The sequence below is a fragment of the Salvia splendens genome, chromosome 2 (genome assembly GCF_004379255.2).
Source record: "Salvia splendens isolate huo1 chromosome 2, SspV2, whole genome shotgun sequence".
NCBI lineage: Eukaryota > Viridiplantae > Streptophyta > Magnoliopsida > Lamiales > Lamiaceae > Salvia > Salvia splendens.
Genome location: NC_056033.1, coordinates 18,095,905 through 18,167,993, shown reverse-complemented (window position 1 = coordinate 18,167,993; position 72,089 = coordinate 18,095,905). Strand labels below are relative to the sequence as shown.

At 39.7% G+C, this 72,089-nt stretch overlaps 4 protein-coding genes across 8 annotated transcripts in view; 2 read left to right on the top strand and 2 right to left on the bottom strand.

The window, feature by feature from the left end:
• Positions 1 to 570, top strand: part of LOC121775264 (protein FAR1-RELATED SEQUENCE 5-like) — a 2,358-nt gene extending 1,788 nt beyond the window's left edge. Inside the window, exon 3 of the mRNA XM_042172317.1 lies at positions 1 to 570. This exon is cut by the window's left edge and continues 647 nt beyond it. Within this exon, the coding sequence (XP_042028251.1) occupies positions 1 to 570 (570 nt within the window).
• A 21,456-nt stretch (positions 571 to 22,026) lies between these two features.
• Positions 22,027 to 36,461, bottom strand: LOC121790538 (ABC transporter G family member 15-like). 5 transcript variants are annotated; one of them, XM_042188736.1, is made up of 10 exons: positions 36,051 to 36,461; positions 34,009 to 34,203; positions 31,380 to 31,459; positions 25,298 to 25,759; positions 24,229 to 24,351; positions 24,003 to 24,134; positions 23,643 to 23,936; positions 23,261 to 23,530; positions 23,075 to 23,182; positions 22,027 to 22,483 (listed from the first exon to the last, which is right to left on the bottom strand). In XM_042188736.1, exons 1-10 carry the CDS (start codon positions 36,310 to 36,312, stop codon positions 22,139 to 22,141), a joined length of 2,271 nt encoding a protein of 756 aa, XP_042044670.1. In that variant the 5' UTR covers positions 36,313 to 36,461; the 3' UTR covers positions 22,027 to 22,138. The 5 variants fall into 5 exon arrangements, with proteins under 5 accessions (XP_042044670.1, XP_042044675.1, XP_042044680.1 ...); XM_042188741.1 differs by having other exon boundaries at positions 23,643 to 23,927; XM_042188746.1 differs by having other exon boundaries at positions 23,643 to 23,915.
• A 5,556-nt stretch (positions 36,462 to 42,017) lies between these two features.
• LOC121775255 lies at positions 42,018 to 42,527 on the bottom strand. Its single transcript, XM_042172307.1, has one exon. It carries the CDS (start codon positions 42,525 to 42,527, stop codon positions 42,018 to 42,020), a length of 510 nt encoding a protein of 169 aa, XP_042028241.1.
• A 20,947-nt stretch (positions 42,528 to 63,474) lies between these two features.
• LOC121775239 lies at positions 63,475 to 65,448 on the top strand. The gene is made up of 2 exons (XM_042172286.1): positions 63,475 to 64,899; positions 64,951 to 65,448. The coding sequence occupies exons 1-2, from the start codon at positions 63,475 to 63,477 to the stop codon at positions 65,446 to 65,448; spliced, it is 1,923 nt and encodes a 640-aa protein (XP_042028220.1).
• Positions 65,449 to 72,089: the final 6,641 nt, after the last annotated feature.

The following is a 72,089-nucleotide window of genomic DNA, read 5'->3' as shown; positions in this document are numbered from 1 at the left end:
TTGTTTCAGAACAATGAGGTGAAAAAAATCCCGGATAAATACAGTGAAAGTCGATGGATGAAGACTCCCTTAGCCAAGGTTGTACACGGGGAGTTTCAGGATCCCTTGCTTACCCACTCATCCGCTGACGATAGGCAAATTGTGTCAAAGAAGGCGATTTCGATGTTTTATGGTTTTCTTAGACAGTTTGAGACCGACATTGATGCTTTACGTTCATTTGTAGCTGGCGTCGAAGAACTTGGCAACTCTCTTCAAACTGGTACTCCGGCAACTTCAGTCGCTGAGAAGAGGCGTATGGTTGAAGAGTTTTATGGAATGGTAAGGCCTGAATCTGTTGCGGTGCATCCTCCCGATGTCGTGAAGACGAAGGGTCACGCCAGCAGCTCGGCGAGCCGTCTGATATCAAAGAGAGAGAAGACTATAAAGGATGCGACTAGGCCTCCTAGACGGTGTAAGGCTTGCGATGAGTTGGGTCATCACGACTCCAGGAACTGTCCTGTACTTAAAAGAGATGACGATGGAGAAAGATGCGCGGAAGGGGAAAAATCCAGCTTGAATCATGTCGTATAAAAAAACAACATTGGTCGTTCTTTGGTCAATTTTTTTATTTTTAGTAGAATGGTTGTAATAGAATTCCATGGTTTACTTGGTTTGTGGGAATAATTTTTGGGTTTATTAGAGCCTTATACATCGGTCCCTAACTCTATTCATAAGCATTATTTGAACTCAATGTACAATGCTTTGTACATTATGCGGTTTGCATTAAGCATTACAAAAGTTTACTGAACCTATATATAGAATTATCGTAATGCACACTGATTTCAATTTGGTACGTGTTGACATTTTGTTGTGGTCGAATTTAACATACCAAACACAATTAACGACAGAAAGTATAGACTTACATCCATTTGACTTTCCACAAAACCAATTCACCCAAATACACACACCAAGTTTACTAATGCATAATCTAATACGTATACTGACATTATATGCAGATATGATGCACATAAAATTGAGGCGTACTATATATATGCCTTAATATTTTAGGTGTACAATATACAAATGCGTTATTTGGTTTTGCCATTGCATTACGCCCAAGGATTGGTGCATTATTTGGTTAAAATACACAAACAACGTTTAGTAATGCATAATCTAAAACGAATACTTACATTATATGCAGATATGATGCACATAAAATTGAGGCGTACTACATATATGGTTTACTATAATAGGTGTACAATATACAAATGCATTATTTAGTGTTGCCGTTGCATTATGCACAACGATTGGTGCATTATTTGGGTAAAATACACAAACAACGTTTTGTAATGCATAATCTAATACGAATACTTACATTATATTCAGATATAATGCACATAAAATAGAGGCTTACAACATATATGGCTTAATATATTAGGTGTATAATATACAAATGCATTATTTGGTGTTGCCATTGCATTGCCCACAAAGATTGGTGCATTATTTGGTATATGTTAAGCATTACGAGAGTTAATCGTCCACCTATACAGACAAAAACCATAATACAAACAAGACAAATAACATAATACACCAATTAAACACTAAGTATTTTAAGCCGTCTGAATAAACAAGATGCACATATGGTTCGGCTGAGTGTTCACAAGATCAAAATCAGAAAGGCTATTCTCAAAAACATTATTCAGTGTATTCAAGGTTGTAAAAAGATCTAGAGTGCTAAGTCTTCCAACAAATACCAGAAACCATCACGCACTACAACCCATAATTCTCGACCCACTGTTCGAAATTGAACTTTGCAGGTTTATCTCTCCAGTACTTGGTTGCCTTAGATTGGTTTGCGGCACCGCGGACATTGTGAGTACAAGTCAGTAGCGTCCTTGCGAACTTGATTCGAAACATTTCTAGACTTTTGCTTCCCTTCGCGGTCAGCCCGCATTCCCAATCTTTCTCCTTCTCTCCAAAGTATGTTTCCAAGTGTCGCATGACGTACACACCATTATCCGTTATGGACAGGTTGTTCTGCCACGACATTGCAACTACATGTGTAGTGCACTTTCGTATCACATCAGCCAGTCTAAAGTCTTTGCACTTATCCATTGCATCAGCCATGAATTTCCGCTAAAACAAAAAGACATAATTGTACCGTATCAACAAAATATGTTTTTATGCATTAAAGGGGAAAAATCAGAGTGGTCTCATTACATACCAGCATAGATGGTGTGTCCACATATTTGTCGCCGAACGAAGCGTGCGGCTCTGCCAGGGTGTGGTCAATAATGTTCATCTTGCCAGCCGACACATCAAAACAGACCACATATTGATGTCTCTTCCCCCAAATTGGGAAGAAGAACTACACGATGAAGATAACATTAAATGGTCTTGTATGCTGTCCTAAACAATTGATTCTCATACAAATAAGTTTATATTCAGACTAACCAGATCGTGTTTCTCCCATTTGCTGTATCCGGCTGCAAGTGCTTCCTCAAAAAGAATGGTCCAAAAAGACGCAAATAGCCTTTCTTCATCCCACTCTTCAGGGCTGTCTATCAATGATTGTGCCTACAATCGTTGACGGTACTTCAGGTACTTATGTTGCAGATAAAGATTCATTTGGTAATTAGATAACACAAAAGATTCACTCACGCATGGCCTTGTGGAAAAGAAGAGTCTGGATGCTGTATCTGGTGCCTTTAGCTTCTCCATATTATTTAAGTATGAGCACCAAGTGTCCACAACGACCGGGCTGACAGGTTGAAATGGTGCCAACGAAAGGAACTCGGACTGCACAGTTCGTTTGTAGGTGTCTTCATAAACAATTGCATCCCTGCATATCAATATCAAACGTAATGTTAACAATTGGCTACATAATGCACTATCAAATCCAAAAAATGAATCTATGTACTACTCAGTAGGTTTATTATGGTTTACACAGAATACCAAACTGAATGGATAATAAACTTCTAATACTGTATGATTACAAAATGCACACTGAGAATTTCATAATGCAGTAACTACTTACAACAATGCACATATGGAGTGTTTGTAGACTTTACAAATTAATACTTGCAATACAGAAAACAATCAGTAAAGATAATCACCCTCTTCACAACGAAAAGCAAAACAAATAATACAGACCAGATAGATTCATGCGTCTCCGCTGTGCTAAGGACCCAGAAATATAGCTCCTTGTCGTTGTCGTTAGCCTTGGCTGTAAGCCTTACAGCCCGCTCATTGAAAGGTGACCGCATAGCCGGACTAGCTTTCCTTACACGTGCCGTTTCAACGTTTGAAGCCTCCTGCAAATATAAAATATTCATACCATAAATAGGCAAAATCCTTACATGATGGTATCTATTATTTTGTTACCGATGGGATAGCCTCCTTAGCCTTGTTCACCTTCTCCTTTCCTTTTACAAGAACAACCGCAGTTTTCAATGGCAAGTCGTCACTAATACCACCCGTCCCAGCCTCAGCAATCACTATCCCCTTCTCCTTGGACAGGGGAGGTCTCTGTGAACGCAAGGTTAAAATACAATTCATTATAATACATAAACTACAACAATTAGTTAATATGTCCAAACAAATTATCCACTAGTCATAACATATTTGCTAAAAACACTACAAATAATGCAAATGTCACAATAAATAATGCTGCATGCCTTCATATTAATGCAGAGGATACACCAAATAATGCACATATAAGAAATTGCTAAAACTGTAGTCAGTTTAACATTCCATCAAACATGTAATGCATGCATACCAAATACTGCATACCTGAAACAGTGCGTAACTAAAAATTAATTAACTAACATAACCAACACAATCAATAGATAATTTCACATAATGCATCAGATACTCACTATAATGCATCAAACATAATAAATAATGCACATACGACACTGGATAATGCACATTACAACTGACATACCAACTTTAGATTAGTACCAACCTTTGTCACGGCAGGCTGTTTCGCCTTTCCACGCTTAATAGCCATTTCCTTTATCAGGCCTGCTCTGTTCTCTGCCTTTCCCTATGTTTTCAAGTCAGTCAGATATGTGTCTTTACAAGTTAACATAAACATGTTATAATGCACATGATTTTAAATTAATTCAAACCTTGACTCCCCCATCTGAACATGGCATATCTTTGATTACCTTAACACTCTTTGGTTTTGTTGTTGTCACCACCTCATTACCACCTTCTCTAACTCCTCTAGTTTCCTCAACCGACGAACCTACCTGCATAATAATACCATTGATTTAATCAAAGCCAAAAAGTAAAAAATTGTCCCTTTAATAGTGATAAGTCTAGTTATTGATACCGTAGCCCTGCCACGTAAGTCAACAGCCACCACCACGCTAGATGCTGGAACCGAAGTATGCCCTTCAGTTGGGACAACAGGTACGGCAACATCGGTGACTGGATCAGGCATTGTCGAGCCTGCATGATGATCTGCTACTTCTGGCTGACCCAAAACCGGGGCACAATCTACTCTGGCATCAGTGTGGAGGGGTTCAGCAGCTCCGGTGCTCTGGCCTGCTTCTTAGGAAGGCTGTGTGGCAAACGAGTCAGGGCAATCAAAACCGTCTAACACAAATGATGGCCTGGTGAATCCAGTTGTGATTGTCTTTTTCTTGTCATAAGCTGCCATCATCTTTTCCATTTCATCTATCCACTCCTGACTATACTCCTCCTCATCCAGCCTAGCCTGGGTCAGTCTTGTTGTGATCTCGTCATCCCCTTCAAGCTCCTTTTCTGTAATTCCCAAAAGCTTACGTCCAATTTGGCTCCCCACACGGAAGCAGTCGTCGTCCAGTAGCTCCTCAGGTATGCTTTTGAAATCATCAACCCAAATTGAGACTGCATGGGCCAACATAGAGCTAGAAGCAACAAATTTATCTCGTAGCCTCTTCGCTCTGTGGATGCTTGTAGTGGAGGAATCACCCCCAGCCACTCTTGTTCGCCTTTTAAACTCCTGCTCGACCAGCCATCTCTCTTTGTCTAGTCTCGACTCTAAGCGCCCAGTCCCAAATTGGTTCCTTTCCAAATCCTCGCGCTGTTTAAGAGACTCCAGGGTCCAACCCTTCATCGTTGGCCATGCGCGGATGACCCGCCTCCGGATATGTACAACGCGGTCGACGTAGGCGCACTGTTAATATTGACCAAACAAGGTTAGGGGTTAATAATGCAAAATTATGTGTTCATAATGCAACATGTGAATACTTATAATGCAGCTGAATAAATTTTGAACCAATGACAGTGAAAAAAAGTAGTGGCAGTATTAGAATAATATTTTGGATGCAATAACCCAGTGAAGATATTGCTTATGTATTGGAGATACAAATTCACATACCACCAAGAAATGTATTGGTCCATTGAACAAGGCACTTTGTCCGTTTGCGTAGCTTAGAAAAGTTGCCTCTAGGACGGAAAGCACATACCCACACCAATTCAAATTTTTAATATCTTCGACATCCTCGATGAAGTGTAGAATTTTGGGCTTGCAATGCCCATCACTAGGTGTCTCTATTAAAGCATTCTCCAGGAGGAACATGAAGAGTTTCTTGAAATCTTCACCCCCTCAGTGTCAGCCATCATTAACTCCGAGATGTCCTTCGGGCTCATCTTAAACCGTCCCTTTTGACACCTTTCTGCTACCAAGTCGTTGTAAACAAAGTTTGTCTCTTTGTCAACCGGTCTCGATATCTGTGTAGGGCCCCTTGGAAATCCCAATGTCAAGTGGACGTCCTCCTCGTCCAAAGTCAGTGCTTCGCCACCAGGAAGCTGTATTTGGCAGCGGGCGAGGTTTAGGGCGTTCAACACCCAAAACGCAAGAAAGCTAGGGATTTCTTTAATGTCGAAAGAGAGTACTGCACCAAAACCAATTTCCGTTACAACCCTTTTCTGCATTGGATTTAACTGCTTCAAGCAGTTCAGAAATTCCGACGGTGTTCGTCTGCAGTAAAGACGATCAGTCTTTCTTCCCTTAACTTGTGTCTGTTGAACATCACCTGCTGAGGTACTAGGGGCAGCCGCTGCCAACCGATCCCTTAACTTCTGTGCCAACGCTACCGGAATTAAATCATCAACTGCATCGTCGAGTTCAGATCTTACTCGCTTCTCTGAAATTGCACAAACAAAGTAACAAATCACAACCTTTTCAATAAAGTAGACTACGTTCTGTGTAAAGATGTGTACATATTAATGTTTACATATTAATGCAAACAACGTAATTAATCAGATCACATGAATGATTGCGTAACACATTCGCATAATGCATTAAACATCACTGATAATGCACTAAATATTACTGATAATGCATTACATAATACTGATAATGCATTATTACATCATTGAAATGCACATTTTTTCAAAAAACCTGGCTAATGCATATTTTATTAAACATAATGCATACATTATGTTCCGAAATGCAATGACCTGATAATGCATTTTCTCAAAATGCAATTGTACATGTGTTACACAAAAATTGTATAAAAAACGCACAATTTCAGTTCGATAATTCATTTCCCACAGAAAATAATAAAAACAAACGATCCTGCCTGAGAATATTTAACAACACTCCCAAGTAGCCTCTGTAATGCAAATTTTGGTAACCATAATGCATAAAATATGTTACATAATGCTTAGTTTATATAAATTATGCTCCTTATAAACAAAATAGATTACACTTTATAACTAATATACCCCATATAATGCAGACAGTAACACCAAAAAATGCATGCTTATAGTTCCACAATTCATTGAATACATCTGAAATTATGAACTCTGTCATTTATTTATTCACCACACCACACAACATGGATAATGCGGATTCAACAGATTTGCTAATACCCTTACTCACAATCTAAAAAAAATAAAATTGAATTGAAGCTGGCGGATGTAAATTTTACCTGCAGCCTCTGTTACTTGAGATAGCGGACGACCCCTCTTAGGCATTTTCGATCTGGCAACAACCACAAAAACATATCATGATACCAGAATTCATCATTATTTAACTGAACCCAAAATGGGTCTGCAAAATCACGAAACCGCAAAAAACATATTCTCGCCACATTAAGAGAAAACCATAAACAAAGAACAACTAATTTCAGAGATTTCTGCGCCTCGTCGTATTCAAAGATTCAATTTTAACAATATGGATCTGCAAAATCATGAAAAAAAGACGCCTAAATCACTGTTGAAAAATACCTAGTAGAAATGAGTCGGTGTTTCTGAGTAGATGTTAACGTTGATAGCTAATTTCCTCCAAAATTTTGGTCGAATAATGCTCAATCTTCAGACGCGGCACTGGGGAGAGAGAGTTCTAGGGTTTCGGTTGTGGAGAGAGTGGAAGGAGTGGTATGGGTTGTGAGCATAATGAATGAAGAAAGAAGAAGAATATGATCGTTTCAAATCCCGTGAAAGTCGCAGATTCCAAAATATGGCGGTTCATCTTCAGTCAAATGTCTGTATTACCCCTGTAATGCTTTTAGCCACCTTCTATAATGCAACACGAAAGTAGATTTATTGAAACAATATGCTCCGTCGATTCCCTAGATCTAACGGGTATTATTAAGAAGGAAAAAGGATGTAAAAGGTGAAAAAGAGAATAAGGCTCCCATATATATATATATATATATATATATATATATATATATATATTAGTTTTATGATAAAATGTGAGTTAAATGTAGATCTGCCTACTATAAATAGTTAAAGTGAATCGGATGGTGGATGCAGAATATCAGTTTTGTAATAATTGTGAGTAGATGGATTAGTGGAACGTAGGAACTCAGTAAAAATAATAAAAGTGAAATATGACACTTAGTTTTATACTAATAGTTGTGAGTAGATGGATTAGTGGAGTATGAGACATTAATGGGCACCGGAGAGAGTACTCCCTACGTTGCAGCTAAGATAACTCATTTTCATTTTTGTTTATCTCAAATAAAATGATACGTATGTTTCTATTTATGAAAATAATGAAATAACTTTCTCTCTAATTAAATATTTTTCTTTCCAATTAAAATATTCTAACACTTTTCCCTACTAACTTAATTTATTAAAAGATAATAGTATGAGTTAGAAATTAAACATATTTAAAGTAATCAATATTATACAACTAAATATAAAGTAAAAAAAATTAAATTAGTCCAAAATATTGATTATATTTTTTTGGATATCGAATATAAAAACGACAAATAGGCATCAACGATATACAATTAAGGACATAAGTATATAGTTGAATAGTGAAAACAAAAATAAAAACAAAACTTTGCATGAAAATTACGAAACATTAAGTCATAGGCTTTAAAAAATTCTTTGTTATAGAAATTTCATAAATATGAATATAATGAATGAGGATGCGTTATATTGCTAACTCGTCATTAAATTGATAGTTCATCCTTAAATGATAGACATTAGATCTTTAAATCAAAGGCTAAATTCATTCAGCAGTATCGGGTATTTATGTATATAAGAGCATCAACATCATTGCTCTTGCAAGAGCTGGCGCCGTGACGACGGTGCGGCGAGTACCCTGCTCGTCGTTGTGCTCTTGCCGACGGCACGACCCTGCTCGATAGCAATAGCACCGCCGTGCCGAAGAGCAGGACGACTTGGCGCGCTCTGATTCGCTCCGTTGAAAATTCCCTTTTTTTAAAAAAAATCGAAAATAATCCCCAAAAAAAATTTGAATTCCCAAAAATATAGCCGTTTTATTACCCTTTATTTTTTTTTAATTCCAAAACATCTATAATAAATACACACATTCATCATCCATTTTTCACATCAAATTATCTCTCACTCATACTTCTCTCATATTTTTTCATACAGCTCACCTACATCTTTCTCTCTAACTCAAACATTCTCTAAATTCAAAAATGAATCCGAGCGATAGCATTGCGGAAGCTGAGCGCGATGAACAAGAATACTATCAACAATATCGTGCCGCCTATGAAACCTATGTCACCTCCGCTGCCCCGCCCCTCCTCCTCGACCAACGAGATCAAATCACTGCTACAACCATCGTGACCGGGAGGGAGCCCAATAAAGGCTCGTTGATGACTATTTTTCTGTAAGATTACTTCCGACGTCGTTTCCGCATGTCAAAACGCTTGTTTATGCTTATTGTCAACACATTGTCTGCTTGTGTTAAATACTTCCAATCATGTACAGACGCAACCGGTCGGCAAAGTCTCTCGGCATTGCAGAAGTGTACTTGTGCCTTCCGACAATTTGCTACCAGGTAAACGTCTGATATGTTCGACGAGTATTTGCATGTGGGTGAGTCAACTGGAATCCTATGCCTCAAAAATTTTGCGCCGGTGTTCGTTCTGCTTTCGGTGAGGAATTCCTTAGGGCACCCACCACCGAAGATTGTCAACGGTTGCTTCATCTTCACGAAATAGTCCATGGATTTCCCGGTATGCTTGGCAGCATTGACTGCATGCATAGGAGGTGGAAGAATTGCCCAAATGCTTGGAGAGGGCAACACTTAAGCGGCCACAAAGGCGGCACCCTAACGCTTATCCTTGAAGCGGTCACCGACTACAACCTATGGATTTGGCATGCATATTTCGGTTTGGCCGGATCCAACAACGACTTGAATGTGCTCTATTCTTCATCTCTCTTCAATGATCTTGAATTGTGTAGCACCGGTGATCGGATTCACCATCAACGGAAATCCATACCACATGGGGTACTATCTCGCCGATGGTATCTACTCAAGGTGGTCGACTTTCGTGAAGACGCTCAACATCCCGCAAGGCCCGAAACGGGTTCTTTGTAAGCAACGTCAAGAGGCTGCTCGAAAAGACGTCGAAAGAGCTTTTGGGGTCTCTGTTGTGGTAGACAAAGAATATCGTCGACATCATGTACACGTGTATTATCTTGCACAACGTGATTATAGCTCACGAAGGACCGAGGGCGGCTAACTTTTCCGACGAGGATGAAGCCTGATGCTCAACCGCAAGGTCCCCCCCATGCCGATGTGTGCATACGACGGTGCACGAGAGGATCGAAAGAAGACACACAATGCACGATACCAAAACCTACATTGAGCTACAAGAAGACCTAATCCAACACATTTGGGTGAAATTCAGCCACGAGTAGTGGATTTTTTAATTTTAAGAATTTAATTATATAATTTTTAATTTTTATGATTTTAATTATGTAATTTTTAATTTTAGTGTAATTTGTAATCGTATTTCAGGTATTTTTAATGTATTTTAATATTGTGGAAATGTTTTAGTAATTGAAGTATTTAAATTGAATAATAGAATGGTGGGACCCTTGAGCATGCTCTTACGGAAGAGCATGGATGTGGGTGTTGTGCTCTTGGGGAAGAGCAGGGAGTAAAAAATGAATAAAAGTGGGTTCGGGCCCATATCCAAGCTATTAGGCAAGAGCATGGATGTGGATGCTCTAACTATCCCAATTTAAATTATTTTTCCATACAATATATATCAAATTAAAGATAATTTCATAAGGATTCTATCAAGATTTCACTCGCATATGTTCCGATGTCAATATTTGAATTTTTTTAGAGTAAAGGTCAATTTTGGTCCTTAACATATGGCCAAAATACGAATTTAGTCCAAAACATTCACTTTTTGAAAAATGGGTCCATAACAAAAGAAATTTATGTCATCCGGTCCATTTTTAACGGCGCCGTAAATTTTCGATGGTCAACCGTCAATTAGCGAATTGTAGACCGGATTAGGCTAATTATCAATCGTCACTGCCATGTTTAGGATTGTGAAATGTTCACGATGAATTTGATATTCATAATAAAAATATTGGACGAGTTTGAGGGGTATTTTGTTGTATTTTTATGCTTCTTCTTCTTCGACGAACAAGCTTCGTCCTCAACGAAATAGAACCATAAAATCAAAATTTTAAATTCCTAATCCAGATTTTAAATCCAATTTCATAACTTTCATATGCATTACAACATCGTTGGAATTCAGGGACTTAGATTAGAATCAGAGACGTACATTCAAAACTGAAAACTAAAAAAACTCAATTTCAACATCCTTGGAATCTACAGAGGAGCCCGAACTCACGCCTTCATCTTCGTCGATGGGCCGTCGCTGTTACCGGAAGTGCTGCAACACCTCGAACGACTGATATCCAGTGGGTCCGTCGGATTTTGTGTTGATTTGTAGAGAAAGAAAAAAAAATTAGGGTTCATGGTGAAGAATAAGGGAAGAAGACGAAAGAAAGGGAAAAATTTAAAAAGGTTGATTTTCATTCGGTGAAATTAAAATTAAAATTTTGAGTTTTATTTTCATCTTTATTTGAATTAAGAAATAATTCACAATTTAAAAAATTTAAAAATATTTGCTACAGTAATCACAAAAGCCTAATCCGGTCAACAATTCGCTAATTGACGGTTGACCATCAAAAATTGACGGCGCTGATAAAAAATGACCGGATCGACACGAGTTTCATTTGTTATGGACCCGTTTTTCAAAAAGTGAATGTTTTGGACCAAGTTCGTATTTCGACAATATGTTAAGGACCAAAATTGATATTTACTATTTTAATTGAATTTTAGTATTTTCATGAAGCAGTTAATATCAAAATAACCATCATAATGAAGGGGTTGACAGGAGAAGCATGCGTTCTAACGGATCACATAAAATTCTGATCCATATAGCAGATTATTTAGACAAATTCTATTCGCGTAATTTTGACATGTATCATGCTCATAACTTGAATTTAAACATGCTTTAGCACAAATAATCCCTAAAACACGCTTGCTACAGAGTTAGTCAATTTACCTCGTTGATTAACTGAAGAATCGAAGATGGCTCGCGTCATCTCCACGTGAAGATCTTGAGTACCAAACCACGGATCTTCTGACTGGTTCTCGGACTGTAATCTGATATCAGTGTGGGCTGATCTCACCGGAGAACTAGGACTTAAATAAAGAATACACAAATCCTATCTCCCGGAGGAGAGAGAAATCGTCCCCTGTGTGAATAGGGAGGGGGACAAAAATTTTGGAAGAAAATACAAGTGTATTTTCTGTATCTTTTATTCTATTATTTATATTTAGTCACATATTGGGCCCAGTCAGGGATCTATGGAAGAATTTGGATATGGCCTCCCCCAATTAGCTTTTTACTAATTAAATTGAACCCATAATTTAATATAAGCTTATATTGGAATATTACGAGCAACCACTACAGAAGTAATATTGCACTGTCAATCCAATTTCGAAATTACAAGTATTCTGGGTTTCCATTTGTTTGTCATCAATTTCACGCGCTTAAGATAGAAACGTCCATTAATTAATCAATGTCTGCTATGGACTTAACTAATTAACATATTATTATTATCTCCAAGAGTGGATTTAGCAAGAAACGCTTATTTATTATTCATATAGTAATCAAACTCCAACTAGCTAGGTTCCGAATAATAAAACCTTGTTTCGAACTCCTCTTGTGGACGTTATCAAACGAGACTCACCTCGCGCACGATTCAATATAATAGCAATCCTAGCACCGCTAGATATTAATCACCACTACCCAATATACCAGGATTCTTGGGTTGTGAAAAACCCGCACCTTTTGGTAAGTCAAAGTAGTGCATAATCAATACCGTATGCTCAATGCTAACGTACATTGATTAAGAAATTAATTATCAAGACCTCGTCTTTCATTAGATAGCATAAAGACTCGTCTTGCTGTTAGATCCAATTCAGTGCTATACCACACCAATGTCATCTTATTTCAGTAAGGCTTAGAAATATGCTGACTGACATTGCAACCTTTCACGATAGGTAGCCTAGGCCTATCTAGGTTGTGAAATTCTTATTTTTCTTTGTTCAGAACTGACCGTGTTACCTTAAAGTGGACGATGCCCACAACCGATCTAGTAAAACAAAGATTTAGACTTTGTTACGTTGCTTATACATTAAAATATTCAATAAACATCCATTAAATGTAAAACATAACAACATTATGACAAAAATAATCTGTTTCATTCCTTTGGAAAATAACATATAGAGTTTTACAGTATTCAATCACTCGAAAGGTGATTTCTAGTATACAAACTCTAACAATCTCCCACTTATACTCAAAACAGCTTTCGAGTATACAAAATATAGGTGCACGCGTCTAATTCTCCCACTTATACTAATAGCGAGTTGAGGTCTTGAATGAGTCGAACTCCCATCCCTTCAATATGGCGTTCGAACGGTTTCACCGCCAATGCCTTTGTAAAAGGATCTGCCAGGTTGTTCTCTGACGCAATCTTGACCACTTGTATGTCTCCTCTGTGCACTATATCTCTAATGATATGATACTTTCTCTCTATGTGTTTGCTCGCTTTGTGAGCTCTTAGTTCTTTCGAGTTTGCCACAACACCAGAATTGTCACAATAGATGGTGATGCTTTTGGGAAGATTCGTAACCATACCTAAATCCACAAGGAAGTTCTTGAACCATACAGCCTCTTTTGCAGCCTCCGAAGCGGCCACATTCTCGGCTTCCATGGTCGAGTCCGCGATGCATTTCTGCTCCACACTCTTCCAAATTATGGCTCCACCTCCTAAAGTGAACACATATCCAGAAGTAGATTTTCTCGAGGCTTGATCAGATTGAAAATCTGATTCAGTATATCCCAAAGGACAGAGCTCGGCTGCATTGTAAAATAGAGCATATTCCTTAGTCCGTTTAAGGTACTTGAGTATGTTCTTTACGGCAGTCCAATGTCGTTGGCCCGGATTCGACTGATATCTTGCCACCATGCCAACAACAAAGTAAATATCAGGTCTTGTACAAAGCATAGCATACATGAGACTTCTAAATGCCGAAGCATATGGAATCCTTCTCATCTCTTCTATCTCAGATGGCGTTTTGGGGCACATCTCTTGAGATAGATGGATGCCATGTCTAAAAGGTAAGAAACCTTTCTTGGCATCTTGCATGCTAAAGCGACTAAGTACAGTATTGATGTAGGGTTCTTGAGATAAGCACAACATCCTCTTTTCACGATTCCAAAGAACCTTGATCCTGAGGATGTGTCCCGCGTCTCCCATATCTTTCATCTCGAACTGGTTCGACAACCAAGTTTGTACTGATGACAACATCTTTTTTTGTTTCAAATTAGAAGAATGTCATCTACATATAAAACCAAGAACACAACATTCCCCTTTTCAACCTTCTTATAAACACAACTTTCATTTGAGCACTTTTCGAATCCAAACTTATGAATAGTTTGATCGAAACACTGGTTCCATGACCTAGATGCTTGCTTGAGGCCATAAATGGGCTTCTTAAGCTTCCAAACCATGTGTTCCTTGCCCTTCATGGCGTATCCTTCGGGTTGTTCCATGTAGATGGTCTCCTCAAGACTCCCGTTCATGAACGTAGTCTTAACGTCCATCTGCCATACATCTCAATCCATGTAAGATGCAATAGACAACAGTATCCGGATCGATTTGAGCATGGCCACCGGGGAGAAGGTTTCATCGTAATCGATACCTTCCCTTTGGGTATACCCCTTGGCCACTAGTCTTGCCTTAAAGACTTTAACTCGTCCATCGGATCCACGTTTACGTTTGTATATCCACTTGCTCCTAATGGCAGTACAACCTTCGGGTAGGATGGACAAATCGTACACGTCGTTGTCTATCATAGATTGTAGTTCCGAATCCATTGCTTTTACCCATTCGCAATGATCGACATCTGCCTGCGCCTCTGCAAAGTTCCAGGGATCTAATACATTACTGTCCGAGGAGTGATCCATAGATTCCCCAAAACCAATGTATGTATCGGGCTGTTGAGAGACTCTCCCACTGCGACGCGACACTACAATACTTGGAGTTTAAGTTGAAATTTCGGGAACTGTTTGTACACTAGGTACGGGTTCTTGGTTAATGGAACTTGTGACAGAAGTTAGCTCGTCAAGAGCCACTTCACTGCTGGGTTTATGATTCATTATATAATCTTCCTCTAATAATGTCGCGTGAGTACTCACAATGACTTTCTTGTCTCGGAGACTATAGAATTCATAAGCTTTCGATCCTCTAGGGTACCCTATAAACACACATACCTCCGTCCCTGATCCCAGCTTAGTTGGATCATTTTCCACTACATGAGCCGGGCAACCCCAAATCTTGAGATGTGCTAGATTAGGCTTGCGCCCAGTCCACAACTCATAAGGAGTAGTAGGTACGGATTTTGACGGTAAGTTGTCTAAAATATGACTTGCAGAAAGCAAGACATGTCCCCAAAACGAAATAGGTAGCCGTGCAAAACTCATCATCGACCCCACCATGTTCAACAAGATCATATTCCTTCTTTCTGCCACGCCGTTCTGCTGGGGCGTGCCCAGCGCGTTCAGTTGGGATTCAATTCCCGCCACCGATAAGTAGTCCAAAAACTCGGCACTGAGGTATTCGCCTCCACGATCAGATCGCAGGCTTTTGATACTCTTTCCATGATACGTCTCTAAATATGCCTTAAACTCTTTGAACTTGTCAAAAGATTCAGACTTGTGGCGCATCAAATAGACATATCCGATTTTCGAGAAGTCGTCAATAAAAGTGATGAAGTATCGAAAACCACCTCTTGCCTCTGTTGACATTAGTCCACATACATCGGTATGAACGAGGTCAAGTACTTCCTTGGCCCTATTGCCCTTAGCCTTAAAAGGCATCTTGGCCATCTTGCCTTCTAAGCATGACTCACACTTATGAAAAGGTTCCTCCTCTAGACCTTTAATAAGATCTTGTTGAACAAGAGAATGGATCCTCCTTTCATTTGCATGACCAAGTCTAAGGTGCCATAAGTACGCTTCGTTCATTGAACTTGAAGGTACTTTTCTTTTCTTTGAAATTTTCGATGTTGTATTGAGTTCTGATTTGCAATTATTAAACTGTATAGATGTGATTGTGTACAGTTTGTTTTCCATGATACCACAAAAGATATAAGAACCATCTTTCTTAATAACACAATTTTCATTAAAAGAAATCGAATATCCATCAAAAACCAATTTAGAAACTGAAATTAAATTTCTTCTAAAAGAAGGTATCAACAAAACATTCTTCAAAATAAAAAATCTATCACTACTAAAACGCAAATAAACGTCTCCCACTGCAACGGCCGCCACTTTTGTAGTGTCGCCCAGCTGGACTTCGATCTCACGATCATATAGCCGTCCTGTCACCTGCAATAAGTCAGGATCAAAACAAATATGATCAGTGGCTCCAGTGTCTATGACCCAAGTATGAGTAGATGTCAAAGTCAAACATGACTCGACACTAGAGCTTGGTGCATACCTGTAGCCTTGCCCTTTTTAGGACAATCTGGCTTCCAATGCCCCTTTTCTCCTCACTTGAAACACTTCCCCGAAGGCTTCTTGTTAGCCTTCTTCTTCTTCTTCTTCTTCTTCTTCTTCTTCTTCTTTCCCTTAGCAATCTTAGCCATAACAGAGTTCGGTGTCCTCTTCTTTCCTACGCCAGGCTTAGAGCCAGAGGATCGGGGCGCCAAACTCAACATGGCTGCCTTAGCCTGAACCATAAGGTCCTCCGCCGACTGAAGTTCATTCAACAACTCTGCCAAGGTGTAATTCCTTTTGTTCATCTAGAAATTTAGCTTGAACTGCTGGAAGATAGGGGGAAGACTCATAAGGATAATTGTTACTTGGGACTCGGGATCGATCGTCCCTCCCAAAACGTCAATTTGATTGAGGTGGCCCATCATCTCGAGGACATGGTCCCGCACAGACGTGCCTTCCTTCATTGTCTTCGTCATGATACTCCGAAAGGCTTGAGACTTAGCCGTTCAATTCTGAGTACCAAAAAGATTTGTGAGATTTTGCATAATCTCGGTGGTAGTCTCCATGGCATAATGTTGATGCTTGAGTACTGAAGACATAGAAGCCAACATGTAGCACTTAGCCATCTCATTCGCCTTATGCCACCTTCTATGTGCATCTCTAACTCCTGTCGTGGCGTTAGCCGCCGGCACTGGAGGTCGTGGGGTTGTGAGCACAAAGCTGTACTCTTCCGCTGTGAGAACGATGTCCAAGTTTTGTTTCCATTCTATGTAATTTTGGCCCTCGAGTTTGTTTTCTTTAAGAATTGCAGAAAGAGGATTGAATGACATCTTGACTATTTAGTTTGCACTGCAAAACAGAATATTAACTATTTGTCATAAACTTATGTAAGAAGTTTGAGTAGATTAACCATAAAACTTTCCAAAATCTTACAACTGTAAAATTAAAATTTTGTACCCTCCATAAGAGGTCAATACGCATTAAAATTTTACAATTTTACTGGTCACAACACCGACGAATAGTCTAGAGACCACATAATGGCATGGCCGCCTAATGTTGCCTAAGCAAGACCACCAGATTTAGCATTACAGTACCTTATTTCTACAACACACTCCCATAACAATGTTCATGTGCTGCTAATAAAATCAAGCTATCTCATAAATTCTGTGTGAACTCCTGAATCTCGTAGTTTCTTAGGATTATTGTCCCCACATAATGGGCGGCGATAATATTGGAAACCACATTCCAGTTCATACTATTTATATTTGAGAAGTCCGCCCTCATGAACTTACTATTTCTTAGGATTATTGTCCCCACATAATGGGTGACGATAATATTAGAAATTAGCTTCACAAATTGTAGACCAATCGATGGAGACCATATACAAATATTAAGTTCGTAATTATAGCTTAGATATTTGAGTTATGGTTTTTCTTTAATTATCCTTAACCTTGAGGCAAATAAAGGCTTAATTAAATTCTGTTGACATTTAATTGACTTGATAATTAAATCTTTCGTTATCTTTTAGTATCTTACTTTAGGAAATTAATTGTTCTAGAATTTAATTCTTATTCATGTTTTCTATAAGATATTCTAAAATAAAGGAATTATTTAAATCTTAATTAGACATGAAAAATTAAATTCATATTATTTCCATGTTCAAGATAAGGAAGAGAAATTATATTATTGTATTATTTAATGTATTCCTATATATCTATCCTTGTTAGGATTCTAGATATATAAATAATAGTAAACTATTAAATTATTCTTGTCCATATCATCTAGGAATCAAAATGATATTATTTATTTCCATAGATATAGTCAATAATTCAAATATTCCTAAAATCTAGGGAAATATTCCTAAAATATTTTATTTCCATTAAATAATAATATTTTAATGATATCGTTTAATTAATGAATTAAATCATCATTAAAATAATTCATCATCGATATCTCATCGCACGAGGTTTGCACTAACGATGAACGACGAATACCCGACGAATACATCGCCGGATCACGACGGACACGTCATCTCGGCCAGCCGCGCACAAGTGGTGCGCTAGCTCTAGGCCGCCCGGCTCGTCGGTGTCGGCCGCCTGGCTCGTCGGGTGGCGCCATTGCTCGCCACCCGTCTCGGTGCCTCGGCTTGTAAGACGCGCAACCGTGCGCGTCGGGCTGCGTCGGCTCTTCGGCCAGCCGTTCGCCTAGTGGCACGACCGCTCTCGGCCAGGCGTCGCGTCGTCTCGTCTCGGCATCCCGAGATCCGATGCTCCCACTGTCTGAGCCAACGGAAGCGAGCGTTCTAACGGATCACATAAAATTATAATCTATTTAGCAGATTGTTTAGACAAATTCTATTCGCGTAATTTTCACATGTATCATGCTCATAACTTGAATTTAAACATGCTTTAGCACAAATAATCCCTAAAACACGCTTGCTACGGAGTTAGCCAATTTACCTCGTTGATTCACTGAAGAATCGAAGATGGCTCGCATCTTCTCCACGTGAAGATCTTAAGTATTAAACCACGGATCTTCTGACTGGTTCCCGGACTGTAATCTTATATCAGTGTGGGCTGATCTCACAGGTGAACTAGGACTTAAATAAAGAAGACACAAATCCTATCTCTCGGAGGAGAGGGAAATCGTCCCCTGTGTGAATAGGGAGGGGGACGAAAATTTTGGAAGAAAATACAAGTGTATTTTTTGTCTCCTTTATTCTCCTATTTATATTTAGTCGAATATTGGGTCCAGTCAGGGATCTAAGGAAGAATTTGGATATGACCTCCCCCAATTAGCTTTTTACTAATTAAATTGAACCCACAATTTAATATAAGCTTATATTGGAATATTACGAGCAACCACTACAGAAGTAATATTGCACTGTCAATCCAATTTCGAAATTACAAGTATTCTGGGTTTCCATTTGTTTGTCATCAATTTCACGCGCTTAAGATAGAAACGTCCATTAATTAATCAATGTCTGCTATGGACTTAACTAATTAACATATTATTATTATCTCCAAGAGTGGATTTAGCAAGAAACGCTTATTTATTATTCATATAGTAATCAAACTCCAACTAGCTAGGTTCCGAATAATAAAACCTTGTTTCGAACTCCTCTTGTGGACGTTATCAAACGAGACTCACCTCGCGCACGATTCAATATAATAGCAATCCTAGCACCGCTAGATATTAATCACCACTACCCAATATACCAGGATTCATGGGTTGTGAAAAACCCGCACCTTTTGGTAAGTCAAAGTAGTGCATAATCAATACCGTATGCTCAATGCTAACGTACATTGATTAAGAAATTAATTATCAAGACCTCGTCTTTCATTAGATAGCATAAAGACTCGTCTTGCTGTTAGATCCAATTCAGTGCTATACCACACCAATGTCATCTTATTTCAGTAAGGCTTAGAAATATGCTGACTGACATTGCAACCTTTCACGATAGGTAGCCTAGGCCTATCTAAGTTGTGAAATTCTTATTTTTCTTTGTTCAGAACTGACCGTGTTACCTTAAAGTGGGCGATGCCCACAACCGATCTAGTAAAACAAAGATTTAGACTTTGTTACGTTGCTTATACATTAAAATATTCAATAAACATCCATTAAATGTAAAACATAACAACATTATGACAAAAATAATCTGTTTCATTTCTTTGGAAAATAACATATAGAGTTTTACAGTATTCAATCACTCGAAAGGTGATTTCTAGTATACAAACTCTAACACATAATATGTGAAACATAATAATTATAAATTGTCAATTCAAAATTGTGTTGACATACTCAAGGCATCGTGTTGATATGTTTAATCCAGTATATTGACAATTTGACCCAAAACTCTAAATCTGGTATTTCTTTTTATCATTTTAAATTTAAATAAATAATAAAATAAAATTACACATAGCAAATTATAAATCACTAGATCTTTAAAGATCACATGGTCTCTAATTAGCTGTAGTTACCAATTTAGCTAGAGTTAGCAACTGATCATAGTTCTACAATGTAATGAATGTTGCAAAAAGAACTGATAACTTCTTCTCTCAATTTTCTATAAAGTCGGAGAGGGAATGACACATCTGCGAGGAAGCAGCTCTCCGTCGACTTTAACGCCCAAAATTCAGTCCATCGAAATCGGGTTGATGGAAATCCGCTTCTTCCTCATAGGCAACGACGAAATATCCAACAATTAGAGTTAATTTCATTATGTAATTTAGATGCCATTTCTCGATGAATTACTTATACACATACATGCATTTAACTCATTTATTATGAATAAATTTCCGGTGAGATTATTGTAGGTTTTCTTCTTTTCTGCAAAAGCTAAGAACACAAATTAAATAGATAATCTCATAAACTCGTGAGAAAACTGGCTACAAAGAATGAGTTTGCAGAATGTATTGAATGGTCAATAAAACTTTCATCATACTATATTGTTTTCCAAAAACCTTTTTTCACTTTTTTTCCTCTAAAAACATTCACCTCCCCAATTGGCAAAAATAAAAAATAAAAACTTTTCCACTTCTTGGTAACCGTTTCTAAAGTTAATATATTGGCCACATGAAGGAAAGGTTTGTGGTAATCAATTCGCAAATTCAATATCACTTTTTTTGTTATGAGCTTTTTTGGATATTTTGTGTATATATTTTGGGGTTGTCTTGAGCTTCACATAACTATCCTCTAATGAAAGGGAATTAGGAGGGTTTATCTAGCAAGTTAATTTAATACCTCAATTTCCATCATTTATGTTAAAAATTTTAAAAACTTTTTTTTTTCATGCATTAAAATTACAATAACAATTAAGTAAGATATAATCTTATAATTCTAATGGAATTAAGTTGTTATTTTCAAAACTCTGAATTTTATATGTATAGATATAGAGGATTGGGTAGATATACCGAAAACGGTATATCGATCGTATCGTACCGAAAAATACCAAAATTCTCAGTATGATACAATACCGTATCGTAAGTTTTCGATACGATAACGATATGAATTTTCTTATACCGCGGTATACCGTTTTATATCGAATATACGATATATATCGATATTATCGGTATACCAAAATATATCGAAAATTAATGCATATTGAATAATCAATACATACCGTTTATACCGATTGTAATAGTAATAATAATATAATTTATTTTTTTAAGATTAAACATTTTAAAATCGTAAATAGATATTCATTTAATTTATTTATATATGTAAAAAATATTTTGTTCGGACTTGACTTGACTTTGGTATTTTTTGGTGTCTTGTTGTGTTGGATTTTGATTATGGAGATGTGAACAATGTTTATTTCATTGTGTTGAAATTATATTAAATTTGGTTTTATTTTTCAGTTTTGAAATTATATTTTTCGGTATACAAGTATTCGAAATGGTATAAAATTTCGGTATATCGTACGAAATTTGGATAACCGTTCAGAACGTTATACCGAAGTTCGGTATGATATATCGAAATTTCGATATGGTAACGGTATAGTTTTTTTCCATACCAAAAATTCGGTATACCGAAATTCGGTATATATCAAAACTTTCGATACGATAACGATTCTTTCATATCGATATTTTCGAGAGACAATAGCGATACAAAATTTTCAATATCGTATCGAACCAAATATAAATAAGGGATCAGAATAACCACATCAATTGCTTAAATTACTTATTAACTAACATATAAATAAAGTTTAAATACACTTGCCAAACAGAACATTGAATTTGAAAATCAAACAAGTTTATATTGATTATATTAAAATCACCCTTCAGTGGTTATTCATTGATACAAAAACAAGCTGAATATAGATAAAACTAGCTGATACAAGTTGAGGGCTAAGGAAGAGGAGAGTTGAGGCCTTCTTGAGAAGACAAAGAGTGGAGGTGGCTCTTGGACGAGGCTCTTCTCTTGAACGACGGCCTCTTCTTGAAACGATGCAATGCCCTCTTCGCGTAGATGGACTGGAAGTATTCGGCCGTTCTCTCCTTCTCCTTGAGCACGATGAAGAAGAGGACTCGATAGCATAGTATGAGGCTGTATAGAGCCACCAAATCCCACCACTTTGAACGATGTAGTGATACACCAAACATTTTTGTTATCACATCTTCCCCTGATATTTTTGGATCTCCTGGTATTAGAGGATCAAATACTAGTCCAATCATGTCATTCTTGTATGATCCCTGCATGTATCACAACTAATTAACTAACTTCCTTGATAAAATACTGTTACGAACTCACTATCTCATATTGGTTGTAAGAGACTAAGAGCAACTAGTGTGTTGTTTATAGGGGGTAAATGCATAACTCATAGACAACTCATAGACAGTGTTTCACCTTTGTTTCATATTAGTACAAAAAGTTTGAAGTTTACATAAATCATATTAAAAGTTTCATTCGTATTTTAAATTAGTACATTCTGTTATTTTTGTTATGATGTCGTTAAATCTTTATCTATGTGAAGTGCGAAATGTTTCATATTGTTTCATGTTGATACAAAAAGTTTTATCATTCATATTTGTACAAACATTTCATCATTGTTTTATGGTCTGTGTATCACATACGTAAAAAGTTAACGCCGTTTAAACACATATGATGGAATGAATTAAAATGAAACATGAATGGAACTTTTTGTATGATTTACGTAAACTTCAAACTTTTCGTATTAATATGAAACAAAGGTGAAACATTTTGTATGAGTTATCTAATTACCCCACTAAATGGACTCGCTATCCTAATAGATAGACTAGTATTTTGAGAGGAGTAACAAATACCTGAAGTGCCCATGCACCGTACCCAATATACGATATCGGATAGCGCCAAATTGGTTTGGGAAGGTCTGGCAAGCGCCGAAAGAAACCGGCTGTCATCATCATGATCCCCTAACAAATATACAGTCATTAAGAATACTTGGTTGATATTTGAATGAATGAGTGAGTGAGAAAGAAGTATTATATTACCAGAACTCCAGCCCCAGAAATGATCCCCATTAAGAAGTTGGGAACCAAAGAAGCTACAATCATCATCACACTCTCAACCATAGCAATGCTTCCAAAGATATTGAGGCAGAAGAAGACGTAGCGAGAGAATTCTGCATGAAACGCCATGTAAAACGTTATCGTCCCAGTGATAATCGACACTGCAACCAAGAAGGGGAAGGAAGCCAAGAAATTCGATAGTATAAACACCGCCACGCCATAATACCCGTTGATCCTCTCTCGAGTGAAGATCTGCAAATCAATCCATATTAACCATATAAGTGTTAGATACTCAGCGTTATCCACTCATTTATAGAGGAGTCAGCTAAATTAAATAAATGAAATTATTTAATTTTGTACGTACCTTCATCTCCTCGATGAAGGATGGGAAGCCTCCGATGGACATAAAAGTCATGAAGCCCGTGACGAAGCCCCCACAAGCCCCCCTTGCGAAGATTGCAGTATAACTCGTCCCCACATCGTAGAACAAAGTTCCAACGCAAACAGAGACAATGGTGTATATCACTATTCGCGACCAATAGTACCCAACATCTCTACACATATTCACGAACGATCTTCGTGTCAATGTCACGAGTTGCTTCCACCAGCTCGCATGGCTTCCCTTAATCGCTTCGATCTCCACTCCTTCCTGCAATTCCTTTTCCCGTTACATAATTTTAACATATAAACATATTTCATTAAAACAAACCCCATCTCCTCTTACAAAGTTTGACATCTCTCGAGCCTTCGATGTCGTCTTCCTAGCATACTCCGACTTCTTATATTTTTCAATTAGTACTGATTTGATATCAGCAGTTGCAAGATTCATCAGAGGATCTGATGGCATGTGTGTTTCCTGTCATTCACAAAACACCATATTTTACTAAATAGAAATGGTTACTATTTAGGTTAATGCAGTCTCCTAATAATAGCATTTTTTTTATTCATACACGGTGCCTTTGTGAACCTCTCAACGTGGCTGTGACGACGTCGAAATCCGAGTTGATGCAGCGGAGGAAGTGATCGGAGGGATTCCTCCGACTTGGACAGGGGAATCCTGCTTCAGCAAAAAACTGCAAAACCCAAACACAATTTTTCAAATTTTCAGATGTTTAATGATGTTCAATTTCTTAAAATAGTATATATAAAGAACCATATGTAATCAAATGTAAATTTTATATATTGTACAAACTCTAAATTATTATATAGATTGTTAGATTTCAAGATTTGATATCAACGGATACAATAGAAACTGTCAACACAATGTAAACATCAACTGATTAACATTGTAATGACATTTTCTGTCGACATTATTTGTTAAATCAAATCTTGAAATCCAATGGTCCACATTATAGTTGGTACTCCCTCTGTCAACGATTTAAAGTCTCATTTTGACTCGGTGCGAGTTTTAAGAAATGTAAAAAAATTGAAAAAAGAGTGGAATGCGGGTCCCACTTTATATATATTGGTTTTATATTAGAATGTGAGTAATGAGTTAGTCGAAAGTGGGATGTACTTAAAAAAATGAAAAAATAAATGTAGACCTTTTTTTTAGAATGGACCAAAATAGCAAATGTGAACATTATTTCATGGACTAAGATAGTAGTTAGTAGGAAAGATGGAGTTTGTAGATTAACATTTAGAACAGAACATTGCGTAAAGTAGGAAAGAAAATACTCCCCCGTCCCTAAAATTTTTTCCTTATTTCCATTTTCGTTCGTCCCTAAAAATTTATCACCTTTCACTTTTACCATTTTTGGTAGTGGAGCCCACATTCCACTAATTCATTCTCACTCACATTTTATTATAAAATTAATATATAAAAGTAGGATGCACATGCCAAAAGTAGGATGCACATGCCACTAACTTTTTCAACCCACTTTCTATTACATTTTTTAAAACACGTATCGGATCAAATGGTGACAAATTTTATAAGTGACACAGAGAGTAAAAAAAAGATAAATTAAATATTTTGATTTTTGACTTAGCTACAGTGAGGCAACAACAATCAGTACATACCTTGATGGCCATCTTGGCTTCACCGCAGTAAACGGTTTCACCACCAGAGAGCAGAAAGAGATCATCAAAGAGGGCAAACACTTCGCTGCTAGGCTGATGAATGGAGGAGATGACAGTTCTCCCGTCTCGGGCGAGATTCTTGATGGATTGAATGACGAAGAAAGAGGCGGCGCTGTCGAGGCCGGTGGTAGGCTCGTCCAGAAACAAGAGACGGGGGCGGACGAGGATCTCGAGGGCAATGCTGAGCCTCTTCTTCTCCCCGCCGCTGATGCCTCTCATTTGCCAGTTTCCGACCTGGCGGTCGGCGCATTCGAGCAGCCCGACTTCCATGATCGTTGCTTCTATGATGTCGTTGATGTCCTCCTTGGACATGGAGCTTGGAAGCCTTAGATTTGCAGAGTATGTTATGGTTTCCCTCACTGTTAGAGTCCCCATTAGCACGTCTTCTTGCGTCACGTACGCCTGTACGGGGCAGTTTGGTAGCGAAGATAAGTAAACTAAACATGATATGAACATATATTTTAGGTTATTGTTGTTCATAAAACTCTAAGATAGATGATTCGTTATGTCACCATTCACAAACACACACAATGCAATCTTCATTACTCCCTCCGTCCCTTAAATTTCATCACATTTTTCCATTTCCGTCCATCTCATAAAATTTGTCACATTTCACTTTTTACCATTTTGTTTATAGTGGACCATATATTTCACTGTTGGATGATTGATTGTAGCTTGCAATCCAGAGCTTAATCGAGCTCTGTGTTACCTGTTGTTGTGAACTAATATATAGACAAACATGAGCTGTCGGATGTGATTAGTTAGTTAGCTTAAATGACATCGTTTGGATTTGTTTTGGTTGTTAGATTTTGAGTGTTAGTTAAATGGAGGCAAAACCGGTTTTTCAAATCGTAACACACTTTTGTATCTTCGATCTCTCTCTCTTGAATAAAAGGTTTCCTTCCACTGAATCGTGCTCTTGAGATTAGTTCATCACAATACTTGTTCATCAATATCGATCATCACAATTGGCGCCGTCCGTGGGAATCGATCGTTGTTTCCCAAGATTCTGAGCTAAAGATCGTAGCAATTCTCTGAATCGCGAGCCTTGAAGATGGCAGCTCGACTTGAAGCTGAGAAATTCACCGGCACCAATGATTTCGGGTTATGGAGAATGAAAATACGAGCAATGTTGACACAGCAAGGGCTTGCATCGGCTTTGGAAACGAAGCAAAAAGATCCGAAGGAAAAAGATGAGAAGGCTTTGTTGAAACAAGCCGAGATCGAAGCCAAGGCTCACAGCACGATTGTATTGTGCCTCGCCGATAAAGTGTTGCGGGAGGTGGCAAAGGAGACAACAGCTACGTGCATTCTTACCAGGTTAGAGGATCTTTATCTCATGAAATCTTAGGCCAACCGGTTGTATATGAAGCGTAAGCTGTATTCCTATAAATTCTTGGAGAATAGAGGGGTGTTAGAACAGCTAGAAGAGTTTAATAAATCGATAGATGATCTAGAAAATATTGATGCAGTTATAGGAGATGAGGATAAGGCTATTCTGTTATTAAATGCTCTTCCTAGGTCTTTTGATCAATTGCGTGATGCATTGCTATATGGGAGAGATAAGGCGATCACCTATGTGGAGGTTCAAACTGCTGTAAGAGCTAAAGAACTCCACAAGGAAGGAATGGGAAACGAGGCTAGCTCATCTATTGCAGAGAGCCTGGATGTTAAGAAGCATAAGTTCAAGAGGCCATTCAAGGAAGAGTATGATGCTCCCAAGTACATTCAGCATTATCCTCCCAAGCACATCCAGAATAATGGGGTTGAGAAAAGATCTTGCCATTGGTGCAAGAAACCCGGACATCTAAAGAGGGATTATTATGCTTGGAAAAAGAAGCAAGCACAATCTGGGGAAAGGTTGGTGAATGCCACTGACAGCTTGAATGAAGCTTTCACATGAGTTCCAACTTGATGTGGTTTCATGATCTTGGTGAGAGCACTGGATCGGTGATTCTGGGCAACAATCAAGTTTGCCAAGTTGAAGGAGTTGGCTCTGTGAAGTTGAAGATGAATGATGGCTGTACAAGAACTCTCACTGATGTCAGATATATTCCTCAAGTGAAGAGGAATTTGATTTCCCTTGGACTCCTTGAAAGAAAGGGATGTGTGTTTGCATCTGCTGAGGGTAGATTGGTGGTTAGCAAAGGGGGAAATGAGGTGATGGAGGCTTAAAGAAGAGACAGCTTGTACTATCTACTGGCAGAAGTGCAGGTTCCCATGGCACAAGTGAATTCTGTGACATCAGATGTGAGATTGTGGCACATGCGGCTAGGCCATCCTGCTGAGGGCAGTATGAAAGAGCTTGTGAGAAAGGGAGTTGTGTCTGCACAGCTTGATAAGCAACCACTACAGTGTGAGGAGTGTGTGCTTGGAAAATCAAAGAAGGTATCCTTTCCAAAGGGGAAGCATTTATCTACTCAACCATTGGATTATGCCCATAGTGATCTATGGGGGCCTGCCCAAGTCAACTCCATAGGAGGTGGCAGATACTACATGACAATAATTGATGACTTCTCAAGGAAGATTTGGATCTACGTACTCAAAGAGAAGTCAGAGGCCTTTAAGAAATTCTCTGATTGGTGTTCTGAGGTTGAGCTTGAGAAGAGGGATGTGTTGAAGTGCCTCAGAACAGACAATGGTTTAGAGTATTTGTCATGGGAGTTTGATGATTATTGCAAGAGTAGGGGCATCAAACGGCATAGAACAGTTCCTATGAACCCTCAACAAAATAGTGTGGCTGAGAGGGCAAATAGGACTATTGTTGAGAGAGTAAGGTGTTTGCTTCTTTTTGCTGGATTGAAGAAGAAGTTCTGGGCTGAAGTTGCTTCTATAGCTGTGAAATTGTTAAATATGTGTCCAGCTTCAAGTATAGGTAATGATACCCCTGATTACAGATGGTATGAGACATTAGGTGATTACTCCAGGTTGAGAGTGTTTGGCTGCAAGGCCTATGCTCACATCAGACTTGGTAAATTGGAAGCCAGGGCACAGAGATGTATAATGCTTGGTTACCAAAGTGGATTGAAGGGATACCGGCTGTGGTGTATAGAGCCAGGGAATGCAAAGATTATAATCAGCAGAGATGTTGTATTCTGGGAATCTGAGATGCCATTCTTGACAAAGAAGGCAGAGACTGATCAGAGGAACTTGGCTACTGATTTTGAGGTGGAGCCAGTGGTAACATCATCTAAGATTGAAGATGAGAGTAAGAATCAAGGCTCTAATGACTCTGATCATCATCAAGACACTAGTCAAGACACTAATCAAGAATCACTTGAGAATTACCAGCTTGCAAGGGATAGAGTGAGGAGAAGAAATGTGAAGGTTCCTGCAAGGTTTTCTGACTGTGAAATGTTGTTTTATGCTCTCTGTGTTGCTGAGGAGGTGGAGTATAGTGAGCCAGCATCTTACAGAGAAGCAATCAACTCAAGTGAGTCAGATAAGTGGATGCATGCTATGGTGGAGGAGATAGAGTCTCTTCTAAAAAATGGGACTTGGATACTAGTTGAAAGGGTGGAAGGAAGAAAGGTTGTGAGTTGTAAGTGGATTTTCAACAAAAAGATTGAATCAGTAGCTCAAGGAGACCATATCAGATTCAAAGCCCGACTGGTTGCAAGAGGATTTACACGAGAACAAGGTGTGGATTTTAATGAGGTCTTCTCTCCAGTTGTTAAGCACACTTCTATCCGGATATTGCTTGTTGTAGTTGCACAGAAGGATTGGGAAATGGAGCAACTTGATGTTAAAACCGCTTTCTTGCATGGTGAGTTGGAAGAAACGATTTACATGTCTCAACCTGAGGGTTTAGTAAACCCTGGAGATGAAGGGAAGGTTTGTTTACTCAAAAGGAGCATTTATGGGTTGAAACAAGCAAGTAGACAGTGGCACAAGAGGTCTGATACTCACATGATCAGCTGTGGTTTTGAGAAATCATTGTATGATGAATGTGTGTATATCAAGAGGAAGAATAGTGTGCTTGTTGCTTATCTTCTACTGTATGTGGATGATATGTTATTAGCTGGAGCATGCAAGAAAGAGCTATAATCTGTGAAGGATGATCTAACAGCAGCTTTTGATATGAAGGATTTGGGCTCAGCCAAAAGAATATTGGGAATGAACATTGTGAGAGATAGACAGAAGAAACTGATTTGGCTGACTCAGTATGATTATGTATCAAGGCTTTTGAGAAAGTTCAAGATGGATAACCTCAAGGAGGCTGCAATCCAAGCCCCTTGGCCTAGCGGTAAAGGGTGCTGGATACCGCGTCCATCCCGGAGGTCTCGAGTTCGAACCTTGGGTGGCGTAATTTGTCTTTCCTCCTTGTTATAGGAGTTGATTTGTAATTTCCTCCTTCATATATATGATATAAATACATGAAGTTAATTTTTTTTAAAAAAAAAAAAAAACCTCAAGGAGGCTGCAACTCCTTTGGCTCAGCAATTTAAGCTGTCTGTGGAGCAGAGACCAAAGTCAGAGAATGAAGCTATTGAAATGCAGAAAATTCCATTTGCCAATATGGTTGGGAGCATAATGTATGCTATGATCTCAACAAGACCGGATATAGCTCATTCCATCAGTGTGATTAGCAGATACATGGCCAACCATGGAAGAGAGCATTGGAGGGCACTGAAGTGGGTGATGAGGTATCTGAAAGGGGCTGGAGATTGTGGTATTGTGTTCAGAGGTGATGATGAGTATAAGGGTGATGTGATAGTGGGTTTTTGTGATTCTGATTTTGCTAGGAACATTGATAACAGGAGATCACAAACCAGCTATGTGTTCACAATGTTTGGAGCAGCAATAAGTTGGAGATCGAGTCTTCAGAGTGTAGTTGCACTATCAACTACAGAGGCCGAGTTTATGGCCTTGACTGCAGCAGTGAAGGAGAGCTATTGGTTGAAGGGAATAGCTGCCGATTTCGGTTTCAAACAGGAAGCAATTTCAATAGGCTGTGACAATAATATTGCATTGTGTTTGGCGAAGCACAAGGTTTATCATGAAAGAAGCAAACACATTGATGTTCGTCTACACTTCATTAGAGAGGGCATAGAAATGGGTGAAGTGAAGGTTTTTAAAGTACATACGGATGACAATCCAGCTGATATGTTAACTAAGGCGTTGCACAAAGATAAGTTTGAGAAGTGCAAGACTTTGGTGAGTGTCTGCAAGTTGAAGGCAGATTGAGCTTCATTCAATCAAGGTGGAGATTGTTGGATTATTGATTGTAGCTTGCAATCCAGAGCTTAATCGAGCTTTGTGTTACCTGTTGTTGTGAACTAATGCATAGACAAACATGAGCCGTCGGATGTGATTAGTTAGTTAGCTTAAATGACATCCGTTGAATTTGTTTTGGTGGGTAGATTTTGAGTGTTAGTTAAATGGAGGCAAAACCGGTTTTTCAAATCGTAACACACTTTTGTATCTTCGATCTCTCTCTCTTGAATAAAAGGTTTCCTTCCATTGAATCGTGTTCTTGAGATTAGTTCATCACAATACTTGTTCATCAATATCGATCATCACATTCACTAACTCATTTCAACTCATATTTTATTATAAAACTAATACATAAATATAGGACCTACTTTTCACTAACTTTTTCAACTCAATTTCCATTACATTTCCTAAAAATTCATGCCCGGTCAAAGTGTGACAAATTTTAAGGAACGGAGGGAGTACATTATTATATTCACTTGCTAAATCAGAATAGCTCTTTTCCTATTAGATATTCATGTTTAATAATTAGTACTCCCTCCGTCCTATTATAAATAATAAATGAGGCTTATTCATTTTTGGGTCGTTCCACTGTAAAATTACACATTTAACTTACATTTTTATGGCAAAAAAGAAATCATTTATCTCTCTTTTTACTTTATCATCTCTCCTAATTTTTCTCGCTATAAATTTCACACTCATACTATATTCTCTCCTTATTTAATTACTATTTAAAAACTTTGTGTCCAAAAAAATTATGACAGCTGAGCTAATGGGACTGAGAGAATGAAAATACAAGGAAACTTACAACGACGCCGTATCCGTGCCGCCGCTTCTTGCCGTTGAGCAGTATATCTCCCATCATCACAACATTCCTCGATAATCTACCTGTGGCCAAATGAAGGTAAGAGCATTAGCAATGGGGCGCCCTAAGGCGTGCCCTATGGCGCGTCACGTCAGCAGTTTTATCCTCCTACCTCCCCACCTGCAGTGGGGCGCCCTAAGGCGCGCCCTAAGGTGCGCCCTATGGCGCGCCACATCATCATTTTATTGTTTTGTTTAATTAATTTAACTGTTTTCAAATAACAAGTAACGAGTAAATAAAAAACGATCTAAATAACAAACGGCGAAGTTTTAATAAAAAAAAGTTACATAATTGAACTAATAAAAAAAACTAAGTAGGACCAATTCCCAACTTCCGACGCAGCTCATCGAGTAACGCCCGGAGATATTCGGCTTCGTCGGGGTCGGTACACTTCTTGAGGGCCCTGTGCGTCTGCAACATCGACCTTGCCATCGACGTTGTTGCTAACGACTCAAACGCGGTGGCCGTCTGGGTCGGGAGCTCTACCGGGACCGGAGCTTGGGTTGCAGCGGTCGATGATGAGGTCGCGGTCGCCTTCCCCTTGGCCTTCGCAGCCTTGACGCCGGGAGGACGCCGGAAGGACACCGGTGTGCCGGAACTCCCTTCATCCACGTACGTCCGGTTGAGGTCAACCGGGTGGTTGCCGCTGCCGCTGCTCGTGTAATCACCACCTTCAGTGGTCTTCGTCCTCTTCGGCGCACCAGTGTGCAGAATTCCACCTTGGAACTTCTGCTTGTCCCTCAAGAGCGCCCAGATGGCCTCGTGCTTGAAGTCGCCGTACATCGACCGGTACGACAACAGCGCTTTACCGCGCACGTCGCTCGCGCTCTCGCCGCTCCCCTGTGACCGTGTGAACTTCTCGAACTCCGCCGCGTACAAGTTCACCTGCTTCTTGACTTGATCCCAGTGCTTGCGGAGTTGCTCACGCTTGCGCTTGTATGCGGTCGGCGGCTTCACCGAATTGTAGAGGTCCGCGATGCGTTCCCAGTATGCGATCTGTCGCTGGTTGTTCGCGAATATCGGATCTTCCGATATATCTACCCAACACCGGGCCAAGGTGAGAGTTTCGTCGTCGTTGTAGTTCATACGGCCGGGGGCGTACTCATCGCAATCACCGGGAGGCGGCAACTTCTGCGCCCGCTGCCGGTTCCGCTTCTTTCTGGCTGGGGCGGAAGCGGTCGCGGCGGGGTCGGGATCGGCCGCTGCGGTTGGGCGGTGCGGAGACGGCTCCATGTCAGACAACCCATACGATTCCGTACTGAAATCGGGATCGTAATGGGCGTTGGTGTCGAACGAACGATAATCACCGGGTTCTGTACCCGGCCAATGCGCCCCTGCGCTAAACGTAGGACTATTGGGGCTTGAATCCATTTCGTAGTAATTATGTAATTGTAAGTTTCGAAAATGAAATCGAGTGAAATGAAATGTTACAAATGAACGGTATTTATAAAAAAACGAAACCGCGTGCCATCGTCCGCGGTTGATCGTCCGCGACCTCCACAATGGGGCGGACGATAGCCATCATCCGCGCTATCCTCCGCGACCGAAGTATAGGGCGCGACTATCGTCCGCGCCCTATGGCGCGCACCCGCAATGGGTGCGGACGATGGATGGCGCGGACGATGCGCGCCATCGGGCGTGCCATCGTCCGCCCATTGCGGATGCCCTAATATAGACTTTGTAGACGTTTAATGTTCCCAAACTAGTTACACTTTTTTTTTGTCATTGCACATAATTTTCTAATCTATTATTCCTATTTTTTTCTTTTTATATTTGTGTAACATATGAGCGTTAATCTTTTTATATAAAAGGTCATATCATCAACATATTTCATAAACAAGTGCAATACATTCATAAGATATTTTTTATAAAAATTGTATTTTTTACACCAACATTTTCTTCCTTTCTCTATCAAATCTTTTGCAACCTTGTTTCTTCATTTCTTTCTCTAATTCCAGCCTCTGTGGTAATCCAACAATGGGTCTTCACTTGTCTTTATTTTGTAAGGGCTAATAATGATTTCGAATAAATGTGACAAAATTAACTATAGAAAAAAAAAGAGAAAAAACCATGTGTGATAGTCCATTCATTGCCTATGGTTGTGTTAAATTCAAGTATTGTACACTATTTTGTACTCCCCTTCCAAGATAGTTGAATTGTATCCATGTAGGTTTATTTTTTTCATTACCCTTTCTTTTAAAATTAGTGCTGAGTTTTTATTTGTTTCGATCTTAGCTAAGATTTAAGGATCTTTTGTTTTTCAATTAGGATCTACTGTCCCACTATTTTGATAGTTTATTAATTTACCAAGTATTGTTTTAAAAGTTCAAAATCATTCGTTAAGCCATTTTACATTTTGAAAATTAAATTTGAAAACCCTTAAATGCTTTCCAATTTGGTCGACGAAAATTAAATATAAAAAACAGTGGTAACGTAAGACTATGAATTGAGTCATATACAAGAGGACAGTTGGCTTATCCTCATTTACTAAGGCTATCCACTTTAACTACTCTTCCTACCCTATTAATTTCATTCTCAATGTGTATGTTTTTTTTGTTTAATCACGGTGTACCGAATTCGCCTTTTTGCAGAATCCGACTAATCCGGCGGAGTTCGACTAATCCTGCTTGACCGGGCTTGCGGATTAAGGCCGAAAGTCTCCCCGCGGGTGGCGGGGTTTGAACCCGTGACCTTAAGATCATCACAGCTCCGCACTGCCAATTGCGCTGCAACCCGTTGGTCATGTGTATGCTTTTATTTATGAATCCTACATCGGTCAATATTTCATTAATTAATAGAAGCTTATATTATATCCCTTTTATTTTGGATTAGAAAAGATTATGTTTTGTTTAACTATGAAGATGGAAAGGAATATTCCAAATTGTGGGGTTAAAGAAAATCTGTTTTTTACATAGTTCTATCTAGTGACACAAAATAAATCTCGAATGTTTGATTAAAAGAACAATGATTATTTTATATACATTACAAAACTTAATTCTAGTATACTTAATCTCACTATACTAACCATATAGTATAACAATACAAATATTTTAGTACATCTGATTGAATATAATAATAATAATATTTTATCCGAAGCAGATCTAGCTGCTTGACTTTGTTTTGACAAACACACAACTCACCTTAATTGTACAGAAAAAAGTTGGTTCGAGCCATTTATGATTGTTAAATTGAGCATTTATTAAACCTACTAAAAGAGAAACCAAATCATGTTGAAAGGAGCACCAATAACTAACCACAAAAAATAACACAAACTCCTTAAAAACGAATTCATAAAATATCTATTTTAAACTTTTCGAACAACACAAATTTTAATTTGGAAGGCAAGATAAAAAATGATTAAAATATTATTAGTAAAAAAACCATCTTATTAAAACGAAAATTGTTTCAAAGTATAAAAATATTCTAATTTAAAAAACATATCAAAATGAAAATAGTTTTTATTTTTAAAGGATGGATGTGATATTTTTTATATTTATGAAGATAAAAAGATACTCTCCCCGTCAGCGAATAGGAGTCATATTTTTCTATTTTAGTCCGTCCGTGAATGGGAGTTCCGGTTCACTTTTACCATAAATGGTAATAGGGTCCTATTTTCCACTAACTCATTCCACTCACATTTCATTTAAAACTAATATATACAAGTGTGACTTATATTCCACTAACTTTTTTCTACTCACTTTTTTTAATATTTCTTAAAACTCGTGTCGCCATGGAGTGAGACTCCTAATGGCGGACGAAGGGAGTAGTTATCAAATAAGAACCCCATTGTAATGAGAACTGAAAACTATATTATAGTTCAATGATTTATTAATATCAGTTGTTGGCATTTAAATCACAAAATCCTATTGATATTTGATACTATAAATCAAGCATTTAATATTAAATCAGAAATTTATATATTTTATGATGCCGACCAATATTAATAAATTAGCAAATTAATATGGTTAACCGTACTCATATTAGAGACTGTATTAGGTGATTTGGATCATATATATGTTTCACTATCAATCCTTTTAATTCTTATAGCTAACTTATATCAATAGCAAATATGAATATTGAACACACCATTAATATCAAAATTAGAAGATGAAGAAGTCACATTGAGAAGACCATTAATTGGAGTATATATACCATAGCAAAACCTCATTTCTAATCAAGACGAGAGATGGTTTAACTTTTATATATATATATATATGGTAGTGTTAAACTCCTTTTCTCCCCTTAGATTTAAGTTCCTTCTTAATCTGGACCGTTAGATCTCATTCATCAACGGTCCAGATGATATGCATTATTACACTATAATGGTGCATTATTAGTCGGTGTGCATTATTCAGCTGAAAATCTGTATTATTACACTATAACGGTACATTATTAGTCGGTGTGCATTATTTAACTGAAAATCTGCATTATTAAATGACACGTGGCATCAATCTAACCGTCGGATGACAAAATCGTGAGGCTGAGATCAAGAAGGAAATAGGAGAAAATATGAAAAAATGATTTGAATACAATCCTATATATATATATATATATGGTTTTAAAATATGTTAGCATTCAAGATAAAGATGTAGGGAGAAGAAATAAGATACTTACCTGCTAATGAGTCAAGAAGGGTGGATTTCCCTGATCCGGATGGCCCCATAATGGCCATGGTCCGACCCGGTTCGGCGTAGCCATTTAGCCCATTAAGCAACTTCTTCACCGGCCCTTGCCCAAAATTCGGCAACATCACCGTCAAATCCCGCCATACCAAACACGCCTCATTGCCTCCCCGTCTCCGCCCCATTTCCACATCGCTTCCACCAGATCCACCTCTAGAAGCGGCCGCGCCACCTCCCGCCACCTCAATTTCCATCGTCGGAATATTTTTTATGAAGTATATATAAATATATAGGGAGATGATCTAAATAAGTACTTCTTGGATTTTCACTAAACAAGAAGTTTTTCTATTTTTCCATTCCTTTCCTTTTTGTTGGAATTTTCTTTTTCTCTTGAAATGGAAGTTTTTGCTTCATGTTGTGAGTTAGGCAATCATTGGATTTAGATATAGGAGTTGCATGGCTAAGAAAAATAAAATTACTAAAAAAATTGAATGCAGGTGGGGCCCAATCAATGACAATGGAATTGCACCTCTCAATTTCTTCCACTTACCCAGTGGGGCAGATTAAATACAGCTGCACCTATTTATGATTTTGCGCAGCAATCGATAAATGGTTGGCAATAACTATTAATCACTTCAGCTTCCAACTGAAAAAAAGTAAAAGAAACAAGTTTTGTGTGAATTTTTGTGAAGTGTGGTGGTGAAAATTTAAATCAATCATCCTTTTTTACCATATCCGTGTCCAAGAAATTTAAAAATCGATATATTTTTGTGATACAAGTTACGGAAATGAAAATTAGTAAATTCATAATTATTTTAAATAAAGGACTATAGGAATGATGAATAGTTGAATGTGCATACAAATTGATGAATATAGACTAATAGGCTGATCTAGAAGTTTTAACTGCCCATTATGGGTGAAATACAACATGTCTCACTTGCCAATAATGGGCACACTATTATCTTCCACCATCAATAATTTTTTTTATAATTTCATCTGGTAATTCTTTTTTATTTATGGTTAATGCAATTTTTTTACTAAGTACTGCAAATTTGACATCTTATACTATCCAAACCAAAGATTTTTAAGGTTTGTTATAACTAAATAAATTGAATTAATTAAAAATAGATAAAGATTGCATGTGGGAAACAAGGTTTAATCAATCGAACATGAGAATGACACTGATTTCATGTACTCTTCAGTAATTGAATTATAAAATTGACATTCGATTATAAAAGTTAAACTAGAAAAATCAAAATATAAATCATAAAAGGTTCAATTGTCGTCGAGCCTAGGCCAAACAAGTGTTTTATTCCAATGCCTAATGACTTAATCTAGTCTAGCACAATGGTAAGGTGAGTTGTCAAACCCTCGAGAATTAGGCCTTTAATATTAGTTTAGCACTTTTAGTTTCCAGGGTTTGTTTGGTGAGTAAGAAAGTCAGGTTGCTTAAGTCCTAAAATTTGAGAATTATAATTAAACTAGACTAAAATGTAAACATAAAGCAATAAATGCTTAACAAACTAACATGCATCCACATTTAGTTTCTATCTATGATAGTCTAAAACTCTATCTTTCTCATAGATATAAGTCATTTATGGATGACACAAATTTTAATGCATAATTGATAAAATAAGAAAGAAAGAGGAAAAATAATTGAAATAATGTAGTGGATGGTCGAACCCATAAATAATAAAGTAAAAGAGAAGGATAAAAAGTTTCCATAAATGAATATGCATTATTTCTATGGGACGGACGAAAAAAGAAATTGGACTTATTTCAATGGGACGGAATGAGTATAAGAAAGCAAGTAAACTACTCAAGCTAAACTAAACTACGAATGGAAGTAAATAGATCGAAATATTCTAAATACAAAAGTAAATAAGCTCGTCAAGGTAGCCCTTGTGGATAACTTGAGCAAGGGAACTTTTGTTAGTCGATCAAATTATTCTTGACTTAGTAAACTCGTGCTTGGTCGAGCAAATGTCAGCTACTTGAACAAGGTACAACGAATGACGAATCTATGAAAGTATGTAAATGGACGAGTTAAACTCAATCTATGAAAGGTGATAAAAAAACATTCAAAATATATTAAAAAAAAAATCCAAGAAGTAAATTTATGCCGATCCATGCTTGTGAGTGTTTGTGAATTATTAGGCAACAACTGAAAAGTAAAAAAAGCTAACTAACAGAAAAATACGAGGCATATTATTGAAAATCAAATAAATTAAAATGATTGTGCCGTTCTTTTGCATATTCTAACATTTCTGCAACAAAATAACCATGAGAAAGCAGAATGTACCATGTTGACATAGCATAAGTCGTCTCTTTTTGTGTTTTTAAATACAAAAAGTGAATCTAGTCTAACCTCCATTAATATCTAATCGAGTCAATCATAATTATATAAATAGGTGACTGGACAAGAGACAACCCTAGTTCTCCTACAATGGATTTTCAAATCTCTCTTACACACAAACACTTGTGTTTTGTTTCATCTCTAGATCAAGCCCTACACACAACTAGTTTTGTCCACACAAACATTATATTTGAGTTCCGCAGTCCATCTTCAATTATTTGGAGAATCATAAACATTAAACATTCATAACCATAGAATTCATAATTTAAGATATAATTTGATACGCATGGATTAAATGTATTCTTAGTATGCTATATGTGATTTTATAAACTAATAAATTAATTGTACAATCACCAAAATAGATTCTTTCTGTGGATTTATTTATTTTGCGAATCTTCCACTGCAAATCTCAACAAACGAGGTATAATAACCTCAGTCCATCATAATTATATTGCTATTATTTTATCAAATTATTGATATTATGTTATTTCTTCATGAATTAGTTAATTGCTTATGCTATTGACGGAGAATTTTTAATGGGTTGGTGATTTGTGATTTTTTTTTGTTTGTATTGGATGTGAAATTTAATTATTTAGGATTTCTGCAATTTTTATGTTGTATTTATTTACTCTATATTATTGTGTTGGTGAATTGTGATGGTTTTATTCAATGTAAAATTTAGCTTTTTATGATTTGTCTTATGATATTTTATGTTTTAGAGTGAACTTCGAAAATAGTCCCTGGATTATGGGTTTATCTCGCCTATAGTCCCTGGACTTAAAAATATCTCAAACAACTCTGGACTAAGCCTTTATCTCAAAATTGATCCTTTTAGCATTTTTTGTTATAAAAATTCCCTTTTGAGGGTTTTTTTAGAATTTGGGCATTTTTGTCTTTTTAATATATTTACTTTTCAGTCAGGTCATTATTATTTGGTGTAGGTGGTGTCATAGATGTGTCCCTTTGTATTTCTCTCTCTCTATCTCTCTTTTAATTATGTAGTAATCCACTATAGGCGGATGCTTTCAATCGCCCCGCCCCATTTTTTTGTCCACAGCCCCACTTTTTTATCCATAGCCCCAATTTTTTCCTCCACTGCCTCACTATAGGCGGACACTTCCAATAGCCCCAAAATTTTATAACCAATTTTTATTTTACTTTTTTCGTTGAAGTTTTTAAATTAGCTGAATTGAAATATTTACAAAACGAGGTAATTGAGACCGAATATTCGTTGTATTGTCAAAGGTAAAATTATACAACGAACGTAAAAAAAAATTACAAATAAAAACGCCACCACCGTCTAATCGGTGGAGTCGTCCGATTCCTCTTCCTCATCTCCGTCGCCTTCTCCATCGCCTTCAACGTCTCCCTCGTTGCCGCCGGCATCCACTGCCCCAGGACCCTCATCAGCCAAGCGCAGACGGCGCTGGATCCGACGTATGAGGTCGGAGTATATATTCTTGATGTACGGGTCGACAATGTTGTGTCTTGTCCGCTTCGTCGCCGGACTCTGCTCTTGGGCACAGATGGCCTTGAATTTTGGGCAGTCCTGGAGAACTAGAAACTCCTCCCACATTGTGAACTTCGAATTGTCGAGCGTGCGGTATTGCTCCATCGAAAGTTCTTTCACGTCAGCCTCGCTGCGGCCACTCTCCGCATGGAGCAGGTTGTTCTGGTATATGCCCGCGAACCGCCGGGTCGCCGGCAGAATCCTAGACCACTTCTTGCGGAGCTGTTCCCCGTCACGCGGGTGGGAGTCGCGAGGTTTGAACTCGTTGTACGCCTGCATGACGCGCTTCCAAAAGCTAAACTCGGTCTGATCGGTGCCCAATATGGAGTCTGATGTGGCGGCATCCCACGCCCTCGCCACAGCAACGGACTCCGCTTTGGTGTAGTGGATGGGCTTTTTTTTTTCCGACTTGAACTGAGCCGCTTTGCGAACCGCCACCGGAGCTGACGCCGCTGCCCGATCCGCCGGCTCCGCTGACATTGCCCGATCCTCCACCGCCACCGCCACCGCGTTGGGACCCTCCGACTCTCGTCGTAACGGGCGTATCCGGTACGCCGGAACTGAGCAGATCCATCATCGTATCCAATGCGTCTTGATCTGCATCGGTGAAAGGAGATTGACTGGATTGGAAAGGGGTCTCCGGACGGGGATGGTTAAGCGAGTCGAGGTTGGGTCTGTAATCTCCAAACGCTGAGCGGCTCAGATTCCTCGGCAAAGGTTGGGTGGGAGAAGACCTCCAAGGCTGAGATGGTGGCGGAGTTGGACTCGAGGCCAATGCCGGGGGAGGTTGATTCCAACTCCATGGCTGAGACGGAAAGCCGCCATATCCCGACGCGACGCCACCATATCCCGACGGTACGCCGCCATATCCCGACGGCTGGGAAGGATTGCCACCATATCCCGATTCGTGCGAGCCGGGGGATTCGTCGTCTCCACCGTGCATTTTTTTTAGAGTGAAAGTGTAGATAGTGATGTGTGAAAATGAAGTGTGTGAAAGTGTGTAAAAATGGATGGTGGAGGAGGAGTATTTATATATGTAATTTTCGAAAAAATTAAAAAAAAAATTAATCAAAGGGGGCGGACGTGCATAGCCCGTCGCCCCACTATAGACCGCCCCACCCATTGCCCCATTTCGCCCCGCGGCCCCACCATCGCCCCGCGATCGCCCCGTAAGAGGCGATGCCTCTACCGCCCCACCCTCGCCCCATTTTTCTTGTCCGCCACGGGGCGGACGTTTGCTGCACTATAGACCGCCCCACAATAGCCCCAAATTTTCGTCCGCCCCATTCTCTCCTATAGTGGATGCTCTAAGCACCTTCTCTCTTCTATCTCTTCCCTTGTCAAATAATTTTATACATGTATCTATACTGTGGAAAAGGAGGGAGGTATATATATTTTTAGCTGCATCATGGAGAGAGAGAATTAGGAGCGAGATAATTTTATATTGAGAATTTGGACGACTCTCTAACAACAAATGTGAAATGAGAAATGTAAAATGTTTTTATAGGACAACTTCATTAATATAAGAATCTTTATTTTAACCAACTTCTTTATTTCAGCAAATAAATATTGTAAATACATTAATAAGTTATATACAACTAATTCAATACAAAAATCAAAATGTTACATTACGTAGCTAAAAGTAGGTAAAATTAATTCTTTATAATAAATCAAAACTAAGTAATCAATTTGAAATTTTATGTCAACTAAACAAAAATCTAAACGTAACACTGCATATTTTTCTTTTCTTTGACAATACGTGTACTCTTTGAAAATTAATTGCATTAGTATTTAACATTACTAATATTCCAATTTCCAACTAAGGAGTGAAAACCGAGAAATGTTTTTTTTAACACCTTCGAGGTGGAGGGTTCGCGGATCCCTCATCCCTATATATCATCAACTCAGTTAATTACAAACATGAGCCATGCCTAAAAGTGACATACTCAACATCAAAAGAAGAGAGTAGCTTGGGGTCACCATCCCAACAATGGATGGGACACCATTCTACTTTCTTCCTGTTTCAAAATAAATGTGATATCGACAACTTAACCTACTCTTCCTCCATATGACTTGGAGCATCAAAACCTCGTTTATCGATGATAACTTTGCTCTCGGAGGCAGAAACTTGGCATGCCAAGTTGGTCCATCCTGGCTAATGCCTTCGCCCTTGCAGGGGCGGAACCTTGGTTAAACATACTACCCTTCCTTTCCAAGCTTCCATGACGAGCCAGAAACTCTGCCACCCTATTCCCTTGTGAGCGGATATGTGTGATCCTTACCTCCACCTGTTTTATTCTGTTGCGGATGGCCGTTACCAGGTGTCTCAGGGCAGCTGCACCGAATCTTTTGGCATTCAACAAAGTGACGACCTCCTTATTATCCATCTCGATCCAAATGCGTATGTCGTGCTCTCTTGCTGCATCAACGCCAATCACTAGCGCTTGGAGCTCTGCATCGAGTGTCGAGGTGGCTGTGATTCTAGCCATGGTCCCTTGGATAATATTACCTTCTTTGTCTCGGATCACGCCTCCTGCACCAGCTTCGGTGTCCCTCCAAAATCCAGCTGTGTTTAGCTTGATCCAGTTTGCGTCTGGCGGCATCCATCGCACTTGTATGATTTGCTTACGGGGGCTCACCCTCTAAGAAGAAGTGTTAAAGGCTTCAATGTTATCGCATCCTTTCCACTGCTCTTTATTGAGTTTCCCAGCTGTGATGAGTTGTAGAAGGTGCACTTTGACTCGATTGAACACACTTCCCGTATTAAAGTTCGTGTTCTGGTGAATGGCGTTGTTTCTTTCCGATTAGAGGAACCACAATATAAGGCATGGAATGATTGCACTAACATGCGGTTTATCTGCTTGACAGAGCCGTCTGTACCAGAAGCTGATCCGAACCTCTAGATTTGAGATTGCAAAGTTCCATTTAGGGAGATTAGGAAACCATGCCGCGGCTTCCACCCAGACCTCGCATGCTACCTCTCCGCGCAAAAAAAGTTGTTCTCTTATTTCAATATCCGGGGTCCGGCAGCACCTGCATTTAAATGCAAGGTTGATCTTCCTCCACTGGAGCTTAGCATCAACCGGGATGCGATTGGCTAGTAGTCTCCATATGAATATTGAGATAGAAGGCAGTATATGTTCACTCCAAGTCAGCTTGAGTACCGTTGATGGCGGTTGACGACTTCTACTTAATTCCCATGCCGTGCTAGTAGTAAATTCTCCATGCGATGTATTAGCCCATCTAAGCGTGTCCTTGCCTCCTGCCTCAATAGGTACCTTCACAATCTCCCCTAGGGCTTCACTGAGAACACCAAGAGGTTCCAGAATTTCTGTGAGAAGGGGGATGTTCCATACCCCGTTTAGCCAAAATTCTTTCACCTTGTGGTTAGGGAGGTTCACTCCCGGGTTGCACATCTCACTGAGCAATTTGTCCCCCCACCAGATATCTTCCCAGAAGTGTATTTCCCCGTCTCCCAAGGTCCAGTGTAATAGCTTATGAATCTTGTTCCCCGCTCGAGCCATTCTTTTCCATGTGGTGCTCTGTCTTCCCGAGCAGGGGGCTTTCGATGGGGCCGTCTTGCGGCAGTATTTTTGCATCATGAACCTTGCACAGAGTGAATTTTGTTCTCGAAATCTAACCCATAGTTTCATTCCAAATGCCTCCACCATATCCTCAAACTTCCAGATCCCCAGTCCACCCTCTTCGAAGGGTGTGCACGTTTGCTTCCAACTAATCCAGTGCGTAGCTTTTTTGTCTTGCGTTGATCCCCAGAAGAATCTAGCGATCAAGCTTTCCATCTGTTTCATTGCCTCCTTAGTGGGTTCTATAACCTGTAAAACATGAAGAGGGATTGCACCAAGCGTGCTCTTGATCAGAGTGAGCCGTCCTCCAAAGGAGAGAAATTTGTTCGACCATGAGTGAATTCGAGCTAAAATTTTTTCTCTTAAGAAGAGGAACATATCCGATTTCTTCATGTCTTTGAAGATTGGGACTCCAAGATAGGTGAAAGGGAAGGCTCCTTGCAGGAATCCGCCAGTACCTTCAATTTGCGGAGCCCAATCTGCATGCTTCTCGTCGATGAAGAACTGGCTTTTGTCCATGTTTATCTTTTGGCTTGAAACCGCTGCGTAGTGGCTGAGGCACTCCACAAACTCCAGAAGAGATTCTTGTTTTTCTTGTGTGAACACAATCACGTCATCCGCGTAGGCCAGATGTGGCACTTCAAGGTTGTGCAGCGTCGTGGCAAATTTCATCTCCTTTCTCCCGATGATCAAATTATCCAAGCGTCTCTATAAGTAATTAGCTGCAAGGATGAAGAGGGTCGGGGAGAGTGTTAGGTTTAGTATACTGAAAAGCATGTTTCGAGCGAGTTCGCACGAACAGAATCGAGTTCGCACGAATAGAATCTTGCTTGTGTACGGAAAAACTCTACAATCCACTTTTGACCCGATTTAGTATCATTCGAGCAGTTTGCACGAATAGAATCAATGTATTATTACATTGTGTTTGCTTGTGCGTTTATAAGATGTTTTATAAACATTTAAATGCATAAGAAGTAAACAAAGCCTAAGTCTTTTGCTTAGTAGACTGGTCGTGGGCTGCGCTCACTTTAAGGTACTACAGTCGGTTCTAAGCAATGCTTTGCAAAAGAAAAAAAGAATTTCACAACCTAGATAGGCTTTGGCTACCTATCGTGAAAGGTTGCAATGTCAGTCCGATTATTTCTAAGCCTTATTGAAATAAGATGACGTTGGTGTGGTATAGCACTGAATGGATCTAACAGCAAGACGTGTCTTTATGCTATATACTGAAAGACTAGGTCTTGATAAATATCTATTTCTTAATCAATGTACGTTAGCATTGAGCATACGATATTGAGTATCTACTACTTTGACTTACCAAATGTGCGGGTTTTTCGTCACCCAACGATCCGGGTATATTGGGTAGTGGTGATCATTATCTAGCGGTGCTAGGATTGCTATTATGTTGAATCGTGCGTGAGGTGAGTCTCGTTTGATAATGTCCTCAAGAGGAATTTGAACAAGGTTTTATTATTCGGAAACTGGTCAGTTGGAGTTTTATTACTCTATGAATAATAAATAAATGTTTCTTGCTAAGTCTACTCTTGGAATTAATAAGATGTTAATTAATTAAGTCCATAGCAGACTTTAATTAATTAATGGACATTTATATCTTAAGCGCGGGAAATAAATAATAAACAAAATGGAAACCCAGAATACTTATAATTTCGGATTTGGAAAAGGAGTTCAATATTACCTCTGTAGTGGCTGCTCGTAATATTCCAATATAAGCTTGTATTAAATTGTGGGTTCAATTTAATCAGTAAAAAGCTAATTGGGGGAACCCATATCCAAAACCTTCCATAGATCCCTGACTGGGCCCAATATGAACTATTATAAATAGGAGAATAAAGGAGACAGAAAAAAATAAGAATTTTAAGAGTGAAAAATTTCGTCCCCCTCTATTTTGAGAGGAGCTCGAAAATTCTCTCTCCTCCTCCGGGAGAAAGTTCTGTCTTCTTTATTTGAGTCCTAGTGTTTTGAAAAGATCAGCCCACCCTGATGTCGGAATACAGTTCGGGACACCAGTCAGAAGATCTGTGGTCTAGTATTGAAGATCATCGTGGAGAAGGCGCGAGCAATCGACGATTCTTTGGAGAATCAAATCGGTAACTCTAAACCGTAGAATTCATGATTTAGGATTTATATTCTTTAAGCATGAATTATTTGTGTTCTAGCATGCAATTCTATGTTAACATGTGAATAGATTAATCTCATAATCTGTCAAATAGATCATACGTCTGATTTATTTATTTTGTAGAAGTCTTCCACTGTGCAAGAGGCTCCAAACCCCAATAATTGGTATCAGAGCCAATTTTTAGCTCTGATTATGTGGATTAATTTTATGTTACGTGAATTGTTTGAATGCATGAGTTTCTTCGTTCGTGATAAATTGTGTGGTACACTTTTGACGGAGAATCAATTCGAATTGATTGTGTTAATGTTGTAATATTATTATCAATGTTTAACATTAGTAATCATTACGTTGACTTGATGTTTTAATTGTCCCTAAATCAAATTAATACTTCGAATCAATTCGTTCGTCTCCCATGGCCAACTAATTGGCCAAGCCTGGGAGCGGTGCGACAGAAAACGGCTGGCAGCTGCGAAGACGACGTCGCGATAGCGACGGCATCACGCAGCGCAGCGCCGGTGGCTGCAGAGACGACGGCGTCACAGTAGCGACGATGACGCAGCAGCGGTAATCAGGCGGCAACTGCAGTGACGCTGCAGCAGCAAGGCGGCAGTTCGATCGACGGCAGGCTGGGCAGTTTGCGCGACGCGGCACAGCAGGTGCAGTCACGACAGCCCGAACGCTGCAGCGAGAGCAGCGACACAGCTGCACGATTGCAGCGGCGATCTGCAAGCACGATGGCAGTGGAGTTCGGGGCAGCAGCGGCTGGAGCCACGCCGATGCAGTAGCGTCGGAGACGTCAGGCTCGACAAGCTCACGAGACGAGTGGGAGCCCTTCACGAGCAGTTTCCCGGACTCGAGTTCGACGACACAAGATTGGGGTTTACCCTATGCGCGACGCTCGTTCCGTTACTTCGCTTTCCAAATTTTGATTAGGTTTCCAAATCCTTGGATTCAATTTTGAAAATAATTCAAGATAAATATGAAATTAGATTTGAATATATCTTTTGTGGATTTTATATATTATATAAGATTTGATTTAATATCAAATCATGGATTAATTAGATTCTTTCCTTATTTAATGGATTTATATGGATTTTATTCCTAGATTAATCCTAGTTATATTTGGAAAATAATAATCTAATTTTTATCTATATCTTATGGATTTAATTCCTAGATGAATCCTAGTTGGATTTAGATAATGATAATATTATTTTATTCTTATCCTATGAATTTATATGAATTTATTTATTGATAAATAGTAGATGGATTTGGATAGTGATAATATAATATTTTATTCTTATCTTATAGATTTATATGGATTTGTTCCTAGATAAATCTTAGATAGATTTGAATAATTATAATATAATATTATCTAATTCTATGAATTTATATGGATTTACTCCAAGAATAAATCCTAGATGGATTAGGATTAATATTTATATTAATTTATTTTATCCTATGGATTTGAATAGATTAATTCTATTAAGACAAATCTTAGATAGATTAAAATAAACATTAATCCAAGTTATCCTTATCTTTTGGATTTACATCCCAGATAGATTAGGATAAAGATGATATATAAGAAAATCCTTATTTAATTGGATTTAGATAAACTTATTTATCCAAGAAATCCTAAGTAATGTTTGATATATTCTAGATGTCTATTCTAAAAAGAAATAAGATTTGTATAAATCTTGGTTGATTGGATTTTATTTATCGTATGGATTATGATGGAATCGTTTCTATATAGTAATATCCTACAACGATTTAAATAATGATAATCCTATATCAACGTTATCTTGAATTGAAGGATTTGATTTTATCGGAATAAAATCTAGAATAATCCTAAATGGATTTAGATAGTTAACGCCATCTTGATAAATCCTAAATGAATTTGGATAATTATTATCCAAGATAAATCTTAAATAATTTCCGTTAATTATCCAGCGTGTTTAAATGACATGCACTAAATGGAATTATCTGTTTATTTGGTGTTTATCTATTTTAAGTGGATTATCTGCCTTATCTGCTTATGTGATAATTATGCAAAAACCATATAAAATATCTAAGCGATAATTACAACAAGTGCGTTGTATATGGTCTCCATCAATTGGTCTGCAATTTATGAAGCTTTTTTCTAATATTATCGCCACCTGCTCTGTGGGGACAATAATCCTAAGAAATAGCGAGTTCATGAGGGTGGACTTCTCAAAAATAAATAGTATGAATTAGAATGTGGCTTCAAATATTATCGCCACCTGCACTGTGGGGACAATAATCCTAAGAAACTGCGAGATTCAGAAGTTCACACAAAATTTTTGAGATAGCTTGATCTTTTTAACAGCACATGAGCATTGTTATGGGAGTGTGTTGTAGAAATGAGACTCTGTAATGCTAAATTCGGTGGTCTTGCTTAGGCAACATTAGGCGGCCATGCCACACTTGTGGTCTCTGGACTATTCGTCGATGATTGTGACCAGTAAAAATGTAAGATTTTAATGCGTATTGACCTCCTCTGGAGGATACAAAATTTTAATTTTACAGTTGCAAGATACATAATTGTTTTGTGGTTATTTGCGATTATGTATTGAGCATAAGTATGTGATAATAAGTTTATTTGCCAAATCTTCATTATGTCATTCAGTATCTTGTCTGCGATCCTTAAAGAAATAAACTCGAATACCAAAATTATGTAGACTGGAAACGTAATTGGATAAGATTCTCATCGCTAAAACTTGGAGTTTATACTCACTGATTCATGTCCTCCATTTCCTCGACATAATTCCACGAAAATTGTTCGAGAATGCATCTTGCATGTACTTGACAAGTTCTTTGAGGAATAAGGTCAAGCTATTTTCTTTTAAGTAGCATGACAAGTCTTGATTAGTGACGATGTAGGATGGATGTCGATAGAATTTGTCAAGATGATTCGATTGGAATATCCTAGAGGGACAGAATATTTTGAGGAATCTTTTGATCACTCAAATAGTTTTCTGACTCAAGTCATTGCCTAAAGTAATAAGAAATTACTAAAAGAAGGTTTAACTGAAAAGTAGAAAACATTCAGAACATTAGTCGTTATATTACTTTTAAAGGAAAGTAACATGATAGATGATGAATTCATCGAGGCTGTAGTTTTCCTAACTCCTAGTTCATTTGAACAAAAGACTAGATATGGAAATGGGAGAGCCTGATTAGTCATCAAAGTTTGTTTAAAGTGAGTAAAGATGCTTTGTAAGTTGGATTGACCTCTTTTAAAGAAGGACAATGACTTACATGATAATGCAACTTCTAAGTAAGAGATCTTGATCTAGTTAGGCATTTGTTGCAGTGGGAGCTATTAATGCTCAATTATTGTTTTATGGTTGATGTTTAAGGCATCATAGTATTGAAACAATATAAGTGCAACAAGATTGAGTATGAAACAACACATCAACTTCTTAAGAAATGAACGATAAAGTATTTATGGCTCTTAGTTTTAAAGCCAAGAAAATACTTAGCTATTGTTCAAACTGATCTAGACTATCAAGATTTTAACAATTTGTTTGTTAAATAGATTGAAAGTTGAGAATGTCTGTTTAATGCACTATGGGTTAGAATTCTGTGATTTAGAATACTTATACAAGTGCGACATAGAAAGACTAGCAAGTCTTAATGGTTTACACCATAAGAAGACGAGCAATGGATTACGATCAGTAGTGGGAGTCTAATCTCCATTGACGAATCCAAGCATTCTTCTAAAGAATGGGATAGTCATGTAAGAAGGAATCGAAGTCTTTCTAAGACAAGTTTGATTAAGTGATGAATTGTACTCATGAAAATCTTATCATTGATGAGATAAACGTTAGATGCAACGATATACACCTTAAAGAAACTACAACCATCAGTACCTTCTACAAAACACGAGTTGTGGACGAGAGCGACTCTAGTCTAGCACATCTCAAGCTGTAATGTTGTTCCAATGCATGTTGGAAAGGTATCCAAGTAATTGGAGTTGAGTACTGAGGTATGTTTTAAGGTTGTCCCAAATGATATAAGGTTATAAGTTCTGTAATCTTCAAAGATAGAAATCTTGTATGAAGATAAAGAAAGGAACTAAAAGCCTAACAGCGTGATAACTCTCAGGACAGAGAGATATCAAATTTTCCACATTACCAAGGAATCATGCCATTAGAAACTTTTGCACTAATAAAATCAACTTCAACACCTAAGATTGTAAGAACCATGTCGTAGTGGGAGCGTTCCTAGGAGCATAACAAGTTCATGGGTCTAAGAGTGTCGTAAGACTCAGTCTTAGATTAACTTGAACATAATCCCTTTAAACTACAATGTAGAATTGGTTCATTTGGATATTCATCCTTGAAAATGTGATAGATTCCAAACTACAATCTTAGATAGACAACATGTTTTACAAGACTTGCAATACTACCTACAGGCTGTGTCAGTCAGTGGGAGCTAGTATAATTGCAAGTGTAAATGTGGATCTCAAATGGCTAGACAATGACAATGGGCTATGCCCAAAGAGAAATATCATCTTCTCGTTGTCGTTGTGCCAAGATTTGTTCGATCCTACTGTCTATCGGAACTTACATAAATTAGAATGTATGTATTATGATTGTCAAGACAGCTTTCTATTAATAGAAGTCTTGAGGAAATCATCAACATGAAACATCCTAATGGGTATGTAATAAAGGGCAAGAAACACATGATTGGAAGCTAATGAAGACCTTTGTGGTCTTTGGCATGCATCTAAATCAGAGTATGTGTTTTAGCGAGATTGTCAAATGTTTGGAATTTGACATGTGCCCTTAAGCGTGTTGTAAGCACAAGGAAGTTGAAAGTGCATTGAATATGGTATTATTGGTACTCTACGATGATGAAATCTATAAAAGTTGCAAACAACTAAGGTTGGCATCTAGCGTAGGAAACTGGTTGTCTACCCAGTTTAAGATAAAGGATTTAAGAGAAACTAATTACATTCTAAGCATCTAAGTCTTTAAGATTTCTAGATAGAATGTTGAGATTCTCTTAGGAATCCTATATCCATACATTGCTTGGAACATTTTAGCATTAGAATTTCCATGAAAAGGTTTTTACCATTCAAGATGGAATTGTCTTGTCTCTAGTCAAGTGTCGTTTGACACTTCGTGAGAACAAGAATTATGAGACTAGTTCTACAGATAGATGTCTCATGTATGCTATGATGTGTACTAAGTTTGATATTAGTTGTGTTTTTGCATAGCAAGTATATATCATATTAACCATGACGAAGGACTTTGATTGAGGTAATGGATATACCATAGTACTTGAGAAAGACTAATCGCTATATTCTAGTTTACCAGTCATTCATGAAATGTACTTGAGGTTACACTGACTAAGTCTTATGACTAATCAGTGATCGAGTAAGTCATCCTCATTATATGTGTTTACATTAGGAGTATAATCCTAGTAGCTTTGATCGTAAGTTTGAGTATGCCTATGAGTAATTTTACTCTAGCAAAGGCTAACTCAAGGGACAAACAAGATCATAAGCTAAGAATTCACATAGAGAGATGAAATTAATTAAAGATCTAGTACGCAGCAAAGACATAGTAGTGGTAAAGATATTATCAGAGAAAAACCAAGCAGATTTTTCACAGAAAATGCCTTTGTGGCAACATGTTTCAAACATGATGTGAAATGAATGGTAGTTCGATATATCAAGCTCCAAGACCTGCTTTGTGTATAAGTGGGAGAGTTTTTGGCAGTGGGTATACTCGAAAGCATGTTTTGAGTATAAGTGGGAGATTGTTAGGTTTAGTATACTGAAAAGCATGTTTCGAGCGAGTTCGCATGAATAGAATCGAGTTCGCACGAATAGAATCTTGCTTGTGTACGGAAAAACTCTACAATCCACTTTTGACCCGATTCAGTATCATTCGAGCAGTTTGCACGAATAGAATCAATATATTATTACATTGTGTTTGCTTGTGCGTTTATAAGATGTTTTATAAACATTTAAATGCATAAGAAGTAAACAAAGCCTAAGTCTTTTGCTTAGTAGACTGGTCGTGGGCTGCGCTCACTTTAAGGTACTACAGTCGGTTCTAAGCAATGTTTTGCAAAAGAAAAGAAGAATTTCACAACCTAGATAGGCTTTGGCTACCTATCGTGAAAGGTTGCAATGTCAGTCCGATTATTTCTAAGCCTTATTGAAATAAGACGACGTTTGTGTGGTATAGCACTGAATGGATCTAACAACAAGACGCGTCTTTATGCTATATACTGAAAGACTAGGTCTTGATAAATATCTATTTCTTAATCAGTGTACGTTAGCATTGAGCATACGATATTGAGTATCTACTACTTTGACTTACCAAATGTGCGGGTTTTTCGTCACCCAACGATCCAGGTATATTGGGTAGTGGTGATCATTATTTAGCGGTGCTAGGATTGCTATTATGTTGAATCGTGCGCGAGGTGAGTCTCGTTTGATAATGTCCTCAAGAGGAGCTTGAACAAGGTTTTATTATTCGGAAACTGGCCAGTTGGAGTTTTATTACTCTATGAATAATAAATAAGTGTTTCTTGCTAAGTTTACTCTTGGAATTAATAAGATGTTAATTAATTAAGTCCATAGCAGACTTTAATTAATTAATGGACATTTATATCTTAAGCGCGGGAAATAAATAATAAACAAAATAGAAACCCAGAATTCTTATAATTTCGGATTTGGATGGGGAGTTCAATATTACTTCTGTAGTGGCTGCTCGTAATATTCCAATATAAGCTTGTATTAAATTGTGTGTTCAATTTAATCAGTAAAAAGCTAATTGGGGGAGCCCATATCCAAAACCTTCTATAGATCCCTGACTGGGCTCAATATGAACTATTATAAATAGGAGAATAAAGAAGACAGAAAAAATAAGAATTTTAAGAGTGAAAAATTTCGTCCCCCTCTATTTTGAGAGGAGCTAAAAAATTCTATCTCCTCCTCCGTGAGAAAGTTCTGTCTTCTTTATTCGAGTCCTAGTGTTTTGAAAAGATCAGCCCACCCTGATGTCGGAATACAGTTCGGGACACCGGTCAGAAGATCTGTGGTCTAGTATTGAAGATCATCATGGAGAAGGCGCGATTCTTTAGAGAATCAAATCGGTAACTATATTCCGTAGAATTCATGATTTAGGATTTATATTATTTAAGCATGAATTATTTGCGTTCTAGCATGCAATTCTTTGTTAACATGTGAATAGATTAATCTCATAATCTGTCAAATAGATTCTACGTCTGATTTATTTGTTTTGTACAAGTTTTCCGCTGTGCAAGGGGCTCCAAACCCCAACAGAGAGGGGGTCGCCTTTTCGTAGACCCCTTGAGGATTTGAAGAAACCAGCGAGGGTGCCATTGATGAGAACCAAAAACCAACATGAGTTAATGCAGCGATTAATCAAGCTTAACCAGGTTTCTGTGAATCCCATGCGACGTAGAATTTTAAAAAGGAACGGCCATTGAAATCGTTCGTACGCCTTGGCTATCTCCAGTTTTATTGCAATGTTTGGTATTGGGCAGCAGTTTGCAAGGTCCCGGATAAGCTCTTGAGCCAGGTGGACGTTGTCGCTCAAGAGATGGCCTTTAATAAACCGCTTTGGTTTGGGACAGTGAGACTTGGGATGAGCGGGGCAAGCCTTACCGAAACGATCTTGGAGATAATCTTGTTCGTTATATTGCATAGGCTGATAGGTCCATACTCTGCCCTTGTTCTCAGATTCTCTTTTTTGGGGAGGAGTACAATCATAGTGGAAGTAAAGCTTCTGGGCATATACGCACCTGCGAAGAAGTTCTCGACCGCCGCTACCACATCGTTGCCCACAATTTCCCAGCATGTTTGAAAGAAGAGCGAGGAGAAGCCATCTGGCCAAGGTGCGCTCTCCGATGAGATTGCGAAAACCGCTTGTTTAACTTCTTCATGGCTGGGGGTGGTGCTCAAGCTTTCCATGTCAAGGCCCCCGGGGAGGGTTTTAATGAGCTCTAGGAGAGGCTCTTCAAGTGATGGAACATCAGATGTTAGTAGGTTTTGAAAAAAGGTTGTTGCAGATTGTTGGAGGTCCTCGTCGTTAGCAATAGTTACATCTCCCTCTTGGATTTCATGGATCCTTGATTTGATCCTTTTTTGCCTAGCCCATCCTTGATAAAATTTTGTATTTCGTTCTCCCTCGATAACCCAATGTAGATTGGCCTTTTGTCGCTAAAAATCTTTTTCCATGTGAAGACATAGGAGGTACTCTGCTGTGCATCTGTTGTGTTGTTCCCTATGTCGATGACAAACTCGTACTTATAGTGTTGTGATTGGTATGTTGATGTGCATAATTGTTGAGTTTTTGTGCTCAAAATGGTTATTTCCAGCCAATTACTCTATGTTTCGGAGTTCACGTGTTTGTCGAGTGTTGTAGGCGAAAACAAACTAAATTGGAGCAGAAAGAGTACCACCCGGTCGGGTGGAATTATGTGGTTGAAAAAACCACCCGGCCGGGTGTCAACACGAAGCCTGGCAGAGTACAAAAGCGGCCGAGTGAGTGCCACCCGGCCGGGTGAATTTTCCTTGCAACAATTCCACCCGGCCGGGTGGAAACTTTATAACGCGAAGACTCCAGAGAGTTTCACCTGGCCGGGTGAATATTCAGTTCAATAATTCCACCCGGCCGGGTCCGTCGAACTAACGATTTTTTAATTCCAGACGCGATTTTTTGGAGGAAAAAAATAAGAGGCAAGAGCTAGGGCAACTCGATTAATTCTTGCCCAGCCGCAAAAATACACACTCTCTCTCTCGGAAGCACTCTTGGAAGAAGATTGGAGATTCAGGCTTCGATTCCTCCGCCAATTGTAATCCGTATCATGTATTCCGTTGTTTTCCATAGTTTTTGTTTGTTTTCTACCTGGAACATGAGTAACTAAACCTTTTATGTAGAATTCTTGGTGAAGATGCATTGATTCATAGTTTTAATCCAATTGATTTCGTTTTATCTTGCTCTTGCAATTATTTGAATTATTCTTGTGCTTTTTCCTATCAATTGCTTGATCACCAATTGAGAGTGTAGGGTTTCTTAGAGTAATCGGGAGATGAAATAATTAATCTTGAAAGAGGAATAATTCACACCTTATATCAATAAAACTCAGGAGAGTTGAGATTATGAGTGAGATCTTTAATCTAATCAAACTTTTGGGAGTTAGGTCTAAGATTTAGAAGGGGACTTCACTTATTACACCTAATCTACAGATTTCTCACATCGGGAGGGGGTTTAATCTACAATTGTGATTGATTCAACAATTCTAGAGACTTTAAATGGTAATTTGGTTTTAATTGGGTTAAGCTATGAGTTGTGCATCGGATCCTTGAATTCTGCATATTTCTTCATCATCTTACACTACTTGCTTCATTGTTTTCTTGTTTAAGTGTTCTATTTTAATCTTTGCATTTACTTGTTTTCAGTAGTGTTAGTTTTAAAACCAAAATTTCTGATCGTCTGGATAGTAGTTGAAATTAGTTCGTGGTACTTAGGTAGACACTTAATTGTCTCTGTGGGATACGATATACTCTTGCTTGCTATTTACTACGATAACCCCGTACACTTGCGGGTATTATTTGGGTAAAATAAAGTTGAGTCATGTTTTTGGCGCCGTTGCCGGGGATAATTTTGTGTTATATAGCTTGATATCGTGATAATAATCAAGATTACTACTTCAGATTTTACTGCTTTATTTTCTTTTAATTTTAAGTCTAATTTTTTGAGTTCTCACATTTGTGTTTCTTGTTCAGGTGTATGCACACACGTTATAAAGGCTTGCCTCTAGAACCTTTCGATCCGGAGATCGAAGCAACAAACCGGAAGAGGAACGCCTATATGAGACTCACACAAAAAATTCAAGCTTCTTCACCTAACCGCATAGGAGCATCCTCAGTTCAAAGGGACCTTTCACCCGTCCGATCACCAGTTCAGGACCATATTCTGTTTGATCCCGTTTCTCCTAGTCTGATGGAGTACGAAGAGGGTAACAATGGTCCACCACCCCCTCCACCCAATTATGCTGAACTTTTACGACAGTTGGAGGAGTTGCGTCAACAGGTCAACCGTGGACCACCTGTGCCTGTGCAGAATCAATATGTATACCAAGGCCAGGCAAATCCAACTGTTCATAGCAATATCGCGGCCAATACTTTTGAGCTGAAAAGATGACTGACCAGATGGCGGAGAACATTGCTTTTAGGGGCAAATCCACAGATGACCCTAACAAGCATATCACTAAGTTCATTCAAATTTGCAACACAACAAATATGAATGGAGTAACAGATGAGCAGGTTTGACTAAGGCTGTTCCCTTTCTCTTTAGAGGATTCAGCAAAAGACTGGTTAGAGAGTTTGGAACTGTAAAAATCATGGATTAAATATGCCCGGTCAATGGATTTTGACCAAATAATAAATATGACGAGACATTTAATTTTGTGAAATTAAATGATATAGCGTCGATCTACATTTTACGTAGATAAATGTAGTATATTCACTTTTTCAAATCCGATTTCCGGTGAGTGAGAAATAATGGATTAAAGTTGGGCATAATTAGCTTTTAATTAAAACTTGGAGCTTGAGCTTAGGGAATAATTAACTAGTATTAATTATCCCACATTGGAGAAGTGACACATCTTTTAATGTGTTTAAATTAAGTGACTTTATGTTACTTAATAATTATAGTGGACCAAGATGGGTGAAAGAGCCCACACGCGCGCGCTGCCGCCGCCCTCCCGTGCTCGTGCTCGTGCTCGTTGTCGCGGCCGCGGGCTGCGGGCCTCGGGCCTGGTCCCGATCTCGATCTCGATCTTGGTCTGGACTTGGACTTGGATCTTGGTCTTTGGGTGGTCTTTGGGCTCGGGTCTGGACCCGTAATAATCTTTTTAGACCACCGCTGAGTCAGCAATCCAAGTGGCTTGACACGTCGTCAAGCGTGGCACAGTCAAAGCTGCCACGTGAGAAAAGCACACGCTCCACACGCGAATGGCACACTCCTGCCACACGCTTGTAACCACCGACGGTTATGAATCTGCCATGATGAGCCTTCATGGCTTGGTTGACCCTGCCTGGTGGCTTGGCCTATAAATAGGCTAGCCATTCCACTGCATTAGACACACATTACACCATTCACAAGCATAAGCTCTCTCCCTCTCTCTGCATTATTTTTCTGTCGAAAGCTCTGCCCTATCCTCCATTCAGTTCGCCGGAGCTCTGTTGATTGCGGTGCTGCTTCACCAAAGACGTAGCTGTTTTACCTTTGGGGACGACAAGCCAAACCAAGAGTACTACCGGGGCGTATCTCGTCTTTAGGGAAGATGCCTCCTCGACTCGGCTAAACATTGTTCACGGTTCTTTGTTTCGATTCTTTCATTGTAATTCAGTTTCAGTTTTCCATTCTGTATTCCTTCTTTTGGGTTGTATTACGCCCTGTTGTTATCTCTTGGAATTCCAGAAACCCAACAATCGCAAGACGAGATAGCTTGCCTTTGAAGGAATTTAGACCTATAAACTTAACTAAAACTTTCGAAACTTAAACCACCTTTTGCTGGAGATGTCGACTGAATCCAACACTGCTGCTGCCACCTCCACCGCCGCCATTCCCTCCACCATGGCGACCACTGGACCGGTCAACACTTCGTCGATTCCGATGATGATGCCCACTCCAGGGCGCTATCCATCTTCATCAACAACCCCTTGGGAGTTTATTAACCCCCTTGGGCACACTGGTGGATCCACCTCGAGTGGATCGGTTGGTTCCACTTTTAGTTGTTCCTTCGGATCCTTTAATGGATCGAGTGCTGGGGCATTCGGGTCTCATGCGGGTGCTAGTCCCGTCGGGGATAGTACGATCATGGCGGGCTCTATGCCCAACCATGTTGTTGGCTCCTTCGAGGGCAACGGAATTGGTTCCTTCCATGGACCAAGCTCGGCTCCTTTGACACCAAGAATGATGCCACCTGCCGAGAAGCCACAAAAGTTTGGAGGATCTGACTTCTAAAGATGGTACTAAAAGATGTTGTTCTACTTGACAACATTGGGCGTCACCAACTTCCTCACGGAAAACGAGCCGCCCGCGCCAAGTGATCAAGAGACTAGGCTCGAAGTCATGGCGGACTATGAAGCTTGGAAGAAAGGAGATTATCTTTGTAAAAATTTCATTCTAAGTGTTTTAGATGATAGTTTGTACAGTGTATACTCCAATGTAACCACATCTAAACAAATGTGGGAAAGCCTAGAAAAGAATTATAGCATAGATAATGCTGCAGGTACTGAACAAGTTGTAGCATCCAAGTTTATGGACTACAAGATGGTCGACTCTCGACCCATTATGGAGCAAGTCCAAAAGCTCCAAATGATCATCCACTCATTAGTGGCTGAAGGGATGACCTTGCCCGACAAATTCCTAAGGTGCACGATCATTGACAAGCTTCCTCCTAGTTAGAAGGACTTCAAGAGCTATCTCAAGCACAAGCGAAAGCAGATGACCCTTGAAGACTTGATCGTGAAATTGCGCATTGAGGTTGATGTGCGCAAAAGCGACCAAAAGGCTAAGGGCTTCACCCCACTTGAAGCCAAAACCAATCTGTTGGAGCGGGGCAGTCCCTCCAACAAACGCCCTCGTCCAAATCGTCCAAGCGACAAAGGGAAGGGAAAGCAGCCTACAAAGAAGTTTGAAGGTGATTGCTACAAATGTGGCAAACCGGGCCACTTTGCAAAGGACTGCCGCAGCAAGAAGAAGAAGCCAGCTGCCCACGTCGTTGAGAAGGAGTTCAAGGACTGGGATGAAAACGACCTCATTGTTGTGGTCACTGAAGAGGTTAACCTTGTTGATAACAAGGGTGGCTGGTACATCGACACCGGCGCTACTGCTCATGTCTGCTCAGATAGGAGCAAGTTTGCCTCCTACACCGCTGTTGAAGAGAGGAAGATCAACATGGGAAATCAAGCATCGTCCGAAATCCTCGGCGCTGGCAACGTGATTCTCATGATGACGTCTGGTGTCACAATCACTTTGAAGGATGTGCTGCATGTCCCGGACATCCGCAAGAACCTAGTGTCAGGATTAATACTAGTTAATAAGGGGTTTAAACTTGTATTTGAGTCTGATAGATTTGTTTTGTATAAGTTTAGAAAATCCCTCGGAAAAGGTTATGTAATCGATGGGCTTTTCAAGCTTGGTGTGGCAACTCGCAGTGTTGCAAAGCCATTGGCTAATAATAATAAAGCATCTACTTCCTCTTATTTGACTGAGTGTTCAAATTTATGGCATTGTAGATTGGGACATGTAAATTCAAAAGCCATAAAAAGATTAGTAAATTTAGATTTACTAAAGGCTAATGAAGTGGATACTCAAGATAAATGTGAAATTTGTCTTGAAGCAAAAATGACTAAGTTGCCGTTTCACTCGGTGGAACGAAGCACAAAACCCCTTGAATTAATTCACACGGACATATGTGATTTAAAGATGGTGCAAACTAGAGGTGGTAAAAGGTACTTTATCACTTTCATAGATGATTGCACAAGGTATTGCTACATTTATCTTTTAAGAAGTAAAGATGAAGCAATAGAAGCGTTCAAAAATTATAAGAATGAAGTTGAGAATCAACTTGGTTGTAAAATCAAAACGATTCGAAGAGATAGATGAGGCGAATATGTAGCCCCGTTTGAGGAGTTATGCAACTCAAGTGGTATAATTCATCAAACAACTGCTCCATATTCACCACAATCTAACGGTGTTGCAGAACGCAAAAATCGAACTCTAAAAGAGATGATGAATGCACTGCTTCAGACTTCAGGATTACCACATAACATGTGGGGGGAAGCTGTGTTGACAGCCAACTATATCTTGAATAAAATCCCTCTCAAAGGAAAAGATGTCACTCCTTATGAGTTGTGGAAGGGAAGGAAGCCATCCTACAAATACCTCAAAGTGTGGGGGTGTTTGGCTAAGGTGATGGTTTCTCCGCCCAAAGAAGTTACAATCGGACCTAAAACGGTTGATTGCATCTTCATTGGATATGCACTTAATAGTAGTGCATATAGATTTGTTGTTCACAAGTCTGAAATATCGACTATTACTGTAGGAACAACAATTGAGTCAAGGAATGCTGTATTTCTCGAAAATACATTTCCTTGCAAAGACAAGGAAAAAGTCTTAACCAATTCTAAGACAAGAATTGAAGAAGAAGCCACTAGTTCTAAACCAGTGGAGATTGAAGCCACTAGTTCTAAATCAGTGGATGAGGAACCTAAATCGCGCAAGCGTGCAAGGCCTGATCCAAATGATACAGTTCTAAGATGTGGTAGTAGGGTCAGAACATAAAAACCATTTGGTCCTGACTACATTGCTTTTATGTTAGATGAAGAACCAACATCTATAGAAGTAGCCTTCGATGGCCCAAACGGGTTACATTGGAGAGAAGCTGTTCAAAGCGAAATTAATTCAATTTTGCTAAACCACACTTGGGTGTTGGTAGATCTACCTGAAGGTGCGAAACCTCTAGGTTGCAAATGGGTACTTAAAAGGAAATTTAAGGCCGATGGAACAGTGGATAAATATAAAGCCCGATTAGTAGTAAAGGGTTTTAAACAAAAAGAAGGACATGACTTCTTCGATACCTATTCACCTGTAACAAGGATTACATCTATCCGAGTGCTTCTCGCTATTGTTGCATTGCACAATCTTGAGATTCATCAAATGGATGTAAAGACCGCGTTTCTAAATGGTGAACTAGAAGATGAAATCTATATGGAACAACCCGAAGGGTTTGTAGTACCTGGACAAGAGAAAAAGAATGCAAGCTTGTAAAGTCTCTATATGGATTGAAACAAGCGCCATTGCAATGGCACTTGAAGTTTGATAATGTGATGTTATCAAATGGGTTCAAGATCAACGAGTGCGACAAATGTGTCTACATCAAGAGCACTAACAACAGTCATGTTATAGTGTGTCTATACGTTGATGATATGTTAATCTTGGGTAGCAACACTCAAGTAATTAACGACACAAAGGCCATGTTAAAGAGAAACTTTGACATGAAAGACATGGGTCTAGCCGATGTAATTCTTGGAATGAAGATTCTAAGAACGTCTGATGGAATCATCTTAACACAATCACATTATGTTGAGAAGATATTGAATAAATTCAAAGCCTATGATGGCGCACCGGTTAAGACTCCAATTGAACTCGACGTTCACTTGAGCAAGAACAAAGGCGAGCCCATTGCACAAGAAGAGTATGCACGGGTCATCGGATACATTATGTACTTAACTAATTGCACTCGACCTGACATTGCTTGTGTCGTGAACAAGTTGAGTCGTTACACGAGCAATCCAAGCAAAGAGCATTGGAGAGCTCTTGTGAGGGTTTTGAGATATTTAAAACATACTCAAAATCTTGGGCTACACTTCTCGAGATACCCCCCGGTACTTGAAGGGTACTGTGATGCAAATTGGATATCCGATAATAGAGACTCACTTTCAACAAGTGGATACGTCTTTACTATTGGGGGTGGTGCTGTATCATGGAAATCCACAAAACAGACATGTATAGCCCGATCAACCATGGAATCGGAGTTCATCGCCTTAGACAAGGCTTGTGAGGAAGCCGAGTGGCTTAAGAACTTCCTTGAAGATATTCCATGTTGGTCTAAGCCAGTGCCACCAGTGCTGATCCACTGCGATAGCCAAGCAGCTATTGGAAGGGCAAACAATGGCTTCTATAATGGTAAGTCTCGACATATACATCGATGACATAACATCGTGAGACATTTGATCACAACATGGTGATTACAATTGACTACGTGACGTCAATAGATAATCTAGCGGATCCGCTGACCAAAGGGTTAAACCGTGATCAAATGAATAAGTTGCTAGAGGGAATGAGTTTGAAATCCACAAACTAAAGAATTATCATAGTGGTAACCCAACCATGATGACTGGAGATCCCAAGAACTTGGTGTAAATGACAACTAAGCTATGAAAGTTCATAAGAAACACTTATGAATCCAAAGTGATGTCCAAGACCGCAATGGACACAAAATGTGAGAACGGATGAGGTTGAGGTGTTTAAGCGTTAACACCATTGTCTCGGTGCACGTTGTGGGGGATTAGTTCAAAGCATCGCGCTACTAAGCCGCTTGTGTATCCGATGGTGTCGACCATGGAGGGTTCAAAGCCAACAACTACCTATCCTTATGCTTATATACCTCTCGAGGGTTGAGCTTGTGTCTGCATGCATATGCATTCGGCCATTTCCACTCATGTGGGGGATTGTAAAAATCATGGATTAAATATGCCCGGTCAATGGATTTTGACCAAATAATAAATATGATGAGACATTTAATTTTGTGAAATTAAATGATATAGCGCCGATCTACATTTTACGTAGATAAATATAGTATATTCATTTTCTCAAATCCGATTTCCGGTGAGTGAGAAATAGTAGATTAAAGTTGGGCATAATTAGCTTTTAATTAAAGCTTGGAGCTTGAGCTTAGGGAATAATTAACTAGTGTTAATTATCCTATATTGGAGAAGTGACACATCTTTTAATGTGTTTAAATTAAGTGGATTTATGTTACTTAATAATTATAGTGGACCAAGATGGGTGAAAGAGCCCCACACGCGCGCACACGCGCGCGCCGCCGCCGCCCGCCCACCTGATCCCGAGCCCATGCCCGTGCCCGTGGTCACGGTCACTGGCCGCGGGCCACGGGCCTGGGCCCGATCTCGATCTTGATCTTGGTCTTGGACTTGGATCTTGGCAATTGGTCTTTGGGTGGTCTTTGGGATTGGGTCTGGACCCGTAATAATCTTTTTAGACCATCGCTGAGTCAGCTATCCAAGTGGCTTGACACGTCGTCAAGCATGGCACAGTCAAAGCTGCAACGTGAGAAAAGCACACGCTCCACACGCGAATGGCACACTCCTGCCACACGCTTGTAACCGCTACAGTTGCGAATCTGCCATGATGAGCCTTCATGGCTTGGTTGACCCTGCATGGTGGCTTGGCCTATAAATAGGCTAGTCATTCCACTGCATTAGACACACATTACACCATTCACAAGCATAAGCTCTTTCCCTCTCTCTGCATTGTTTTTCTGTCAAAAGCTCTGCCCTATGCTCCATTCAGTTCGTCGGAGCTCTGTTGATTGCGGTGCTGCTTCACCAGAGACGTAGCCGTTTTACCTTTGGGGACGACACGCCAAACCGAGAGCACTACCGGGGCGTATCTCGTCTTGCGGGAAGAGGCCTCCTCGACTCGGCTAAACACTGTTTACGGTTCTTTGTTTGATTCTTTCATTGTAATTCAGTTTCAGTTTTCCATTCTGTATTTCTTCTTTTGGGTTGTATTACGCCCTGTTTTTATCTCTTGTAATTCCAGAAACCCAACAGGAACCAGGGTCAATTAGAACATGGGATGCTATGGTGGAAAAATTCTTGGAGAAATTCTATCCCCCTAGTGAAGCTATAAAGAGGCAACATGAGATCATTGCCTTTCAGATGACTCCTACAGAGAATATCAGAGAAGCATGGGGAGGTTTAAATCTTTGATGAAACGGTGTCCCAACCATGGGTTAACCTCGACAGTCCAAGTCATTACATTTTTCAAGGGATGTGTGCCTGAAGCACAAAGGGAGTTGAACTTGAGCTCAGGCGGTAATTTTCTCAAGAAAGGAGTGAATGAAGCCATGGAAGTAATAGAGAAGCTTGCATCTAATGACGAAGGATGGAGCAATTAAAGGAGTAAGGTGCATAGGGTAGCGTCTACTACAGATCATGATTCTATGAGCGCCCTATCCGACAAGCTGAATGCGCTGACTATGAAATTTGACTGCATGGCAATGGGGCAATCGTCACAAGAACCCCAAGGAAATATGGAGGACGTGAACTATGTGAATCAAGGGGGAAACAACCGGTATTACAATAATCACCGCCCCAACTTTCAGGGTGGTGGATATAATCAGTTCGGGAACAAAGGGCATCCCAATCTCTCTTATGGGAACCCCAAGAATGCTCTGCAACCACCCCCGGGGTTCACGGTTACTAATGGAGTGGTTAATGATCCGAAGAAGATGACCACGGAAGGCATACTCAAGTCTTTCATGCTACAGTCCAACAAGCTCATGGAGCAGAACAATCACAGGATGGAGAAGGTGGAGACAGATGTGCAAAGTATGGCCACTCATCTGAAGAACATCGACACACAGATCAGCCAGATTTCCCAGACTGTGAGTACTATTACTCAATCGGGAAAATTCCCTTCGAACACCATCATAAATCCCAAAGATTGCAAAGCTGTGCAGTTGAGGAGTGGAAAAAGTTATGAGGGACCTGCAATGCCATCAGAGGACAGAGTAACAGAAAAGGCACCTGAAGAGGAGGAGTTAGTCGAGGAAGTTGAGACCGAGACAGTACAGATTACTTCTCCACCTAAGGAGAACGTGGTTCCAACTCTACCTACACCACCTGCAGCTCACACTCCCACTGACGTGAGGATTCCCTATCCTCAACGTGTGCAGAAGAAGAAGACAGATGCACAGTTCTCGAGGTTCTTGGATGTATTTAGGAAGGTGCAGATAAACATCCAATTTGTGGAAGCACTACAACAGATGCCCAGCTATGCCAAGTTTCTGAAGGATGTGATTTCCAACAAGAGGAGATGGATGGAGTATGAGACGGTGAATTTGACTGAAAGCTGCAGCTCCATTATTCAGAAGAAGTTGCCAGCTAAACTGAAGGATCCGGGAAGTTTTACCATCTCTTGCATAGTGGGAGATTGTCAAGAAGGGAGAGCGTTATGTGATATGGGGGCGAGTATCAACCTGATGCCTTATTCGTTCTTTCAGAAAATGAAGATTGGGGTGTTCAGACCCACTACTATATCACTGCAGATGGCTGATAGAACAGTGTCATATCCGAAGGGGATCGTTGAAGACGTACTTGTGAAAGTCGGGGAATTTATTTTTCCAGCCGACTTTGTAGTAGTTGATATGGAGGAAGATAGGCACGTCCCACTTCTCTTAGGCAGGCCCTTCTTAGCCACAGGGAGAGCACTGATTGATGTGCACAAAGGAGAACTTACTCAACGACTGAATGATGAGAGTATCACATTTTCCATCTATGGTGCGATGCAGAAATATGATGATGAGGATGCTTGGTGGTTCAAACAGTGTAACATGATCGAGGTGATTGATGATTGTGTGAGAGAGGTATCCCATGCTATCTCTTATCAAGACAGGCTCGAGCGATGCCTATCGTAGTCTTTACTGGCTTTAGACAATCTGCAAGTGTCTGAATTTACTGAGGAGCTACTTCATTTTGTGGGAGCTCTTAATTCTGGTGGGGAGATTCCAAGAAGGAATAATAAGTTTTTATCTCTCAAAGATCCGGCAGATGAGGAAGAGAAAGAAGAGAAGAATGAGGAACTTAAGTCGTTGCCTTCACACCTCAAGTATGCCTTCCTTGGAGAGAATGAGACGTATCCGGTAATTGTCTCTTCATCATTTACTCCCACTGAACTCGATAAACTGCTGCGAGTGCTCAGGAAGCATAAGGGAGCTATAGGGTGGTCTATCTCAGACCTAAAAGGAATCAGCCCTACTGTTTGCATGCACAAGATTCTATTAGAAGAAGGATTTAAACCTAATGCTCAGAATCAAAGGAGACTAAACCCGATAATGCAAAATGTGGTGAAAAAGGAGGCATTGAAGTGGTTGAAGCCGGAATTATATATGCTATTTCTTACAGTGATTGGGTAAGTCCCACCCAAGTCGTGGCCAAGAAAGGTGGAATGACTGTGATTCAAGGTGGCAATGATGAGATGATAGCCACAAGATTGGTGACAGGATGGCGAGTTTGCATTGACTACCGAATTCTCAATGCAGCCACGAGAAAGGACCATTTCCCCCTCCCGTTTATTGATCAAATGCTTGACATATTAGGGGGATATGAGTACTATTGCTTCCTCGATGGCTATTCTGGATACAATCAAATCCTGATCGCCCCAGCGGACCAATATAATTCGGCCTTTATTTGCCCGTATGGTGTCTATGCTTTTCGGAGGATGTCTTTTGGACTGTGCAACGCCCCTGCCACGTTCCAGAGATGTATGATGACTTCTCGGGATGGCATTGTGCTTGGGCACAAAATATCTGCTGCAGGACTCGAAGTTGATAGAGCCAAGATCGTGGCGATTGAGCAGATGCCACCACCGTCTAGTGAGAAAGCCGTGAGGAGTTTCTTTGGGCACGCGAGGTTTTATCGGCGATTCATTAAGGATTTCTCTCAGATAGCCCGCCCCCTTTCCAATCTGCTAGCCAAGGATGTCAAGTTCAACTTCTCTGCAGAATGTCTGCAAGCCTTTGAAATTATGAAGAAGGCGTTGGTGAGTGCTCCCGTACTTATAGCTCCAAATTGGTCACAACCTTTCGAGATTATGTGCGATGCCAGTGACGTGGCCGTGTGGTCAGCATTGGGGCAGAAGAGGGATAAAGTGTTTAGAGTGATCTACTATGCGAGCCAGACTCTAGATCCAGCTCAAGCAAATTACACTACCACGGAGAAGGAGATGTTGGCTGTGGTATATTCTTTCGACAAGTTTCGGTCGTACCTCATTGGAGCGAAGACGATTGTGTTTACAGATCATGCCGCCATTCGCTATTTGTTTGCTAAAGTGGATGCCAAGCCTCGATTAATTCGATGGGTTCTTTTGCTGCAAGAATTCGACTTGGAGATTCGGGACAGAAAAGGGGTGTGAGAATGTGGTAACCGATCACTTATCTAGATTAGAGCACTGTTTTGAAGGGGAAAACTTGAAGAAGTCTATCAATGAGGAGTTCCCTGATGAGCATCTCTTCTATGCTCAGAGCTCCTTGTCATGGTTTGCAGATATTGTGAACTTCCTAGTAGCCAAGGTGGTTCCAGAGGGCCTCAACAAGCATCAAAAGATGAAGTTCTTTCATGATGTCAAGTTCTATTTTTGGGATGAGTCGTTCCTATTTAGAAGATGCGCGGTTATGGTGATCAGGAGATGCACTCCCAATGAGCAATGGGAAGCGGTGATCAGAAACTGCCACTCAAGTCCTAGTGGAGGACATTTTGGAGCTAATCGGACGGCGATGAAAGTACTTCAATGCGGATTTTACTGGCCTAACATCTATGGAGACTGTCAACAATTCGTTCTTTATTGCGATAAATGCCAAAGAACTGGGGGTGTCTCCAAGAGGAAGGAAATGCCGATGACAACTATTGTGCAGATAGAGCTTTTCGATGTGTGTGGGATTGATTTTATGGGTCCCTTCCCACCATCCTCTGGCCATCAATACATCCTTTTGGCAATCGATTACGTTTCCCGTTGGGTTGAAGCAATCCCTACTCCGGTCAACTCCTCCAAGGTGGTTATCAACTTTGTCAAGAAGAACATTTTTACGAGGTTTAGGGTGCCGAGAGCCTTACTTAGTGATGGGGGTTCTCATTTCAAGAACAAGTGGTTGGAAGTCGTGTTGAGCAAATATGGTGTCAAGCACCGTATCACTTCCCCATATCATCCTCAAGCCAATGGTCAAACTGAATTGGCCAATCGAGAGATCAAAGGCATCTTGGAGAAGACGGTGAATGCCAACAGAAAGGACTGGGCTTTGAAGCTCGATGATGCACTGTGGGCGTATAGAACGGCTTATAAAATGCCAATCGACATGTCACCTTACCAGTTGGTGTTTGGAAAATCTTTTCATCTTCCTGCGGAGCTTGAGCACAAATCATATTGGGCAGTGAAACAGTTAAATGCCAACTGCTACAAGGCGGGAAAGGAGAGACAATCTTATCTGAACTTGCTCGATGAATTCAGGAACGAGGCGTTCGAAAATTCTGCCATCTACAAGGAGCGACTAAAAACATATCACGATAAGATGATTGAGAAGCGGGAGTTCTTCCCGGGAGATTTGGTGTTGTTATTCAATGCTTGGATGAAACTCTTCCCGTGAAAGCTTAAGTCAAGGTGGTCCGGCCCTTTCAAAGTCAGAACTGTGATGAAGAATGGAGATTTAGAAGTTGAAGCTGATGATGGGAGAGTGTTCACGGCCAATGGTCAGAATGTGAAGACGTTTCATACTATGGAGCAGAAGGAAGAAGTGTTCCAACTCTCCTTGGAGCCCCAGTAATCTGCTATGGAGATGTCGAGCTAACGACTTTAACCAAAAGCGCTTTAGGGGAGGCAACCCATAGTAGGTAACTTTATCGTTTTTGGTGTGTTTTTTCTTTGATTCTTTTTGTTTCATTTTTCTTTGTTTAGTGTCTTAGTTTTTTTTTCTTAAGGGTTCCATTAGAATTTGGAGTTGGTTTTGCTTGGGAGTTGTCATTGTGCAGTATTAGTTGCGAAAAACTGACCAAAAGGATGCAAAAAAAACTCAAAAAAGAGCCCAGAAGACTCCACCCGGCCGGGTGCAATTACACGCCATAAAAAGCTACCCGGTCGGGTCACAAGTGTTATTCACAGATAGTCCAGAAGGTTTCACCCGGCCGGGTCATTATTTTTGTGAAGGACGGGTCCAGTGAGATCAACCCAGTCGGGTGATTTTCAAGTACATTATTTCCACCCGGCTGGGTCCGACGCGGCGAGCCCTAGGTTTAAAACAGGTACACCCGGTTCCTCTCCCCCCTTCTCACCCGACGCCCCCCTCCCCTCTCATCTCTCCCTCTTCAAGTTTTCTTCACAAAACACACACAAATTCATACTAATCTCACACACACACCTCAAATGCACCACACCCATCTCAAATTATCTATTGTTTGAGTGTTTTGGTCCGATTAATTTGTGGATTTGGTGGATTTCACTCAAGAACTTAAAGAGAAAACCCTAATTTTTGAATTCTCTCACTCTAAGCAACAAAGGTATGTTTTTCACCTCTAATCTTGTCTATCCATGGATATGAAGTTGTATTTGGTGATTGGTAGGAATGTTATAGCTTATACAAGTTGAATTGATGTTAGTTATGTGCTTCACTTGTAAGAATGTATGAGCTAAATTGTTGCTTGTGTGGTGAGATGAAATCTTTGTCTATGAAATGGTGAGTTGAGTGAATTTCATTGCTTGCAATTGATGCTTGATGTTTGTATTATGAGATTGCTATTGCTTGCGAGATTGATGTGGATGGAATTGTTGCTTGAGCTGTCATCCTATAATGGGGGTTGTTATTGATGATTTTGTGAATTTTCGGGATTGAGTCTATCTCCCTTTTTGATAGTGATTAGCCAATGCAAGTACGTGAAGCATCTTAAGTTTTGGGGAATTTGAATGCTTTATTGTTCACTATGTTTGGAGCACAATCTTTCTAACATGCCTCATTCTAGGTACTCATCACATGGCCCCAAACGCTCTAAAACCTCACACAGTGGGTGTCACACTCCTCAAAGGTGATTCGAAGAAATGGGATGCATTGGCAGCATTGGATAGCATGCCATCTAGATATCCGAGTCTGGGCGGGCTCAACGACCTCGGTATCAAGCATTCTTGGGACATCCTCGTCAAGGCCGGCCACCTCACGCACTTGTTCGCGAGGAAGTTCGGGTCATACAAGGCCCTGACAGTAGAGTTCTTCACCACACTCAAGGTGGACTACTCCGGAAAACAGATTGAGTCGATGTCCTTCCGACTCATGAATGAAGCGCACGACCTTACCGTCGATGAATTTAACGAGCTTTTCTAGTTGATGGAAGAAGGTGAAGAAGGCCTTTTCGAGGACCCTCGGCCTGCGGACTATAGGAGGGACGAGTTCTGGTGAATGATTACCAATGATGTGGCTTTCAATCCATCGAGAGCCAAAATCAACGCCATCAGAAACCCAGTGCTGAGATATATGGCGAAGGCCCTGGTCTACTTGCCCTTTGGCCACACGGAAGCGGGAAGCATTTCAACAAAGATGATATTCCTACTGTGGGGAATGCTCAGTCGAAGAAGGATCAACATGGGTCATTACATGATTAAGCACTTGGAGAGACAGTCGAAGAAGATGACGGGAAGGCTTTGTTGTGGGGGAATCGTGGCAGCTTTGGCATATAAATTCGGAGTCAATTTGGACAATCGGATACAAGATCAAGGACCCGCGCTACTGGACTGGGAAACGCTCAAAAAGGAGGCCATTATAATGGTTGATAGCCGGGGCGTAGGGTATTTCAAGATAGAACCAGGGATGAGCATCAGATTCCCCGACCCGCAGCTCTTCGCAGTCGGAGGATGGAGTTACCAAGAAAATTGGAAAATGAACTCCCCGGCTCATATGGAGAAGATCAAAAATGACCCCCCTCAAGGAGAAGGTGCCCCAGACGCTAGGCTGGTCTTCATAGAACCGGACTATTTGCCGCAGCCTAATATCCCTGAGGAGCCTCTGCAAATCCAAGATGCGCCGGCAGCCATGGATGAGGAAGATGATGAGATCGCCTCTGAGTTTGAAGTGGGTCAAAGCAGTCGGCCCAAGAGGAGTAGACCGCGGGAGAAACCGTCCAGGGACAACTATTTGGCAGAAATTGCCGCAGGTGTACGCTCGCTTCAGGTGAGCCATGATCAACAAAAGGCTCGCTGGAATCAGGCGAATGCGGAGGCGATGGCATGGAGAGCCCAGTGTGACACCAGGTTGGATAACTTTGGGAACCGGCTTGACCACTATGGGGAACAACGGCAAAACATGCACACTCGCCTCGACGCTAGTGATGCAGCACAACAGGCTTTCTACCAGGCTTACTACGCGAGATTTCCGCCACCGTCGGAATAGAGGTACCTCAACCATCCACTGCTCTTCAAACCTATTCTATTTCCTGTCTTGAATAAGTTTGGGGGGTTCTGACGTGGATCGGTTGCTCCTTTCCCCTGCTTGTTGAAAGATTATGTTCTTGAGACTATTGTTTTTCTTATTCTTTCTCCTCTTTTAGTTAATTTTGCTTATTTGACGTCATTTGGTGTAAGTCCCGCCTGTGGGACTCGAATTCGAATATGGATGAATGTAAGATAATTTGTGCTAGGGAATGGGTTGATAGCTGATGATGATAATTGTTTTGTCTCAAAAATTTTGGTTAGAATGGTTAGGGACCTACGTTATCAATTCATGATTTAATTGTGAGTGAAGTGCTTGTTTGCTTGGTCAATGCTAATCCCGGTGAGATTTGAGCCATATTTTGTTCATGTGTGATGCAATTGGGTACATGCTTTTACTTCTAGAACTTGCTCCTCGTCATGTCAAATCCATATAACGGAGATGAACTTAAGAGATGAAGTTAGGCATTCCTTGATTATCCTCATACATCTTTCCATCTAATCCAGTGAGTTTTCTTACTTGTATTACAAGATCCCCAGAAATACCTTGCTAGCACCTGTTCCAACATCCTTAGAGCACCCTTAGTTGGTTCAAGTACCTGAAAGACATGAACCGGTATTGCTTCCAAAATGCTCTTGATTAGAGTGAGACGACCCCCAAACGATAAATGTTTATGGCACCAGCAATGGATTTTCTGTGATATTTTCTCCTGTAAGAACATAAACAAATTTATTTTTTTCCTTCCACGATAAATGGGGACCCCCAGGTAAGTGCATGGGAAGCTACCCCTTTGAAAACCCCCCACAGCAGTAATGTCATCTGCCCATCCCACATGTTTATTATCAATGTAGAAGCAGCTCTTTCCCTCATTGATTTTCTGACCTGACACTTCCTCATAGTGTTGGCAGCCTCTTAATTTCCTGAGGGAGGCTCTCCGCGCTTGAGTGAAAATTATAATATCATCCGCATAGGAAAGATGAGAGACACCCATTGTGTACCTAGCTGTGTTAAACCTCATTTGCTTTTGTCCAAGGATCAGGCGATCCAGCACTCTAGAAAGATAATCAGCCGCCAAAATGAATAAAGATGGGGAGAGGGGATCTCCCTGTCTGAGACCTCGAGTTGACTTGAAAAAACCAGCCGGGGTTCCATTTAGAAGAACCGAGAACCAGCAAGAATTTATACATCTCTCAATCATCCCCACCCATTTCTCCGAGAAGCCCATCTTTCTCAGAACTTTGAGTAAAAAAGGCCATTGCACACGATCGTATGCTTTTGCCATATCAAGCTTGAGAGCCATATTTGGTGAGGGGTTACACTTCCCAAGTTCATGGAACATTTCTTTGGCAAGCAGCACGTTGTCACTCAACAACCTGCCTTTAATGAAGCCACTCTGGTTTGGGGCAGTGAGCATAGGAAGCAGGGGAGCCATTCTCATTGTCAGCAGCTTAGAGATGATTTTATTAGAAACATTGCACAGACTTATTGGTCTGAATTCAGACCACAAAGTTGGATTCTTCTTCTTAGGAATTAGTATGATCATTGTTGCAGCAAATCCTCTTGGCATTGGTGCTCCATGAAAGAAGTCAATGACA

Bases quoted from the DNA above. Each gene is read 5' to 3' on its own strand.
- LOC121775239 (XM_042172286.1), top strand. From the start codon at position 63,475: ATGAGCGCCCTATCCGACAAGCTGAATGCGCTGACTATGAAATTTGAC. The intron at 64,900-64,950 runs GTATCCCATGCT...TGCCTATCGTAG, and splicing joins TTGATGATTGTGTGAGAGAG to TCTTTACTGGCTTTAGACAA.
- LOC121790538 (XM_042188736.1), bottom strand. From the start codon at position 36,312: ATGGAAATTGAGGTGGCGGGAGGTGGCGCGGCCGCTTCTAGAGGTGGA. The intron at 31,460-34,008 runs GTACACCGTGAT...ATTTGGCCACAG, and splicing joins TCTGCAAAAAGGCGAATTCG to GTAGATTATCGAGGAATGTT. The intron at 25,760-31,379 runs GTAAGTTTCCTT...TGCCCCGTACAG, and splicing joins GGCACGGATACGGCGTCGTT to GCGTACGTGACGCAAGAAGA.
- LOC121775255 (XM_042172307.1), bottom strand. From the start codon at position 42,527: ATGCCGCCAGACGCAAACTGGATCAAGCTAAACACAGCTGGATTTTGG.